This window comes from Apodemus sylvaticus, chromosome 8, assembly GCF_947179515.1.
Source record: "Apodemus sylvaticus chromosome 8, mApoSyl1.1, whole genome shotgun sequence".
In the NCBI taxonomy this organism is placed as follows: domain Eukaryota; kingdom Metazoa; phylum Chordata; class Mammalia; order Rodentia; family Muridae; genus Apodemus; species Apodemus sylvaticus.
In genome coordinates this window covers 77,675,845-77,747,933 of record NC_067479.1, presented here as the reverse complement: position 1 = coordinate 77,747,933, position 72,089 = coordinate 77,675,845, and the positions used below count along the sequence as shown (strand labels likewise).

The following is a 72,089-nucleotide window of genomic DNA, read 5'->3' as shown; positions in this document are numbered from 1 at the left end:
TTAATTAGGCTGCTGCGTCCTGCCATGTTGCCGAAGCTGGCCATGAACTCTTGCCCCAGCATCCCAAATACCAGGATAACAGTCCTACACTGCTCTGCTCAGGTAAGATGGTGCTTTAAAATAAGCCAGGAAAAAATTAAGAACTTTCATATTCTCACTATTTTGATGAAAAGTATCTTCACATACACACTCTGTTTTCTCCATAATCCATAATCTTTCTGCAAATGAGTATTTAGCAACTTTATAGGTATCTGATGAGATAAGTGTGTTCAGGGTGATATGGTAATGGACTTTATGCCTATCAGGATAAAATTAAAGAATCAGGAGCTGCTTCTACCAAAAACCAAAACAAGAAAACATGTCAAACTAAAAATGGGAGTTCATAGGTCCCAAAGAAAAGAAATGATAAATGATTTGATAGTTTACATTATATTCTTGTACTGAATCTTCACAAAAGCACAAAGTTGCATGCCAGTTAAAAAGCCTTGTGAACTTACCTTTGGCAACTATCCTGCTAGATAAACAAAAATGTTATCTTGGTTAAAACATATTTTCCTAAATCCAGTGTGGAAATATAAATAACATGTTTTCCCACAGTGGAAAGACAAAAGTTTATCTCAGAGACACAGGAGTGCTAGGGTTGCCTAGTGTAGTGCAGTATACTACAGTGTAGTATAGTGTAGTGTAGTGCAATATAATGTAGTATACTGCATAGTGTAATATAGTGTAGTGTAGTATAGTGTGGTATAAGATAGTGTAGTGTACTAAAGTACACTGTAGTGGTAGTTGCTTCATGTGCCTGAGGTCCTGGGCTCCCTCTCCAGTACCATGCACTTGGAAAAGCAGAAAGCAAATACCATTTGTCAGATCTTGGGGCAGATGTTGAGAGGGTGATGGTGGACTGGGAGTTGCAATCTTGGTTACCACGATTCTATAGAAGAACTGTGGTGGGCAGCAGTTGGCCACATATCTCAAAGTAACTGCTAAAGAGGAATTGGTGTATTCTCAACACACACATACAAAAACAATTTGATAGGTGCCTGATTTGATGGCTGTGCCAATTTCCATCTTCTGGCAACAGCATTTAATGTTTGGGGAGTGTTTATGAGAATTCAGTGATGAACAACACAAACAAGATAACCCAAAACCTGGCCCAGGGCTTTTCATTTGATTGTTTATGGTGTTTAGAAGATTCATTGTTAGACTATACCAGGGCAATTCCATTTAAACCTCCTTTATATGGGTTTGTATATTATAAAGCTTCTCCCATTGTAGGTTTCCATATGGCCTTTCAAAAGGCTTCACTCAGTTATCACACCTCCATCCTATCTTGCCTTAGTGTGGTTTTGCTTCTTGCCTTGCAGCCCAGGTGTGGGAAAGCTACTGGGACAACCAAATACAGAAATGCTAGACTGTATTTACCCTAAGCCCATTGTCTGGTATTGACCTTGATGGAAATGCAGATACACTGCTTGGGGGGATGCCTTTGGTGAGGGAGGTTGAAGGTCGTGTTTCTTGATTCCTTGTAGTCCCCCTGAACCTGCAAACCACACAGAAGAGTACTGATGGAAGCATCTGGTGTCCATGGGCCTATGATGAAGAGCATAGGACCAGGGGCTTCCAAACTCCTGGGCATCCAGACTCTAAGGGTCTTAGGGAGTTGGCAGCAGAATTGGGTGCTGACCTGCAAAGAGACTAAGGAAAGGGATTCTCAGAACCTTGGACACGAAGTCACTGCTACATGTCATGGAGGAGCTGAGAATAGAGGAGGCCAGCAGACTGAGGATAAGCCCTGAAGCAGGGGAATGGGGAACTCTGGCTTCGCTGAGTGGGGGCTAGCCCAGGAATATGGAGGGGTCTTCTGCAGGAGACTTAAGTGGCAAGGCTCTGTGGACAAAGGCTTTCTCCATGTTCCCCATAGTTGTTCTTAATGAGAGAGACAGTCTTTGGTTCTGAACTGTTTAGTGAGTGCTTATCATGGAAAGGAGTTCAAACCACCGTCTCAGGGTGGACCAGTAATTAAATACCTTATAGAAAAGAACATCCAGGAAGGTAAGCTATTGGCAGAACTCTACCAATTTCTAGATACCTCAGTAGCATGGAGAACTCTATTATCTAAAGGAGCCTAGGACATGTTCCTATGCAGAGATTTTGTTCATGTGACAGAGGCCTGGTAGGAAGCTGGTGAATCATTTGCTGTTCTAGTCTGGCTTCCGGGACTTCCAACCCATCAGCTTTGCCAATTTCCTGATATGATCTACTGTGTCATATCTTAGTTTGTGTTTTATTGATGTGGAGAGACACCAGAACCAAGGCAACTTTTCACTGGGGCTGGCTTACAGGTTCAAAGGTTCAGTCAGTTATCTTCAGGGCAGGTAGCATGGCAGCATCGAGGCAGACACAGCACTGGAGAAGAAGCTAAGAGCTCTGTATCTTGCTGTGGTGGCACTCAGAAGAATGTCTTACAGGCGGGTAGGCAGAAGGTCTAAAACTCCACCCCTCCACAGTGACACACTTTGCAACAAGGCCACACTTACTTCAACAAGGACACAACGCTTACAAGTCCCACTCCCAGAGTCAAGCATTCAAACCACCACACCCCTCTACAATCTCCCACATTTAAATCTTTCTTTCCCACTGTTTCCTTTTTCTACTTCGCAAAATAGGTGTTCTACCATTTTATTGAAATATCCTTCCATAATACCTCACTAGGACATTAACTCCTATGGGTATTCCAATTTAAATACACATTTCTAAAGATTGAATGTTACCATCCACATAAGACACAACATGTGGCATTGTTGTTCCTGAGTCTGGGGTTCTATCCCTCAGAATGATTATTTCTGGCTCCATCCATTTACCTGTGAAAGTCATTTTTTCACATCTCAATTCCATTCTTTATATGGACCACATACTCATTATCTTTTCATCAGTTAAATGTCATCCCTCTGGGGTCTGGGACACTATTGCTTTCCTGGCATCTGGGACTTTTTGCTTGCTAACCCCTGTTCCCCTTCCTGTTCACACTGCTTTTCTTGTGTCCCACAATATTAGGTATATTGCTTCTTCATTTTCATTGAATTATAGAAAGTGTTTAATTTCTTTCTTGATTTCTTCCCTGACCCATTTATCATTGAGTATGCATTTTTTCTGTTTCCATGAGTATGTTGGTTTTCTGTTGTTCTTGTTTTTGAAGTCCAGTCTTAGTCCCTGGTTTTATGTTAAATGTCTGTTATTCATGCAATCTTCTTGTATCTGTTATGGCTTGTTTTGCATCTGGTTATATAGTCAGTTTGGAGAAGGTTCCATGGCATGATAAAAAGAAGTTGTCTTAATCAGGGTTGAAAATCTATCTGTAGTTAGAGAGGAAACCTACAGTAGGAGAGGAGAAGACAACACAAAATGTTGAAAATATTTCTGTGTGTTTCATGGCAACCGGAATTATAAATCTCCTTTCAGAGCCCTAGAGACTCACTGTTGGTTGATATCTCCATGATGGTACTAACCTCTCCTATCTCAAGGATACTAAGTTGGAAAGGACAGAGGCTGGAGGGGCTCACAGACTATTCACACTTGGTCAAAATGGGTCCAACAGGTAAACAACCTAGTGCATTGCTTTGAAGGAGGCAGGATTCATCTTAAGAGGCAAACAATATATAACCTGAGCCCTCATTTGGTTCATAGACAAGGATGGGCAGACACATTCTGTGCCTAGTGCTTGGGTCATGACCATGTTAGTCACTCACCAGTACAATTGATTTTCTTTAGTCAGTTCTGTGGAGCTGGACAAAGCTTCACTGATCTCTTGTGGTATTTTCTTGAGGTCGGTCATCATTTGGTGGTATTGCATCGTAAGCATGAACTTCTCAAAGTTGTTCCTGTGGGAGGGCATGGCCCAAGGAGCAGATATTCCCATAAACTAAGGATATACGGATCAACTCAATTCAAGCTGAATTGTGGACTACCCCTGCCCATATAAGCCACATTCTTCCTCCTTGGTATTGGCTTTTCTAGGTGTTTATTAAACTTATTACTCCTGGCCTGGGGCCAGTAGATCCAGAGAAGTAAAAGAAGGGAGCTGACATGCTTTAGCTCCCTGAGAGGGCCTGAAGAAATAGAGTAGCTCTCCAAAAATTTTCCAGGAGCGTGTGCCACAGTGCTGAACCACCTTAATCCTGAGAAGACACTTCTTCTGTTTTGGTTTAATGAATTATCAATCATTGGATCTTTTGTACATAAATTTCCAAAGGACATAATCAGTATTTACAGGGGAAAGGCTTTATAAAATACAACAGGAGTTTTCAGTGTGTACCCAATGTGAACACAGAGGTCACTTTCTGTACTACTCAAAGTGATGCTCTGTGGACTCATCACTATCATTACCTAGAAAATGTGTCAGGCAAAATCTCAGGGCTCATCACAATACACAGACTCCTCAGATAGTAACTAAAAAACACACACACACAAACACACATATACACACATACATACACACACCCCACACCAAACACACACACGCACACACACACACAGACAAACTCAAACACACCACACAAACACACATACACAGCACATACCACACACACACAACACACACACACAACCGAACCCAATTAGAATGCCACATAGATAAAATGATGTAGCATCATCTCAGAGTATCATGGACAAAAATGGAGAAAAGCAGTGACAACCTGCAACCAATCCAGACACAATGAGAGAAAACACATGGGACCAGGCCCCTTTAGCTATTGACAAGACCAGTTAACACCCAAATTACCTCTAGGTCTACTACAATAATGATTTATCATAATCACATGGTACTTAGCATCTCCAACAAAGCAACACCTGTCCATGCTTCTAATAATGCAGGATGAGAGCTCACACACTGCTCCCCTTATCCCAGACTGTGATTCATGCCACAGGCTCTGGTATACTTTTGTGGGAATCAAAAGAGCCTGTGACAACCATCTCCCATGTGAACTTCAAGTTCTGTGTTGAACATCCAATCAGCAAAATAAATTTGTACATGAGGTCAGACTTGAGTTGTAGCCTTGTGTCATAAGAGGAAATCTGGTGATACAGAGCAGGTCCAAGAGAGTCAGCAAGGAACTGGGCACAATGACTACCTGTCGTTCAAATCTTTGTTACTGTAATGGGCCAGGATACCCCGGAGTTGTCTCTCTCATTTTGCATCTTCTGGTGATCCCTTTTGAGCTTGTCCAACATCTTCACTCCCTGCTCCTCCTCATTGAAGGTGGAGGGTTGTGATGACGCCTTCCCAACAGACCCTGTAGGTAGATCAACACTAGTAAACTTGTAGAGATAAATTGACAGGGAATAAAGAAACTATGCTTAGTCCCAAACATAAGCCCAAGGAACAGGAAATTCTAGAGACACAGTGAATCCCTGAAAGAAAAGGAAATCATCTTCAAGCCGGACTCCGCAGCTATGTTCAAGCCTGCTTCAAACCACCATCACTAAACATATGCCTCGCTCACTACTGCAGTCCCCCAGCCCTGAAAGTATAAGCAGACCCAGGCAAGAAGCATTGGAGGCCATGTAAGCTCTTATCTGACACTGTAGTCCATAATGCTTGGCATAAAAAGATTGATCATAAACACCAGCACCTAACATCTCCCACAAGTGAACACCTGTCAGGACTTCTTAAAATTGGTTATGTAAGCTCATACTCTGCTACACTAACCCATACAGTAAATCAGGCCACATCATGTTTGTCCAAAACCAAAGTGTCTGAGACCTTGATTCATGAGCAGGGGAATATCCTTCCCTGTCCTTGGTGTCACATTCTCATGTAAACTACAGGAAACTATTGAGGATGAAGGGCTTCAATACTCTATCCTGACAGCAATATTTTGCTATTCTCACGGAATTTTCCCATGGCATAATTTGCAACTCAGGATATTAAGATCTCTGGGCAAAACAACTGCAGGCTTGTCAAATCCTGGCTCTCTGCAAAACTAATCATCTGAAATTTTGAATCTGAGTCTGCCATTGAGTAATATCAAGGATCCAGATCATAAGCCCTACTCCTGGTTGGACCAGCTTAAGCCCACCTCTTCCAGGAAGCTCCCTGACCCTTGCTTAGGACTCACTGTGCCTTCCCCATGACCATTTCTTCCTTCTTGTTGTCCAACAAGACAGTAGACCAGCTTCCTTCTGCCTCTTCTGCCTAGGCCTGGTCTCTGTCTGTATTCTATTCTCCCTCCGAAATATCCTGTGCAGCATGGACAGCATGCCTGCTTCTGAACCCAGTGGGCTATGAAGGAATGCCCCACAGGCAGCTGGTGTCACTACAACACTGGTGACATCACAGAAGATTCTAGGGTTCTCCTGGATACAAGAGATTGTCCAGGAAAGTGACTACTGATGATGTCATGAGGAAGTACCATGGCCTACCTGCTAACTACCTTGCCCCATATTGGCCAGTTTCTGAGGTACCTTTTCCAGGAGTCCCCCTTTTGACCTAGGGGAGAGCCCCTGGCACATTCTCCTTACAAAACTAGGGATTTCTCTCTGCTTCATTACAAGTCAAGCACTTTTGATGGGGAGACTTTGTTAGGGCCTTGGCATGGTCAAGGCCCATCATTGCTAGGACCTAAAGCTCTTGGATCCTTGAATGAGAGATATTCTTCTCCATTATAAATCTGATCCTGGGGTCCATTCATGAAAAGTGCAGTCCAAGTCTCCATGTTGCCTCCTTTTCCAGAAGCCATAATCATTCTCCTGGACCTTTAATTTGATGCAAGTTCAATTGAATTTTTTATTGTGCACATGCCTTGAGAGGAGATGGTGTTTCAATATATACAGACATGTGTTTTCACAAAATATATGTTTTAGGATCTCATTTTGCAATGAAAGCTCCATGTTATTAATATAGGAATGCAGGTGCAAGGAAATATCAAATTATACAGTTTATTTCCCTTCTTTAAAAGATAAAATCCCACATTCTCCCTTTTCCAGTTACAACCAGACAGAGAAGGCTTCTGTGAGCAAAGGTCAACAGGGACATTGGATTGCTGCTCTGTATAGTAAAAAGCATTTGACAAAATTCAGCATCCTTTCATGTTCAAAGTCTTGGAAAGAACAGGAATTCAAGGCCCATACATAAACATAGTAAAAGCAATATACAGCCAACTGGTAGCCAACATCAAACTAAATGAAGAGAAACTTGAAGCAATCCCACTAAAATCAGGGACTAGACAGGACTGCCCCCTCTCTCCATGTCTTTTCAATATAGTACTTGAAGTTCTAGCTAGAGCAATTAGACAACATAAGGAGGTCAAAAGGGATACAAATTGGAAAGAAGTCAAACTATCACTATTTGCAGATGATATGTAGGTTTGGATGCTTTTAACGACAACTTATATTTCCATAGGGGTTGCGGGACTGTTTAGATAGTGTACATTATCTTTATTTAGCCTTAGCATGTGGTTTTCAGCTGGAGAGATAGCTCAGCAGGTAGGAGTCTTGGCTGCTCCCCCAGAGGTCTTGAATTCAATTCCAGGCAACACAGGGGGGCACACAACAATCTCTAAGGGGCTCCAATGCCTCTTTCTAGCCTGTTGGTATATATGCAGCAGAGCACTCATCCCTTTAAAAATAATAAAATAAAATGTTCCTTCTGATCTAGATTTTCCAGAATTGTTGAGCATAGCATTTTCTTGTAAGACAGGATAAGTTTTTTATTTCCTCAGTTTCTGTTGTTATATCTTCCTTTTCATGTCTGATTTTGTTAATTTGGGTACTGTCTCTGTATCAGTTAGTTGGTTTGGCTAAGGGCTTATCTATCTTGTTGATTTTCTCAAAGAACCAGCTCTTGTTTTTTTATTATTATTATTATTATTTGTATCTTGCTTTTTATTTCAGTCCTGAGTTTGAGTGTTTCCTGACATATAATTCTCTTAAATATGTTTGCTTGTTTTCATTTCTAGAATTTCAGGTGTGCTTTGAAGGTCCTTGTATAAGATGTCTCCAAATCCTTTTGTTTTCTCTATCAACAACTTACTCATTTTTTCTTTAATAGGATATTTTATTTATTTACATTTTAAATCTCAACCTCTTACCATGTTTCCTCTCTGCAAACTCACTATCTCACCCCCCTTACCCTACTTCTATGAAGGTGCATCCCCACCCACCTCCCCACTCCTGCTTCATAGCCCTACATACCACTATATGGGGCATCAAGCCTTCACAAGACCATGGGCTTCCTCTCCCTTTGATGCCAAAGAAGGCCCCTTAAGCTCTTTCCCTCTATCCTCTAACTTCTCCACTGGGCTCCCTGTGGGTTGCCAGGAAACATAGGCATCTGTATTTGTTAGGATCTAGCAGAGCATCTTAGGAGATAGCTGTATCACTCTACTGTCAACAGGCACTTCTTGGCATCCACAGTAGTGTCTGGACTTGGTGGCTGCATGTGGCATGGATCTCCAGGTAGGGCAGTCTCTGGATGGCCTTTCCTTCATTCTCTGCTCCATTCTTTGTCCCTGCCTTTTCTTTAGACAGGAGCCATTGTATGTTACAATTTAGGAAATGGGTGGGTGGCACTTTCCCTCAACTGGGAGACCATGCCTAACCTCTGAAAATGGTCTCCATAGGTTCTCCCTCCCCTTTGCTGGGCATGTCAGCTAATGCCATCTCTCTGGGGTCCTGGGACACTATTGCTTTCCTGGCATCTGGCCCTTTTTTGTTGCTAACCACAGTTCCCCCAGGCACTCAGTCCTGTGGATTTTCCTGTCCACATTGCTTTCCTTGTGTCCAAAAATGTTGGGTATGCTGCTTTTCCATTTTCATTGAATTATAGAAAGTCTTTAATTTCTTTATTTCTTCCTTGATCAAGTTATCATTGAATAGATAGGTTTTTCTGTTTCTATGAGTATATGGGCTGTGTGTTGTTCTTGTTCTTGAAGACCAGTCTTAGTCCCTGGTTATATGTTAAAATGCCCTTTATTCATGCAGTCTTCTGTCTGTTAAGGCTTGTTTCACATCTGGTTATATAGTCAGTTTTGTAGAAGGTTCCACAGCATGATAAAAAGAAGGTGTTTTTTTTTTAATTGGTGGTCAAATGTTTTATGGATATCTAACATGTCCATTTGGTTCATATCATCTCTTAGTTACTCTGGGTCTCTGTTTATTTTCTGTTTCAAGGACCTTTCACCTGGTGATTCTGGGGTGTTGAAGTATCCCATTATTATGTGAGGTTCAATCTATGTTTTGAGCTTTAGCAAAAATTCTTTTATAAATCTGGGTACTGTTGCACTTGAGGCAGAGGAGTTCGGAACTGAAGCTTCCTCTTGGTAGATGTTTCATTTGAAGAGTATGAAGTGTCCTTTCCCATCTCTTTTGATAACTTTTGGTTGAAAGTCTACTTTCTTGGACATTACAATGGCTTCTCCAACTTGCTTCTTGGGATCATATTCTTCAAAAAATTTTGAGTCACATTACTCAAAAGATGTGTTTCTCTTTGCCACTGAGGTATGTTTCTTGTCTGCAGCAAAATGTTACATAGTATTTGTATTTCCAGTTTCTTAGCCTATTTCTTTTTATTGGGGAATTGAGACCATTAATGTTGAGAGATATTAAAGAAAGATTATTGTTAATTCCAGTTACTTTTGTTTTCCTCCTCCTATTGTGAATGAGAGAGATTACCTTCTTTTTTTTTCTTTGATATATTTTTTATTTACATTTCAAATTATTTCCACTTTTCTGCCCCCCGCCACTCCCCAAAAGTCACATAAGCACCCTTCTCTCCCTCTGTTCTCCCACCCATCCCTTCCCACTTCCCTGTTCTGGTTTTGTCTTATACTGCTTCACTGAGTCTTTCCAGAACCAGGGGCCACTCCTCCATTCTTCTTGTACCTCATTTGATGTATGGATTATGTTTTGGTTATTCCAGTTTTCCAGGCTAATATCCACTTATTAGTGAATGCATACCATGATTGATATTTTGAGACTGGGTTACCTCACTTAGTATGATGTTTTCCAGCTCCATCCATTTGCCTAAGAATTTCATGAATTCATTGTTTCTAATGGCTGAATAGTACTCCATTGTGTATCTGTACCACATTTTTTGCATCCATTCTTCTGTTGAAGGATAACTGGGTTCTTTCCAGCTTCTGGCTATTATAAATAGGGCTGCTATGAACATAGTGGAGGATATATCCTTATTACATGCTGGGGAATCCTCTGGGTATATGCCCAGGAATGGTATAGCAGGATCTTTAGGAAGTAACATGCATGGCAACACAGGCAGACATGGTGCTGGGGAAAGAGCTGAGACTTCTGTATCTGGATCTGCAGGAAGCAGGAATACTGGCTCTGAGCTGGGCCGTTGAAACTTATAAGCCCACTCCCACAAGTCTATCAAATAGTGCTACCCCCCTTGTGACAAAGTATTCAAATCTATGAGCCAATTGGTGGCCTCATTGAAACCACCACAAATAGTACAGCTTGTTCTTATGGTTCATTTGTTTCTAGGAATATTTTCAGGAGTGTCTGTTCTGATTTCCATAGTGACTGTACATGTGAATCCATGTTCTCCAACACTTGTTGTCATTTCCTCTATTGATAATAGTCATTCTGACTGGGGTAAGATGGAATGCCAAAGTGATTTTAATTTTGCATTTTTCTGATGACTAAGGATATTGAACATTTAAAAACATTTATTATCCATTACATTTTCTTCTTTTGAAGATTTTGTTCAGTTCCACAGAACATGGGAATGAGGTGTTTGAGACAGGGACCCTACATATCCCTGGCTGTCCCAAAACCTTGTACATAGACTAGGCTATCCACAAGCTCATGGACTTATTCTTGCCTCTTAGTTCTGAGTGCTGAGATTAAAGGTGTCCAGTCGTAGAACATTTTGAAATGTTTAAACATAAAATGTTTAAATGTTTAACATGGCAGGTTTCCTGGTATTTAGTCCTTTACACCATCATATTATTTAGAAACTCTCTGTTACATGTCCACTTGGTGAAGATTCTCTTCCATCCTGTAGGCTGACACTTAAAGTGGTTAAGAGTTTCTTTTGCTGTATTCTATTGCTTTGAGGAGACACCTTTACCAGATCATCTTATAAACAAAGTATTTAATTAGGGCTGGATGCTTACACTTTCAGAGCATGATCCAGGATCATCATGGTGGGGAGAGAAGCAGCAGGCCGACCAGCATGCATACAGGCAGGCGTGGCAATAGAGAAGTAGAAGAACTCACATCATGTGATCCACATGGTGGAGGTAGAGGACAGAGAGGGAGAGAGAGAGAGACAGACAGAGAGAGAGAGAGAGAGAGAGAGAGAGAGAGAGAGAGAGAGAGAGATGGTAGGGAGGGAGGGAGGGAGGGGGAAAGGGAGAGGAAGAGACTGAGACAGACACAGAGTGAAAAAACAGCCAGTGAGAGACACAGAGACAGGGAGATAGATTCAAAGACAGAGACCTGGACTGGCATGAGCTTTTGAAACCCCAAAGCACACCTCTGTGACATACCTCCTCCAGCAACGACATAGCTCCTAGTGTTTCTAAAACAGTTCCATGAACTAGGTAGCAAGCAGTCAAATATATGAGCCTTTGAGGGCTATTTTCATTCAAACCACCCCATTTATGATACAGAAGATTTCTAAGTTCTCAAGCTGAATATTTTTATTTCCTGGGAGGTATTAGAGAAATACTTTTGTGATTCAGCTATTGTTGTTCCGCATGATCATCCACAGAGCACTACTTTATAACTGTAGCAGAATTCATGACTATAAAAACACAGCATGAATACATTTTTCATCATGACATTGGGATCCACAGAGTTTGACACATTATCCACATTAAAAGCACAATTCCCTGTGCTAATTTTGAAGCCTAGGTCACATGATACTTAAAAATGTCTAATCCCACTTGATACTTCTAGTGTTAGAGGACTGTGAACCACACGTGAATACAGTAGGTTCTTATGAGAGAAAAATTAGAGATTATATTTCATTCATAAGAATATGTTAATTTTATTCAGTACCAGCTTAAAGTGGGGAGCAATATATACAGTATATAGACCTAGCAAAACAGCAAATTCAATACAGTAACAAAAAGATAATACATAACAAAATGTCAAACAAAAACAAAGAAAACAAATTCCCCAAACAGTCAAAATTCTAACCAAAACCCAAACATAATAATTATGCTAAGCAGCATTCTACTGCTGCATATTTTAAGAACAGTTCTACAGCCTGTTGCTGGCCTTGGAAAAATAGTGCAAAGGCAGACAATCACAATAAGTATCCTTTCCAAGATGAGAGTAGGAATATCTCATTTTTGGCGGGTGGATTGCTGATGGAAAAGTCCTTCTAAGGCTATGCATGTGAACTAAGGATACAAGTATTACGTCAATTTAAGCTGAATTGTGAACTACCCCTGCCCATATATGCTATACCCTTGCTCCTGGGTACTGGTTCTTCTAGGTGCTTATTAAATTTATTACTCTTGGCCTGGGGCCAGTAGAGCCAGAGAAGTAAAGGAAGGGAGCTGACCTGCTTTAGCTCCCTGAGAGGGCCTGAAGGAATAGACTAGCTCTCCAAGAAATTTCCAGAAGCCTGTGCCACAGGGCTGGGTCCACCTTAATCCTGTGATGACTCTTCTCTAGTTTTTAGATAAGGAATTGTCAATCCTTGATTCTATTGCTGCATAAATTCCCTAAGGTTGTAATCGTATTTACAAGGAAAGGCTTGTAACACACACCAGGATTTTTCAGTGCACACCCAAAGTGAGCACAGAGGTCACGTGCTGTGCTGCTCAATGTGAGGGTCCCTGGCCTCATCACTATCATTACCTGGAAACTGAGTCAGGCAAAACCTCAGGCCCCATTATACTCCACACTCTCTACATTGTACCTGGAACACACACACACACACACCACACACACACACACACACACTCAAACACAATCAGATGCCTCACAAATACAATGATGTGGCATCATCTCAGAGTAGCATGTACAAAATTTTAGAAAAGCAGCGATGACCTGCAGCCAATCCAGACACAGTGAGAAGCTGCACGTGGGACCAGGCCCCTCTAGCTGTTGACAGGACCAATTGTACCCAAAGCACCTCCAGGCCAGTTACATACATGATTTACCATAAACCCACAGTACCTAGCCTCACCCACAAATCAATACCTGTCCAGGCTTCTTAAAATGCAGGATGAAAGCTCCCACACTACTCCCCTTATCCCCAGACTGTGATTCATGTCACAGTCTCTGCTCTGCTTTTGGAGGAATCAAAAGAGCCTGTGACCCCATCTCACTCCTATCTGAACTTTAAGTTCTGTGTTGAAAATCCAATCAGCAGAGTGAATTTGGACATGAGGTTAGTCTGGAGTTGTAGCTGCCTGTGATAAGAATAATTCTGGGGTGAACAGAGAGGGACCATGATAGTCAGCAAAGAACTGGGCATAATGACTACCTGTTGTTCAAATCCTTGTTATTGCAATGGGCCAGGATTCCACGGAGTTCGTCTCCCTCATTTTCCATCTTCTGGAGATCCCTTTTGAGCTTGTCCAACCTCTTCACTCTCTGCTCCTCCTCATTGATGGTGGAGGGTTCTGATGTTCCCTTCCCAACAGACCCTGTAGGTAGATCAACACTAGTAAACTTGTAGAGATGATAGGACAGGGAATAAAGAAACTATGCTTAGTCCCAAACATAAACCCAAAGAAGAGGAAATTCTAGAGACACAGTGAATCCCTGAAAGAACAGGAAATCATCTTCAAGCTGGAATCCTCAGCGATGTCCCTGTTCCCACCAACCTAAACATATGCCTCACTCACTACTGCAGTTCCCCCAGCCCTGAAATGCATAAGCTGGCCCAGGCTAGAATAAATGAAGAGCATTGTCAGCTCATATCTGACAACGTATTTAGTCCATACTGCTTAGCACAAAAAAGATTGACCATAACACTAGCAACTAGCATGTTCCACAAGCCAACACCTGTCCAGGCTTCTTACAATGTGTGATGTAAGCTCACACTCTACTAAACTAACCTAGACTGTGAATCAGGCCACATCTTGTATGTTCAATACAAAAGTGACTGAGATTTTGATTCATGAACAGGGAATATTCCTCTCTGTCCTTGGCATCAAATGCTCATGCAATCTACAGCAAACTATTGAGGATGAACACCTTCAACACTCTATCTTGACAGCAATATTTTGCTATTCTTACAGAGCTTCCCCAGGCATAATTTGCCACTGAGGAGAAAATTAAGAACTTTCAGCAAAGCAACTGCAGGCTTGTCAATTCCTGGGTCTCTGCAAAACTAATCATCTGAAATTCTTTACTCTGTGTCTGCCTTTGAGTAATATTGAGGATCCAGGTCATAAGCCCTACTCCTGGAAGGACCAGCTTAAACCCACCTCCTCCAAGAAGCTCCCTGACCCTTGCCAGGACTCACTGTGCCTTCCCCATGACCTTTTCCTCCTTCTTGTTTCCCAACATGGCATAAGGCCAGGCTCCTCCTGCCTCTTCTGCCTAGGCCTGGTCTATGTCTGTATTCTATTCTCCCTCTGAAATATCCTACGCAGCGTGGACAGCATGCCTGCTTCTGAACCCAGTAGGCTCTGAAGGAATACCCCACAGGAAGCTGGTGTCACTACAGCACTGGTCACATCACAGAAGATTCTAGGGTTTTCCTGGATACAGGAGATTGTCCAGGGAAGTTACTACTGTTGATGTCATGGGGAAGTACCATTGCCTACCTGCTAAGGAGCTTACCCCATATTGACCAGTTTCTGAGGAGCCCTTTTGTGGAGTCTTTCTTTTGACTCTGGTGATAGCTCTTGGAGCCTTCATGTTCCAAAGCTAGGGAATTTTCTCTGTTTCATTATAAGTAAAGTGTTTTGGATGAGAAGAGATTCTAAGGGCTTTGGCATGGGTAGCTCATCTTTGTTAGGATCTAAAACTCTAGGATCCTCTGATGAGGGAGATTCAACATTATAAATCTACTTCTGTAGTCCATTCATATAACTTACAGTCCAAGTTCCCAGGATGCCTTGTTTCCCAGCGACCACAATTATTCTCCTGTACCTTTAATTTTATGCAGGATGGATTATATTTTTATTGTCTACATATCTAGATGGGAGACATTGTTTCAGTTTATACAGATAAGTGTTTTCATGAAATCTCTGTTTTACAGTCCTAATTTTTACAATGAAATCTTCCTTGGCCATATAGAAACTAAGGTACAAGGGAATATCAAATTGCAAAGTTTATGTCCCTTCTTGAAAAGATATAATCCTACATTCTCCCTTTCTCCAATACACACAGACAAAGTAGGCATCTGTGAGCAAAGGTCAACAGGGGCATTGGGTTGCTGCTCTATAGTCCTATTAGCTCTCCCTTCTCCACTATCTACCTTTCTGAGTTCCCAGTCCCAGGCTTGAAGCTTTTGGGTTTTGAACTATGATCCTGTATTCATAAGATACCTAAGACTGTATTTAAGCTGATAATTCAAGCAAGGAGGCTGAGAAACGGCTAAGATGTCCACCCCGCTTGAAGCCAATACTCTTTGTAGGTCCCACAAGGTGGAAATTAACAATGAGTTCAGCAACCAGGGTGGTTGAGAAGTTAGGGGATCTGCTTCACCTGGCAGGTTCTGGAAGTGGCAGAGTCAGTCCAGTATCAGGTGTTTCTTTAGTACTCCTGTCTGCTTCCATGGCTCCTTTATCCGAGAGGCAGACCTAATTTCAGGGCCAGCTCTGTCTACACAGGAACATCTAAGAGGTGCCATTGATTTGTGTGTCAGAAACCGCAGTGATGTGGTTTCAGGGTGACAGTCCTATGGTAAAGTGAAGTGAGGGTGTCAAGCCTGGAATGAGTCCTTGATCTATTGTTACTGTTTGTGTGATTCACAAACAGTAGCATTTGTCCTGGTTGCTTGGTGTCTTTAAAATATGGAGGCCTGCCATAGACTGTGCCTGAAAAGTCCTAGGCATATGCTGTTGCCAGCCAGTTTTTTTTTTTTTTTTTTTGGATTTTTGTTTTGTTTTGGTTTGGTTTTTTTTGGTTTTGGTTTTGTTTTTTTCGAGACAGGGTTTCTCTGTATAGCCCTGGCTGCCCTGGAACTCACTCTGTAGACCAGGCTGGCTTCGAACTTAGAAATCTGCCTGCCTTTGCCTCCCAGAGTGCATGCCAGCCAGTTATTTTGAGGAAAGAGTTTTTTAGCACATAGGTAGCTGCACATTTCAATGTGGATTTTGAAACCAGAACATGCTAGCCTTGTTGGGGAGCATTCATAATGTTCAGCTCTGTGACTACTGGAAAATACGACTTTCTGGCAATGACTAGCCTGTATACCATGGGACACAAAAGTCATTAGAGTCTCTTTCTTTAACACTTAACATTCTGGGAGAGAAAATGGTTTCCAGCCTTGAATTGTAGAAGAATGATTTGGACCAAAATAGGTAAGGGAGTAGATTACTCCTTAGCATGAATAGTTTCATTAGGAGTAGTCCTCAACCTATGGTGGTGGACAGATATGGGAGAGGGCAAGGCACAGCTCTTCATCCTGAAGGGTGTGCAGAGAAGCTGCCTCCAGATGAATATTTGACCAGCACTTCATACCATATTTCTGGAAGTGTTCAAGCTTTGGAATTACACAGGACCTTTAGGATTCTGGCTTAGTACTTCAACTTTAGTTTTTTAAAGAATTTTCAGTGTCCTTTCTATAGGTTGTGGGGTTTCTTTGAACTCAGGGGACTGCTCTAAGCATGAGGAAAAAATCATGTACTTGACACAGTGTTATTGTAGTAAAATTTGTAGCTAATTTGAGGTCTGTTTCTATGATGGGTAAATTCTAAGCCATTCAGGATGCATTGATTACAAAGGCCCTCCATCGGGTTGGTTCTGTGTTGTGTGCCTTCACTATCAATCCTATCTCCTAGCAAAAAGTGGTGAATTTTGATGAGCCCCTTTGAGTATGATGGAATGGAAGGGGAAGGAGAACCTATGGCCAAGGACAGGAGAGTCCGATGAAGGCTGGGGTCTCTTCTCTAGACAGACACGTAGTTGCCAATGTAATGGTTTCTACAAAATAACATTCCATAAATGGTGGTATCTGCCCTGTGTTTTTATCATGTTGTGTATTGTTCATACAATTGTGAGTTATTGAATCCATCTTTGCCCTTGTGTGCTACCTTGCTTGTGTGGAGCCTAAAAGACAAATCTTGAGTCAATTTTCTTCTTTCTTTCAATTGCTGGAGGTCAAACTCTGGTCACCACCTTGACTGCAAGCACCTTCACCTGCTGTGACATCCCACCAGTACATTATACACATACTTTTTATTGTTTTAAGGCAAAGTGTCTATAGCACTGGCTGCCCTGGAACATATGGAAACAACTTCCTGAGCCTATAATTAAAGACACTCAATACCACACCAAAGTCTGTTGTGTCTTTCAAGTATAGAGATTCGATGTTTCCAATAAGCACTTCAGTTTCCGTTGCCTATGTACACTGCTTCTAGCAGACTGTATACCTTACAAAGACTGGAATCAGAAATGCTTTCCTAACAGTAATGTTCTGGTCTATATCCTTTTCTGTTTCTCTCAGTCCAGGATTCAAGTTTATGTAATACAGAGCAAAACAAAACACAAATAGATAGAAATGGCATCTGAAAGGTCCATATAAACCCATCTGTATGGCCTGTGTAATTGCCTCCCTGCACCTCCTTCAAACCACTGAGCATGTACAAACAATTCTGTTCACAGAGGGCTTCAAACATTCCACTCATACTTTTTGCAAAAAAGTTACTGACAAAGTGGTATTTTATTACTTCTACATTTAACATGCGTTGGGCACTTCTAAAGATCATGATAGATCAGATATTTCAGGTAGGGAATGTTATTCATTGTTTACACAGTAGACCAGTAAATGGCACATACTTGAGAGTTATTAAAAATTCATTGAAAGGGTGACTGGTAGTGGGCACAGTGGCATCTGCCAGCATAATAGTTGGGTCAGTAGCTTAGATAAGTTCCACAGAGGGGGCTGTGGCATCAATGAAGTTTTGGGAAACAGGAGCAGGCCTGGAATGTGGCCCTCAGCATCCAAGGAGGAGCTTTACTGCAACTTCTCCCCAATGGCACAGAGAAGTAGGCCAGCAGAAAGATGCATACCATCTTTATGGGGCCATCTTTTATGAGAAAGAAATTTGGGAAATAGCACCCTTCACAACGGCCACAAATAATATTAAATATCTTGGTGTAACTCTAACCAAGCCAAGTGTAAGACCTGTGTGAATAGAATTTCAACATCTTGAAGACAGTAACTGGAGAAGGTATCACAAGATGGAAAGATCTCCCCTGCTCATGGATTGGTAGGATTAACATAGTAAAAATGGCCATCTTACCAAGAGGAATCTACAGATTCAGCACAACCTCCATTAAATTTCCAACACAATTATTTAAAGACCTTGATATGACAATATGGAAAGCCAAAGCAAGCAAAGAAATAAAACAGGAGAACCAAGAAAATACTCTACAATTAAGGAATTTCTGGAGGTATCACCATCTCTTATTTCAAGCTGTACTACATAGTAATAGTAATAAAAACCATGTGGTGCTGGCACAAAAACAGACAGGATGTTTGGTGCAATTGAATTAAAGTCCCAAAAGTAAATCTACTTTCCTTGACAAGAACATGATTTTTGACAAAGAAACCAAAACACACTATCAGGGAAAAAAGGAAAGCATCTTTTGCAAATGGCTCTGATCTAATTGAATATCTGCATATCAAAGAATGAAAAGAGACCCATATTTATCACCCTGCACAAAAGGCAAGTCCAAGTGGATCAAACATAAAATCTCAACTTCAAACCTGACACATGATATCTGAAAGAAGAGAAAGAAAGGAATAATCTTGAACACATTGGCACAGGAAGCAACTTTGTGAACAGAACACCAACAGCTCTGACACTAATAGCAACAATTAATAAATGGGACCTCATGAAACTGAAAAGCTTCTCTAAGGCACAGAACACATTAACGGACTAAACTGCAGCCTACGAATGGGAAAAGATCTTCATTAACTCTACATCTGGCAGAGTGCTGATATACAAATTATATAAAGAACTCAAACTAGGTATCAACAAACTAAATAAAATTTTATGCAAATTTTAAAATGGGACACAGATATGAACAGAGAATTCTTAAGAGGAGAATCTTACTGGGCCAAGAACTACTTAAAGAAAATTTCAATATCCTTAGTCATCATCATAGGGAAAATCAAATAAAAATACTCTGAGATTTGACATCCCTCAGACTACTTAAGGTCAGAAACTAAGGCACAGTTCTTGGTGATGTAAATGTGTTTCAAGGAGAACACTCCTCTAAGTAGGAGTGCAAATTTGTACAGCCACATTGGAAATCAACTTGGTGGCTTCTAAGAAAATTGGAAATATTTCTATCTCAAGATCCAGTTCTTCTGTTCCTGATTTAAAGGATGCCTCACCATACCACAATGACACTTACTCAACTATGTTATTAGCAGCAACTGGATTAGGGATGGGGAGGCTCTCTGGAAAGTGCTAGAAACTTAGGATATTTGAAAATCCTAGGAATCTCTCAGGGTGATTGTAGCTAAGACTCTTAGAAATGCAAGATGTGGAGCTTGGATTGGCCAGCTCCTGCAATTAATTAACCAAGACTTCCAGTGGAGGGATTGAAACAACAACCCAGAGACCAATCCTTAGACCTTCAGTTTATTCTGAGTTTAAAATGTGCAAGGGCAATAGATGAAGTAGATTTTGTGGAAAGGGCCAACCAATGACTAGACCAGTTTGGGACCCATGCCATGAGAGGGAGCCCACCTCTGACATAATTAATGATATTCTTCTACACTTTCAGACAGGGGCCTAGCATAGCTATCATTAGAGATATAGGCTTCATCAAGCAGCTTATGGAAACAGATTCAAAGACCCACAGGCAAACATTAAGTGGAACTTGGGCAATTCATTTTTTTAATTATTATTTTCTATATTCTTTGTTTACATTCGAAATGATTTTCCCTTTCATGGTTCCCCCCTCCCCCTAAGTCTCATAAGCCCTTTTCCCTCTGCCCATTCCCCAATCAACCCCTTCCCATTCCTTTGTCCTTGCAATCCCCTACAAGGCTGTATCAAGCCTTTCTAGGATCCAGGCCCTCTCCTTCCTTCTTCTTGGGAGTGATTTGATATATAGTTTGTGTTTTGGGTATTCTGAGCTTCTGGGCTATTACCCACTTATCAGTGACTGCATTCCACGTGTGTTCTTTTGTGAATGAGTTACCTCACTTAGTATGATATTTTCTAGTTCCAACCATTTGCCTAAGAATTTCATGAATTCATTGTTTTTAATTGCTGAGTAGTATTCCATTGTGTAAATATATCATATTTTCTGTATCCATTCCTCCATTGAAGGACATTTGGGTTCTTTCCAGCTTCTGGCTATTATAAATAAGGCTGCTATGAACATAGTGGAGCATGTGTCCTTATTGTATGCTGGAGAATCCTCTGGGTATAGAAGTGGTATAGCAGGGTCCTCTGGAAGTGTCGTGGAACTTGGGCAATTCTGTGGAAGAGGGAGTCAGGGTTGAAGGAGCCTCAGTGGTCAAGGGTATCACAAGATAACCTACAGATTCAACTATATTAGCCTAAAATTGCTCTTACAGACTGAGCTATCAGCCAGTCTTATAGGATGGTCCTAGGCCCTCTCTAAACATGTAACAGTCACATAGCTTGGTCTTCATGTGGTACTGCAAAATCAGGAGTAGAGACGCTAGCTGAATATATTGCCTACCTTTGGGTCTTCTTCCCCTGACTGTAATGTTTCATCTAGCTTGAAAAAAAGAAGATGCACCTAGTCTTACTGCAACTTGATATGCTGAAGCTTGTTGAAATTTGTAGGAGGCCTCATCTTTTCATAGGAGAAGGGAAGGAAGGGTGGATAGCAGGGGGGCAGTGGAAGGAGTGACTGGGAACAGAATGGGGGGAAGATGAGATCTGGGTATAAAATAAATGATTTAATTAACATTAATAATAGTTTTAAAAAACAATTTTTTAAATAGAGATGGGAAGTTAACGAATCCTTCCTTGTAACTTTCTTATGATAGTCAAACAAATTGACTATGACACTGCAGTTCATCCAGAAGATGACATTTTTTTTTTAAAGAAAGATTCTCCTCTGATTTACACAACGGCCATTTTTTATGTTGTTGTTTTTAATGACTTCGGTTTTTATTCTACCAGCTATATCCTGAACTGAAGCCCCAGTCTCCTAGAACTGTGACCTTGTTTGGTAATAAACTATATGGTGGTTTGACTAAGAATGGCCCCCGTAGTCTCATGTACCTGAATGCTTAGACCTTGGAGAATGGCACTATTTGAAAAGGATTAGGAGGTAAAGCCCTGCTGGACCATGGAATTTGAGGTTTCAGAAGCCCATTCTAGGCACAGTTCTATACCTGCCTCTATGCCTACAGATCAGATGTAGCTCTCTACTAGTGCTCCAGTGTCTGCCTGCATTTTGCCATGTTACCTACCATGATGACAATGTACTAAATCTCTAAAACCGTCAGCGAGCCCCCAATTAAACAAGAGTTAGTTACCTTGGCTATGGGCAGCACTAGAACAGAATCTAAAACAGACACAATATAGACATAACAACTGAAGATGGGGTCCTACAAGGGTCAGATGGATCTGAGCCTTAGTCACTATTTTCATTTTTGTAACCAAACTCCTGGTAAGAAGAAAATAGGGGCAAGTTTTATTTTGGTTCACCATTGGATCATCACTGTGTGAAAGATGTGATGACAGGCATGCAAAGCCACTTGCTCATTTCAGAAACAATTAGGATCAGGGAGAAAGGGAATTCTAGCCCTCAGCTAACTTTCTAGCTTTCTCCCTGTTTCCTTCTTTATGATTTTCTTAATTAAGATATATCTACAACATTCTCTCTTCTTCAACTACACCTGTGCCTCCTACTCACTCTCAAATACTCAGTCTCTTTTTGAAAGTTACTCTTGTTATACACACAAGAATAAATATATAAATGTTGCCTGCTAGGTCCTGTAGGAAGCCATAATGAGACAAGCTAATATACTAGCAGGCAATTGTCCTGAAATGGCCTGCTTCGAATTATTATATAATCTGTGGCAGGTGAGCCCTCATTCAGCAAGGCTGCATGGGACTAACTTTAGGAAAGACTCCTGCTATTAATATGCTTTTCCTCTTATTATTAAACATATATATATAATAACCAATCAGTTATAGCACACTCCTTTGGAGCAGATCTCTGCAGATCCATGAAGATGTACGTTCTTATAGTGATGCTATGCTGAAAAATAGATGACTAAAGTTTTAATGATGATCCTATAAGAATTCCTAAAATTAAAACTGTGATTATTAAGCTCTTTCATAAGGGACTGCTATTAGGTCCTTTTCTGATATTCAAAACTGCAATGAGAACTCTGCCAGTCTTCCACAGGTTAATTGCTCTTAGATGGCAACCAGACTTTCTCCTACTCAGAGCACATTCCAAGAGGTTGTAGGACAATTAACCAAAGGTCATAAAAAGGGAACTAAACATTTATTTTAGGTGCTAGGACAGAAGATAAAATATTGTCTGGGTTTATCTATACAAAACTTCACTTATAGTTTAGTTGTGGTTTTAAACTTTCTACAAATCTATAGAGAAGACAGTGATAGATGTTTAGCTAAATAATTACTCCTAATGGATATGTATGTAAACATTCTCTGTTGTAAACTTCTATTTCAATTTATGACTTGGTATTTTGCGTGAACTTGTGATGAATGTTGTAACATGTGATCATGTTTTCTGAAAGATGAATAAGTACTGAGGACAAAGAGATGAGGAAAAAGGATTAGAGTAGAAATTTTTCCCCTTCCCCAGTTAGAATAGAATTTTTGCCTTTTCTCCTCTTAGAAGATTTTTTCCCTTTCTCCACTTAGGATCTTTCTACTTTTCCCTTTTAGAGAGCTTTCATAGGAAACTTTTTACAACTTAGTAATAAACTCTTTAGCCACTTCTCTAAGTGTCCCATTTTTTATCCCTGTGACTTCTGACTAGCAGGCTGAAAGTTAAAGCCAAGCAGTTCCTCTGGAGACAGTACAGAGGCCATTTGCCTAATCCTTGGCAGTTTGAGGAAGAGGTGCTAAATGCCAGGATCTGCAGTCTCTGGCCTCAGAGGATTATAGAAGACAGGTCAGCTACAGTACCATAGTAACCTAGATTTAGATAAGTAAATCTTTAATTATGTAGAAACACCAGCTAAGTTCTTCCCCCTCCACTGCTTCAAGAAGAACTGACAAGAAGAAACACCACTGCCAGGGCTGGCTCCCTGCAAGGTCCATTTACTGTGGCCTATTTGTTGATGTTGATAGGTATGGCTACCTGGTATTAGATAACCAGTCAGAGGACTCATCTTGGTAAGATTAATTCTACCTCTCTCATTGCTGTTCTTTGTCCACAGTTCTTTATTTAGAGCTGGAGCCTTGTGAAACCACCCCATCCCCATGGCATGTCAGCTGCTGTTGTCATTGTTTGGTCTTATTTGAGCAGCCCTATTGTTCAGATTTCCCCCCCCCCCCCCGCCCCCTTGGTAACAGTTTATTTTCAAGTTGGAAAAGGCATCTGTAACTGGGTGCCTCTTTGGAAGGTTGGGGATCCTGACAGCTATAACCCAGAGGGACAACACAGTTCCCCTTCAGCAGGGAATATTTAACTGTTCACAGCCTGTCTGGACAGAAACATCCATTGGCTTGCTGGCAGGAGGCCCTGGGAACCTGGCTTTTCCTCCACAGTGAGGGTCTCTAAGACCAGAGGACCTGGGGGACACACTGTAGCTGCTCTGCTCAGGCTGAAACTCAACATTTCTCCAAGTCTCAACACACTCTCTAGAAGTTTTGATCAAACAAGAACTGATATATTTTTTAAAAAGTGCAAAATCTTAACATTTATACAAATAGCCCTAAACCCCTGCTTTGTAGGATTTTTTTCCTTTATAAGGTAATACATACTTTCAGAGTTGGCACTCAAAAAATTGCCACTTTTTTCCTCTTCTAGTTCAGAAAACTTTTTTTTGAACAATCCTTTTCTAATACAAAAATACTCCTGTTCTCCCATATACAGAGTTCTCTTAGTATATATATATATATATATATATATACTATATATCTATATAGTATATATATATATATACTATATATATATCCACTAAGTATACACACACACACACACACACACACACACACACACACGTGGGGGGATATATAATATTGCACGGTCTTAAACAAAGGTTTTGTGCAAATATGTCTTTAAAATTAACTAAATCCATCATAAACAAAACAAATTAAGCATGGAGCTCAACTCAGAACAGTGAAGAAAAGACTAGTGGAGCATTTTCTCTTTTGCCTTCAAGACATAGGCCTCAACACAGAAACATGGTATCCTTTTCTTATTTCTTTTTGCAAGCTTCTTGAGCTTCTGCTTTCAGACCACACAGAACACGTAAACATTTATACAGAGACAGGAGAACTACCACATGCCACATGGCTTGTTTGTCCCCGTGTGGAGTGTTTTCTGTGGTTTTGCCTACAGGTGCCCTGGTCTCACTCCTAGAGAGGGTGACCTTTCTGTTTCTCCTTCTCCTCTTATCTCACCACATTGTCATCATTCTGGATAGCATGGCAAAATGCAGGCAGACATGGGAGGACATTGTGGGGCAATGTGAGGGGGATGGAGCTGGGCCCCACCTAGCAGGGAAGATGACTGCCTGCTGCTACCTTGCTGGTGCTAGGAGGAGGAGCCCGGGTGGTGACAAATGACCTCACTGTAGGGGGGAGGCGGCTCCTCCATGCACCGACCACTGCTATAGCAGGTGGCACTGATGCCCCTGAGTTACTGAGTTACTGCTGGGAGGACAGGGGCCTCCCAGCATGGTGCTGTCTATAAGGTCACTGTGGACAGTGGTTGGGAGGTTCACACAGATTCCTGGTTCATCTCCAGCTGTTGCTCAGGGTCCTGTAGCTGGAGGGAGCAGGGGCCCTGGTAGAGCGGAGGCTCCTACCATCAAAGAGTGAGATCGTGGGGTGGGGGCAGGGCGATTTCCTGCTGCAGGTAGGGGTAGGTGGGTTGGAAGCTGCTCTGCTGGACAAGGCAAGGCAGTCAAGTGGACCGAGGCTGGGCATAGACCTGTAGTGCCTGCATGCTGCCTGACTGTCTCTGTATCACCTTCTGTGTGTATTTTTTCCATTTCTATAAAGGATCCAAGCATCCATACTTTGCTCTTCCTATTTCTTGGGCATCATTTGAAAAGTGAAATGTGTCTTGGGTATTCCAAGTTTTTGGGCTAATACGCACTTATCAGTGAGTGAATACCATGACTGTTCTTTTGTGATTGGGTTACCTCACTCAGGATATTTTCCATTTCCATCCATTTGTCTAAAAATTTCATGAATCCATTGCTTTTAATGGCTGAATAGTATTCCATTGTGTAAATATACCACATTTTCTGTATCCATTCCTCTGTTGAGGGACATCTGGGTTCTTTCCAGCTTCTGGCTATTATAAATACGGTTGCTATGGACATAGTGGCACATGTGTCTTTATTACATGTTGGAGAATCCTCTGGGTATATGCCCAGAAGTGGTACAATGTGGTCCTCCAGTAGTATTATGCCCACTTTTCTGAAGAACTGCCAAACTGATTTCCAGAATGGTTGTACCAGCTTGCAATCCCACCAGCAGTGGAGGAGTGTTCCTTTTACTCCACAACCTCTCCAGCACCTGCTGTCTCCTGAGTTTTTTAACTTAGGTATTTTGACAGGTGTGAGATGAAATCTCATGGTTGTTTTGATTTGCATTTCCCTAAGGACTATGGATGTTGAACATTTCTTTAGGTGCTTTTCAGCCATTTGATATTCCTCAGGTCAAAATTCTCTGTTTACCTCTCTACCCCATGTTTTTAATAGGGTTATTTGTTTCGCTCGAGTCTAATTTCTTGAGCTTTTTATATATATTGGATATTAGCTCTCTGTCAAATGTAGGGTTGTTAAAGATCTTTACCCAATTTGTTGGTTGCTGTTTTGTTCTATTGACAGTGTTTTTTGCCTTACAGAAACTTTGTAATTTTATGAGGTCCCATTTGTCAATTCTTGATCTTAGGACATAGGTTATTGGTGCCCTGTTCAGGAAATTTTCTGCTGTGCCCATGTATTCAAGGGTCTTCCCCACTTTCTTTTCTATTAGTATCAATGGGTCTGGTTTTATGTGGAGGTCCTTGATCCATTTAGACTTGAGCTTAGTACAAGGAGATAAGAACTAATCATGGATCGATTTAATTCCTCTGCATGCTAGCCACCAGTTGAGCCAGCACCATTTGTTGAAAAGGCTATCTTATTTTTCTACTGGATGGATTTAGCCTTTGTCAAAGATCAAGTGACCCTAGGTTTATGGGATCATTTCTGGGTCTTTAATTCTATTCCATTGATCTACCTATCTGTCACTGTACCAATACCATGCAGTTTTTTACATTGTTGCTCTGTAGTACTGCTTGATGTCTGGGATACTGATTCCCCCAGAATTTATTTTACTTTTGAGAGTAGTTTTAGCTATCCTGAGTTCTTTATTATTCCAGATCAATTTTAGAATTGCTCTTTCTAATTCTATGAAGGATTGAGTTTGGATTTTGATGAGGATTGCATTGAATTTGTATATTGCTTTTGGTAAGATGGCCATTTTTTACTATATTTTTAAATTTATTTTCTATCAGTTTATTAGTTCTCTGAGAATTTTATACAATCGATTTTGATCCCATCTCCACCAACCTTTCATCTTTCCCCACCCACCTGACTTCAGAGCTTTTCTCTCAACCCCATTAAGGACAGTTTGCGTTGCCCATATCCTCCAGGTGTATAGCATTCTCTAGAGTGTGGTCATCCACCAGAGGATGCAACAGTAAAGAATAAATCCCTGACTCTTTTTCCCCAGTAACTATGACTCCTTAGCTAGGGGGGAAATGTGTGTTCCTATTTTGTCTCCATGCTGGAATTTCTTCTGGCCTGAACCAACAAAGGTAATAATCTATGTTAAATGTTAGAGGCCAGGGAAGAAGTGTAAATAGGAGCGTGCAGGCTCTGACAGGCAGAGTAAGTACAGCCATGCATGTTTCCGTGTCTTTTGGTACTGGAATTTAAAATCCCACAAACAAACAGAAAAAAATGTAAAAACAACAGAAAAGTGTTCCTTAGCTCTGGAACTAATAATATTTTCTGCATCTTCTCTTGTCAAAATGCCAGCTTATGTCTATTATCCATTGATAAAACAGGTGTCTTAAGGTTGATTATTGATTTTCTTTTTTTTTTATAAGGACAAAATTTAATTGGGGCTGACTTACAGGTTCAGAGTTTCGGTCTATTATCATTAAGGCAAGAACATGGCAATATCCAGGCAGGCATAGTGCAGGAGCTGAGAGTTCTACATTTTTATCTGAAGGCTGATAGCCTTCCAGGGAGCTAGGTCTTTTTTTTTTTTAATTCGATATATTTTTTATTTACTTTTCAAATGATTTCCCTTTTCCTGGCTCCCTAGTCCCTGAAAGTCCCATAAGCCCTCTTCCCTCTCCCTGTTCACCCATCTATTCCTTCCCACTTCCCTGTTCTGGTATTGCCATATACTGCTACATTGAGTCTTTCCAGAATCAGGGGCCACTATTCCGTTCTTTTTGGACATCATTTAATATGTGGATTATGTCTTGGGTATTCAAGTTTCTAGGCTAATATCCGTTTATCAGTGAGTGCATACCATGATTGATCTTTTGAGACTGGGCTACCTCACTTAGTAAGATGTTCTCCAGCTCCATCCATTTGTTTGAGAATTTCATGAATTCATTGTTTCTAATGGCTGAATAGTACTCCATTGTGTATATATACCACATTTTTTGTATCCATTCCTCCATTGCGGGACACCTGGGTTCTTTCCAGCTTCTGGCTATTATATATAGGGCTGCTATGAACATAGTGGAACATGTATCCTTATTACATGCTGGAGAATCCTCTGGGTATATGCCCAGTAGTGGTATAGCAGGGTCCTCCTGAAGTGACGAGACCAGTTTTCTGAGGAACCACCAGACTGATTTCCAGAGTGATTGTACCAATTTTCAACCCCACCAGCAGTGGAGGAGTGTTCCTCTTTCTCCACATCCTCGCCAGCACCTGTCTTCTCCTGAGTTTTTGATCTTGGCCATTCTCACTGGTGTGTGAGGTGAAATCTCAGGGTTGTTTTGATTTGCATTTCCCTAATGACTAATGATGTTGAACATTTTTTAAGATGCTTCTCAGCCATCCGAAGTTCTTCAGGTGACAATTCTTTGTTTATCTTTGTACCCCATTTTTAATAGGGTTATTTGGTTTTCTGGGGTCTAAATTCTTGAGTTCCTTGTATGTATTGGATATTAGCCCTCTGTTAGATGTAGGGTTGGTGAAGATATTTTCCCAATTTGTTGGTTGCCAATTTGTCCTTTTGATGGTGTCCTTTGCCTTACAGAAACTTTGTAATTTTATGAGGTCCCACTTGTCAATTCTTGATCTTAGAGCATAAGCTATTGTTCTGTTCAGGAACTATTCCCCTGTGCCCAGACACATTTTTACTATATTAATCCTGCCAATTAACGAGAATAGGAGATCATTCCATCTTTTGAGGTCTTCTTTGATTTCTTTCTTCAGTGACTTGAAGTTCTTGTCATAGTGATCTTTCACTTGTTTGGTTAGAGTCACACCAAAATATTTTATATTGTTTGTGACTATTTTGAAGGGTGTCATTTCCCTACTTTCTTACTCAGGCTGTTTATCCTCTGAGTATAGGAAGGCTATGATTTGTTTGTGTTAATTTTATATCTGCCCACTTTGCTGAAGTTGTTTATCAGCTGTACGAGTTCTCTGGTGGAGTTTTTGGATCACTTAAGTAGACTATCATGTCATCTGCAAATAGCGATAATTTGACTTCTTTCTTTCCAATCTGTATTCCTTTGAACTTCTTTTGTTGTCTAATTGCTCTAGCTGTATCTTCAAGTATTATATTGAATAAATATGGAGAGAGAGGGCAGCCTTGTCTAGTCCCTGGTTTCAGTGGGATTGCTTCAAGTTTCTCTGCATTTAGTTTGATGTTGGCTACTGGTTTGCTGTATATTGCTTTGACTATGTTTAGATATGGGCCTTGAATTCCTGATCTTTCTAAGACTTTTCATAGGAAAGATGCTGAATTTTGTCAAATGCTTTTTCAGCTTCTAATGAAATGACCATGTGGGTTTTTTTTTTGAGTTTGTTTATATAGTGGACTACATTGATGGATTTCCATATATTGAACCATCCCTGCATCCCTGGGATGAAGCCTACATGATCATGATGAATAATCATTTTGATGTGGTCTTGCATTTGGTTGACAAGATTTTTATTGAGTATTTTTGCATTGATATTCATAAGGGAAATTGGCCTGAAGGTCTCTTTCTTTGTTGGATCTTTGTGTGGTTTTGGTATTAGCATAATTATGGCTTTATAATAAGAGTTGGGCAGTCTTCCTTCTGTTGCTGTTTTGTGGGTTAGTTTGAAGAGTATTGGTGTTAGGTCTTCTTCAATGATATGATAGAATTCTGCACTATAACTCTCTGGTCCTTTGCTTTTTTTGGTTGGAAGACTTTCAATGACCACTTCTATTTCTTTAGAGATTATGGGACTGTTTAGATGGTCTATTTGAATTAATTTTGCTATTTGGTATCTGTCCAGGAAATTGTCTATTTCCTCCAGATTTTCCAGTTGTGTTGAGTATAGGCTTTTGTAGAAGGTTCTGATGATTTTTTTTGAATTTTCTCAGTTTTTGTTGTGCTACTTGAACTTTGGACTTTTATTAATGTTGAGACTGCTTTAGACTATGGAGACTTTGGAAATTGGACATAATGCATTTTGCATTATGTTATGTTTAGATATGGCCTCCATAGATTCCCATGCTTGAACAAGCCTATTGTGGCTATGGAATGGAATGTCATGGTTTATATACGCTCAGTCCAGTGAGTGGCATTATTAGAAGATGTGGCTCTGTTGGATTAGCTGTGTAACTATAACAGCAACATCCTAGCTGCCTGGAATTTAGTCTTCCATTAGCAGCCTAAAGATGAAGATATAGGACTCTGAGCTTCTCCTTACCATGTATGCATGGATGGTGCCATGTTCTCACCTTGATGATACTAGAATCAACCTCTGAGCCTGTAAGCTATGCTCAGTTAAATGTTGTCCTTTAAAAGATTTGCCTTTGTCGTAGTGTCTGTTCACAGCAGTAAAACCCTAAGTGAGACAATATTCATGAGGGAAATAGGTCCTAGGGCTTGCTGTGATGGAAGAACTAGGTAAGAATGCTGCAAAATTAACCTGGTGTCTTGCTTAGTTCTTGTGTTTGCCTCTCACCATCTGATCATCTCTGGTGTTAACTTGCCTGGGTGTCTCTGACTGGATCAGCCCTCCTTGGAGGCATGTAGTGCTTTGTTACCTGGATTAGAGCAGGCCTACTTGAAGGCTGGCTGCACTGTATCTGGTTAGGGCAGGAGTCCTGTGTTCCTGGTTGTAACAGTCCTCCCATGTCCCTGATGAGGGAAGACTTGCTATGTTCATGGTTAGGGTGAACCTACATTGAGAGAGCCAGGCTTTGTGGTACAAAGGAAGGACCTGTCCCAGTTGCAGATGGAGGTACAGAGTGGAAGAACTATGGGACGCAGGCAGAGCAGGATAGATCCTATGTACACTGGTAGGATTCCAGCTAGTGTGGTTACAAGGACTAGTGTCTCATCTGTGTTCTTGGTTAGGACAGACCTCCTAGGAGAGAAGCAGCATTGAGGATACCGGGACATGATCTCTCTCAGGTTCAGAAGGAAGTATAGGCCTGTAGGATGATGAAATTCACAGAGGTGATAGTTCTTGAGTCAGCTGGACACTGTGGGTCTCAATGCTTGGCAGCATGTTCTGGTGCATCTCACATATCTCACATGTGTCCACGATTACCACAGTCCTTTTGGAACACAGGCAGTATATGTGGTGTGGGAAGGGAGAAGTGATGCTGAACTACCTGGGCAAAGGTGTAAACTAGCATGCCAGAAAATATTTTGAGAAACCTTTTTTGAATATGTGGATGCCTGTGGCTCATTGTCACAGAAGATGGTAGTAACTTTGAATTTATGTAAGAGTTCTCATGCCAACAGTGGTTAGGGGCAACCTGACACAACAGCAACATGTGGTTCTCCTCTCCAGTCAATGGAATAGTTGCTGGTCCAGTGGTAGTCAGGTAGTTTTCTGGTTTTACCTTGGCCTGAAATCTTTTGATTATCAGGTAACATATGGGATTCTTAAGTATTTAAAGTATCATCCTTGTGTCCATAAAGAAGTCATTGTTTTATCCCCAACTGTAAGTGCTACCCTAGAACCCTCCCTAGGATCTTAGGAGCTTAAAGCACAAGATGGGGACAACCTACTTTTGTATGCATAGGAGTTGGGGCCTTTCTTCTTTTAAGGCAATTACTTGTACTATGTTCTTTTTCCTTGTGGTAGGAACATTATTTTCTCACTAATGGTGGCTTGCTAGTTTCCAGTCTCCTTTTTTTTCTATTTCACCAGACTAATATTCAGGTGATCTTATCAGGCTACTACTTTGGTGTTGGTAAGTCACCTTTCTCTCTGATTCCTAATCAGGTTTCTGTTGTCATACTAATTTTGAGCCACCTCCAGCCAGTGGGTCCCATTAATCCCTTCTAATCCATCTACATTTTGGAACTTGTAATATTTGGTGACAAAAAGCACTGCATGTTGAGCACCTGCCTGGTCTCCAGTGCATATGGGTCTATGGCAGAATGGGTATGATAAGCTTCTAGCAGGTACTCTATGAAAGAAGCAAGATGCTGTGAGGTCCCCTGTGTGTCCCCATGTGTCTTTGAAAATTTTGGGGGCTTCTACACTGATGCTTTGTATCCAGCTGGAAACATCTGGAATACATCTGTAGAGGCCCATTAGCTTTTTCATTTTAAGGTACTTGTAAGATGGTGCAACCACTTTGGAAATCAGTCTGGTGGTTTCTTAGAAATCTGGACATGACACTTCCGGAGGACCCTGCTATACCACTCCTGGGCATATACCCAGAGGATTCCTCGGCATGCAATAAGGACACATGCTCCACTATGTTCATAACAGCCCTGTTTGTAATACCCAGAAGCTGGAAAGAACCCAGGTGTCCCTCAATGGAGGAATGGATTCAAAAAATGTGGTATATTTACTCAATGGAGTACTACTCAGCCATCAGAAACAATGAATTCTTGAGATTTTTAGACAAATGGATGGATCTGCAGAACATCATGCTAAGTGAGGCAACCCAGTCTCAAAAGATCAATTGTGGTATGCACTCACTGATAAGTGGATATTAGCCTAGAAATGTGGTATACCCAAGACATAATCCACATATTAATTGATATCCAAGAGGAACAGAGGAGTGGCCCCTGGTTCTGGAAAGACTGAGTGCAGCAGTATAGGGGAATACCAGAACAGGGAAGTGGGAAGGGTTGGATGGGGGAACAGGAGGAGCGAAGAGGGCTTATGGGACTTTTGGGGAGTGGGGAGCCAGAAAAGGGGAATTCATTTGAAATGCAAATAAAAATATATCTTAAATAAAAAAAGATACAAGTGAGAGTATTTTTGATGGAAATATAACCTTAATACAATTAAGAATCCAAGCAATTCTTTTGGGCCATCTTGACTAAGGACCAAGTTCTAGAACAGTTCTGCATCAACTTCCCAAAGCCAGCAAACTGGAGCCAGAAGAAATCCAAGGAGAAGGCATCCATTACCATCACCCCTGGGGCCTTCTCCCAGCACAGACTAGTGTGGATTTGGTAGAAGAAGCGATGCCCGCAAGACAGCTGGCACTCCAGTATAACAGCCAGCACCTAGCATATCTAGGCCAGCACAAGGAAGGACATGAAGGCAAAGGCTTTCCTTAAATGATTGCCTGGGCCAGACAGAATTTCCTGTGTTCTCTATTGTTGTTCCTAATCAGCGATAATCACTGGACTGACCAGCACTTGCTGAGCAAGTTAGGTACTGCCATGCCACACATAAGCACCTAGAACACCAGGAGGAGCTGATGCAGAGGCCATGGGCTGTAGGACCAAGGCCCTGAGTGCACCAGCAACATCAGATTGATCAGCAGCCATGCAGAGAAGAGCATGTCCACAAGGACCTCAAGTGGATCCTCAGCAGAAGCAGGACTCATTCAATGTCCAGGTGCACTGATGTGAAGGGGAAGCTGCAGTGAAGTCAGATTTCAAGGAGATCCCAAGACCCTCCTGCTGCTGCAGAGCAGGTAACAGGTCTACTAAGAACTCAGCCTGTTATACACAGTCCTATGGAGAGACAGATACCATACACAGAATTTGAAGCAAAGTGCAAAATACCCAGAATCTGAGTATCCAAGTCTGTTTCTTCAGATCAGACAACAGAATAGAAAAAATGGAGAGAGAATCTAGTAGAAGCTAATGGTGGTAATGGAGGCCAGGTGCTGGTGGTGTTCATGATCTCTGCAGAGAGTTCACTCCAAATTTCAATGTGGATAATGAAAGTAGATTATGCTCACTGTATTTTATTACATTTGCTGTATTTAGGCTGATAATTCAAGCATGGAGGCTTAGAAAGGTGTAAGAATTCTACCACTCTTGAAGCTACTACTCTTTTCTGGTCCCACAAGATAGAGACTAACAATGAGGTCAGCTAGGGGATCTGCTTCAGCTGGCACATTCTGTAAGTGGCAGAGTCAATCAGGTATCAGGTGTTTCTTTAGTACACCTGTCTGTTTCCATGGATCATTTTTCCAAGAGGCAGGCCATATTTCAGGGCCAGCTCTATCTACACAGGAAAATCTAAGAGATGATATGGATTTGTGTGTGACTGTGTAGCCAGGGGGACACTCATGTGGTAAAGTGAACTGAGCGTGTTATCAAGCCTGGTATGGGTCCTTGATCTGTTGCTGCTGGTTGTATGATTCACTCAGCTTCCTAAACAGTAGCATGTGTTCCTTGGTATCTTTGAAATATGCTAGCCTAGCCTAGACTACGTCTGAAAAGTCCTGAGTATATGGAGTTGCTGCCAAGTTATTTGGAAGAAAGTGTTTTTAGCTCATAGATAGGTGAACATTTCAATGTGATTTTGAAATTGGATCATGCTAGCCTTGTTGGGGAGCATTTGTAATGTTCAGATCTGTGAGGACTGGAAATTATGACTTTCTGGCAGTGACTATCCTGTATAAAAGGGGAGACAGAATCAATTCGAGTTTTTTCTTTAACACTTAACATTCTGGGAGAGAAAATGACTTCAAGCCTTGAATGTAGTGGCATGATTTGCGCCAAAATATGTAAGCAAGAAGATTACTCTGTAGCATGAACAGTTTCATTAGGAGTCTCTCAAACCGTTCTGATGGACAGAGTATGGGAGAGGGCAAGGCCTGATCTTTAATATTCAGTGTCCTTTCTGTAGGTTCTGGGGTATCCTTGACCTCAGAGTATTGCTGTAAGCATGAGGAAAAATAACTCATGTACTTGACACAATGTCATTGTAGTCAAGACTAACTTTGAGGATCTGTTCTATTATGGGTCAATCCTAAGCCTTCCAGGATGCATTGACTACAAACGCCCTGTGTCAGGTTAGCTCTGTCTTGTACTTTCACTACATATCTCCTATCTCCTAGCAAAAAAATGATGTGTTTAGATGAGTCCCCTTTGAGTGTGACAGAGTGGAAGGGGAAGGAAGACTCATGGTCGAGGACAGGAGAGTCTAATGAAGGCTGGGTCTCTTCTATAGACAGACACTTAGAGGTCAGTGTAATTGTTTCTATGAAATAATAGTCCATAAATGGTTGTGTCTGCCCTCTTTTTTAAAATCACGTTTTTCATTGTTTATACAGTTATGATTTAGTGAATCCATCTGTGCTCTTGTGTGCCAACACATTTGTGTGGAGTGTAAAAGAAAAGTTGTGAATCAACTTTCTCCTGTCTTTCAATTGCTCGAGACCAAACTCTGACCCCCACCTTGGTTGCAAGCACCTTCCCCTCTGTGACATCCCACCAGTACATTATATACATATTTTTTACTGTGTTGATGCAAAGTGTCTATAGCCCTGGCTGGCCTGGAATACAGGGAGAGAATTTCCTCAGCCTGGAATTAAAGACACTCAATATCACACCAAAGTCTGTTATGTCTTTCAAGTATAGAGATTCAATGTTGCCAATAAGCACTTCAGTTTCCCCTGCCTATTTACAATGCATCTAGCGAACTGCATACTTAACAAAGGCTGGAGTCAGAAAATTCTTTCCTAACAGCAATGTTCTAGTCTAGACACTCTTCTGCTTCTCTCAATCCAGGACTCAAGTCTATGTAACACAGAGCAAAACAAAACACAAATAGAAATGGCATCTGAAAGGTCCATATAAACACTTCTGCATGGCCTGTGTCATTGCCTCTCTGCACCTCCTCCAAACCACTGAGCACGAACAGCCCTGTCCTCAGAGGGCTTCATATATTCCACTCTCATACTTTTTACAAAAAAGTTATTGACAAGTGTTATATTACTATTTCTACGTTTAAAATATATTGGGTACTTTTTTCTTTCTTTTGTTTTGTTTTGCTTTGTTTTTCGAGACAGGGTTTCTCTGTGTAGCCTGGGCTGTCCTGGAACTCACTCTGTAAACCAGGCTGGCCTCAATATCAGAAATCCACCTGCCTCTGCCTCCCAAGTGCTGGGATTAAAGGCATGCACCACTACAGCCTTGGCCATTGGGTACTTCTAAACATTGTGATAGATGAGAAGTTTCAAGAAGGGAATGTTATTCATTGTTTATATGGCAGACCAGTAAATGGCACATATTTGAGAGTAATTAAAAATTCATTAAAAGGGTGACTGGTGGCAGACCCAGTGGCAGCTGCCAGCATAATAGCTGGATCAATAGCTTAGATAAGTCCCATGGAGGAGACTGTGGCATCAATGAGGTTTTGTTAAACAGGAGCAGGCCTCGAATGTGGGCCCCAGCATCCAGATATTGGAAGAGCTTTACTGAAACTCTTCACCAGTGACAGAGAGAAGTAGGCCAGCAGAAAGATGCCTACCATCTTTATAGGCTAAAAAAGAAATTAGGGAAATAACACCCTTCACAATAGTAAAAAAATATCAAATATCTTGGTGTAACTCTATGCAAGCAAGTGTATGTCCAATATGAAAAGAATTTCAACACCTTGAAGACAGTAACTGAAGAAGATATCACAAGTTGGAAAGATCTCCCCTGCTCATGGATTGGTAGGATTAACATAATAAAAATGATCATCTTGCTAAAAGCCATCTACAAACTCAATGCAATATCCATTAATTTTCCAACATAATTCTTTACCAACGTTGATAGGACTCAAGTTTATATGGAATGCAAAAAGAAAAAAAAGAAAAAAAAACACCACCACCAAAAATACTAGTAGAACCTAATTGATACTCTTAAAATTCAGGAATTATTTCTGGAGATATCATCATCCCTGATTTCAAGCTGTACTACAGAGTAATAGTAATAAAAACCATGTGGTGCTGGCACAAAAACAGACACATTGATCAACAGAATTGAATTGAAGACCCAGAAGCAAATCCACTTACCTTGACAAAAACGTGATTTTTGACAATGAAGCCAAAACTGCACAATGGGGAGTAAAGAAAGCATCTTCCACAAATGGCTCAGATGTAATTGAATGTCTGCATGTCAAAGAATGAAAAGAGGACCATATTTATCACCCTGCCAAAAGTCAAGTCCAAGTGGATCAAACATAAATTCAACATAAATCCTGACACAGTAAATCTGATAGAAGAAAAAGAGAGGAATAGTCTTGAACAGATTGGCACGGGAGGAAACTTTGTGAACACCACACCAACAGCTCTGACCCTAATAGCAACGATTAATAAATGGGACCTTATAAAACTGAAAAGCTTCTCTAAGGCACAGAACACATCAAAAGAACTAAACTTCAGCCTACAGAATGGCAAACAATCTTCACCAACTCTACATCTGACAGAATGCTGATACCCAAAGTATATACAGAACTCAATAAATTAGGTATCAACAAACTAAACAAAATTTATCCAAATTTTAATATGGGATACAGATATAAACAGAGAATCCTCAAGAGAAGAATCTCACTAGGCCAAGAACCACTTAATGAAATGTTCTATATCCTTAGTTGACATCATAGGGAAAATTAAATAACAAATACTCTGAGATTTTACATCCATCAGACTACTTAAGGTCCAAAAACTGAAGGGACAGCTCCTGCTGATGAAAGCATGTTCCCAGGAGAACACACCTCCTAGTAGGAACACAAATCTGTACAAGCACATTGGAAATCAACTTGGTGTTTTTTCAGAAAATTGGAAATAGTTCTACCTGGGCATTTATATAAATGATGTTCTAGCCTACCAAAAGGACACTTGCTCAGCTATGCCCTTAGCGGCAACTGGATTGGGCATGGGGAGGCTCTCTGGGAAGTGCTAGAAACTTAGGATATTTGAAACTACCAGGAATCTCTCAGGGTGATTGTAGCTAAGACTCTTAGAAATGCAAGATGCAGAGCCTGGGTTGGCCATCTCCTGCAATTAGAAAAGACTTCCAGTGGAGGGATTGAAACAACAACCCAGCGACCAATCCTTAGACCCTCAGTTTTTTTCTGAGTTTAAGATGTGCAAGGGCAATAGATGAAGTAGATTTTGTGGAAAGGGCCAACCAATGACTAGACCAGTTTGGGACCCATGCCAGGAGAGGGAGCCCACCTCTGATATAATTAATGATATTCTTCTACACTTTCAGACAGGGACCTAGCATAGCTATCATTAGAGATATAGGCTTCATCAAGCAGCTTATGGAAACAGATTCAAAGACCCACAGGCAAACATTAAGTGGAACTTGGCCAATTCTGTGAAAGAGGGAGAGGCAGTGTTGAAGGAGCCCAGCAGTCAAGGGCACCACAAGATAAACTACAGATTCAACTAATATGAGCCTAAAACTGCTCTTAGAGACTGAATTGTCAACCAGAGAATACTTATGGAATGGTCCTAGGCCCTCTGCAAACATAACAGTTGCATAGCTGGGTCTTCACATGGTACTACTAAATCAGAAGCAGAGACACTCTCTGACTATATTGCCTACCTTTGGATCCCCTTCTCCTGATTGTAATGTTTCATCCAATCTGACAAGAAGAATTATCATCTAATCATACTGCAACTCAATATGCTAAAGCTTGTTGAAATTTATAGGATTTTTCCCCCTGTGGTAACAGTTTATTTTCAAATTGGGAAAGGCATCTGTAACTGGGTGCCTCTTTGGAGTGTGGGGGGTCCTGACTCAGCTGTAATCCAGAGGGACAACATGGTTTCCTTTTGGCAGGGAATATTTGACTGTTCACAGCCTGTCTGGACAGAAACATCCATGGGCTTGCAGGTGCATGGTCCTGGGGAACCGATTTTCCTCCACAATGGGGGCACTCTGAGGCCGTGGGGTGGGGGTAGGTTGGGGGATACATCATAGCTGCTCTGCTCAGACTGAAACTCAACATTTCTCTAAGTCTCAAAACACTCTTTAGAAGTTTCCATCAAACAACACTGATACATTAAAAATAGTGCAAAATCTTAACATTTATTTAAATAGCAATAAATCCCTGCTTTGTTGGGTTTTTTCTTTACAAGTTAATACACATTTTCAGAGTTGGCACTCAAAAAATTGCCACTTTTTTCCTCTTCTAGTTCAGAATACAACTTTTTTTGAATAAGCCTCTTCCAACACAAAAATACTATTCTCCCACATACAGACTTCTCATATATATGTTCATTTATACATATATTCATTATATATATTCATTTATATAATATTACACATGTTAAACAAAGGTTCTGTGCAAATGTGTCTTTAAAGTCAAGTAAAGTCATCATGAACAAAAGAAATTAAGCATTCACCTATGGACCTCAACTAAGAACAGTGAAGAAAAGACGAGTGGAACATTTTCTCTTTTGCCTTCAAGACACACAGCTCAACACAGAAACATGGTATTCTTTTTTTTTCTTTTTGCAAGCTTCTTGAGCTTCTGTTTTCAGACCACACAGAAAGGTAAACATTTATACATAGACAGGAAAACTACCACATGCCACATGGCCTGTTTGTCCCCTGACTTCCTTCCTCTCCTCTCTTAGAAAATGCAGTTTTTCTGTGGTTTTGCCTACAGGTGCCTCGGTCCCCACTCCTAGCGGGGGTGACCTTTCTGTTTCTCCTTTTCTTTCTCCAGTGGGGCAATGTGAGGTGATGGAGCTGGATCCCGTCCAGCAGGGAGGAGGACTGCCTTTTATTTTGCTGGTGCTGGAAGGAGGAGCCAGGTCAGAGACAAATGACCTCACTGTAGTTGGGAGGCGGCCCTTCCATGTGCCCACCACTGCTGTAGCAGGTGCCACTGAAGCCCCTGAGTTATTGAGCTATTGCTGAGGGGGTGGACAGGGGCCTCTCAGCATGGCGCTGTCTACATGGTGGGCTGGAAGCTGCTCCACTGGAAGAAGGGGATCACGGCAAGGCAGTCAGTGGGCCGAGGCTGGGCATAGACCTGCAGCTCCTGCATTCTTCCTGTCAGCTTACTCTCTGAGGGCCAGAGACACCCTTCTGAATTCAGTCTGTCATCTCTTCCCCTGGCCTGGCTGTGTCAGCTGCTGAAGGAGCAGGCTGACAGCTTGTAGTGGCTCAGCAGGTACATGATCATCATCACCACCATCACCATCATCATTAAGAGGATGACCAAGATCTCCATGAACTCTAGCTCCTTGATCTCCATGCTGGGAACAGAGAGCCCTGGCAGTTGCACACCCAGGAGACACTGGGCTGCCTGGTGGCTGTAGTGGCAGCGGTGGTGGTGCTGTTGACCCCCATCAAGCAGTCATGGGAAGCACAAGGCAGGAGGCACAGTGCTCAGGGTGCAGGGGCAGCCCTGGTTGGCCTGCTGGGCTTGGGCCCCACAAACAGAATGCTGAGCAGGCTCTATGGGATCAGGAGGCCCAGGGAGGCATGCCACAGTCACACCATACTGGGCACTGGTGGATGGCCAGTGCATGGAATTGCCAAGCTCAGTTTGAGCACCAGGTAATCAGTAACTGAGCACCTTCGCCTGCTCCTCGTTAAGGTCCAAGGAGATTCAGTCGCCTTATTGAGATTTTGTGAGTTATTTTTTTATGGCTATTTTTTTTAATTTTTAAGTAGATATATTCTTTATTTACATTTTGAATGTTTGCCCCTTTTCTGTACCCCCCCCCACTGAAAATCCCCTAACACATCTCCCCTCACCCTGCTCACCAGTCCAGCAACTCCTGCTTCCCTGCCCTGGCATTCCCCTATTCTGGAGTATTTAGCCTTCTCAGGACCAAGAGCCTCTCCTCCCTTGGATGTCCAATGAGGCCATCCTCACTGGATATGCATCTGCAGCCATGGGTCCCTCCGTGTGCACTCTTTGGTTGATGGTTTAGTCCCTGGTAGCTCTAGGGGGTACTGGGTGGCTCATATTGTTGTTCCTCCTATGGCACTGCAAACCCCTTCAGCTTTTTGGGTCTTTTCTCTAGCTCCTCCATTGGGGACCCTGTTCTCAGATCAGTGGTTGGCTGAGAGTGTCCCTCTCTGTACTTTTCATGCACTGGCAGAGCCTCCCAGATGACAGCTATATCAGGGTGCAGTCAGAAAGCACTTGTTGGCATCCACAATAGTGTCTACTTTTGTAACTGTATATGGGATGAATCCCTAGGTGGGGCAGTCTCTGGACAGTCTTTCCCTCAGGCTCTGCTTCACATTTTGTCTCTGTATCTCCTCCTGTGGGTATTTTGTCTCCCTTCTAAGGAGGACCAGAGTCCATACATTGTTCTTCCTTCTTTTTAAGCTTCATTTGATCTGTGAGTTGTATCTTGGGTATTCCAAGCTTCTGGGCTAATATCCACTTACCAGTGAGGGAATACCATGTTTGTTCTTTTGAGATTGGGTTACCACACTCAGTATTCATTTGCCTAACAATTTCATGAATTCATTGTTTTTAATAGCTGAGTAGTATTCCATTGTGTAAATGAACCACATTTTCTGTATCCTATCCCGTACCATGGAACCTATATATTCAGGGCAGGGGGTTGGGGGGTCGAGGAGGGCCAAGCCTGAAAGAGAAATGGGCAGGAAAGAAAAGCGAGACCAAGCATAAAGTGTGTGTTGTCAAGGCCTCTTTAATGAAAGGCTGAATGTCTGGTTATGAACACAATATGAGAGGATGTAGAGAGGGGCTGAGGGGGAATGCTAAAGGAACAGAATGAGGAAAGGCCATCCTGGGCAGATGTTAACTGCTACACAAAATATCTAGCAGTTTTTCTGGAATGCTGGGTCCGCCTAGACAACCCCAGGTGTCCGGCCAAGATAAGGATCAGTTGATTCTCAGGATCAGCATTGTGTGAAGGAGAGGGTGGTTCAGATGTTAACCGAAAGGTCAGTGAATTCTCAAGATGAGATGGTTTCCCAAGACAGTCTTACTGAAGACTTCCTAGTCCTCAGGCTCTTACAACATTTCTGCCCTTTTATCTGAGATGTGGCATCAGTGTAAGGTATAGGGATTATGTTGCAGATGTATCAAATGTTGCTGAACATCCTACAGTCAGTGGTTACCTGTATTTTGACAAGCTATGGCTTTGTAGTGTGGTTTTGTCTGCTGCAATAAGAAGCTTCTTTAATAAATGGTGAGAGCTGTACTTACCTCTGGTTAGAAGGATAAGTATATTCAGAATACACTTAGGATTTTTACTGGTTTAGCAAAGCAGTAGTAGCATATTCCCCAAGATCCATGTGCAGACTACTCATAAACAGTTGGCTAGGTTTCCAGTTGACATTTCGCTCCTGTTGCGCAGACCTTGAGGCCAAGTAGACAGTTGTTGGCTTCCACCAAGATATAAATACCACTTTTGCACCTTTGGAGAGAACTTGCCATGTTGTAGTTCACTGACTTTACATCTAGATAGGAGTATTGACTGCTTTCCTTTCTAAACAGCCTGCTTATTTCCTCCTGGTAGTGTGACAACACTTCTTAGAGTTGAGGCTTTTGGTTCAGACATTGCTAAAGTCTCCAAAACCTATGTTCAAAACCTGTAGTGTCTTCATCAACAGGGACTTACCTTCAGATCCTAAGAAGCAATCAGAAGACATCATCTTCTATTCAGGACCTGAATCCTACCTACAGTGGCATGATGAGCCTACAGTTGATCATAATCAGGAGATCTTGAGATGGGAAGCAAGGTGGCATCGAAAGAGTGAAAGAGTCCACAGGCTGCAGTGATTGTGTTGAAAACAGATTCTAGGAAGGCAGCTTCAGTGAAACAGCTCATTTAATGGGGGGATCAAAGGCTAGTTAAACATTTCAAGGGTTTGTGAAAACTTTCATATTGCCTGTATATCATTGATAGGGCCAGTGTACTGAGGATAATTTATTAGCATGAGGTGGAATTCCAGGTGCTACTGGACAAGTATTCAGGTAAAAGGAAGTTTAACCTGGCTACCTGACTAAGTGACCTCCTATGGTGGGCATAGGTGATGCACAGGGCTACATGCCTTGGAACAGGTAGGACATGGGCAGGGACTGAGCAATCCTATTGCTGCCAATCTGAGGATGAGATGTCCAGGGCTTGGTCAGGCCTCAACAGACTCTTGCTTCAGGCCTGCTTCCTTCAGCCCCATTTGCCCTGGCCCCACGAGCATCAATAGTGTATGATATTTTGAAATAGTCTTGGAATCTCATGACAATTCCCTTGCCTTTTGCTTGAATATTTATATTAGATAGCCTATGGCTCTTGAGGAGGACTTGTAACTCACTGGTATAGTCTCCCCCCTCCCCGCTTCTGTTTTATACAATTTAATGTATCTCTAAAGTAATATGACTACTTAAGGAAACTAAACAGGGACACAATGAAACTAATTGAAGCTTTGGAGCAATTAGATTTAACAACAAAATTTCTGACACAAGGTAAAATCTGTTCTACAAAGGAAATTTATATCTCTTAAGTTTCCACATTAAAAAAATATTTCTCTCCTTTATATGTCTGGGATGTCAGGCCCTCAAACTGTGCCACCAGATGACATTTACATACTACCCACTATGTATTCAAAGCTGGCAGCTGTCCTTTTTATACCAGGTCATAAGACACTTTCTCTTTTTCAGTTTAATTAGGCTGAGTCCTGCTATGTTACCAAAGCTGACCATGAACACTTGCCCCAGCATCCCAAAATCAGGATGAGAGTCATACACCACTGTGCTCAGGTAAGCTGCTGTGTTAAAATAAACCAGGAACTAATTAAGAGCTTTTATATTCAGACTATTTTGATGAAAAGTATCTTCACACACACTGTTTTCTCCATAATCCATAATCTTTCTTCAAGTATTTAGCAACTTTATTGGTATCTGATGAGATAAGTATGTTCAGGGTTGAATGGTAATGAAGTTTTTATCTGTCAGGATAAAATTAAAGAATTAGGAGCTGCTTCTACCAAAAAACCCAATAAACTGTTAGGTCAAACTAAAAACGGGGATCATAGCTTACAATGAAAAGAAACTATAAATGATTTGATAGTTGTAAATTGTGTTCTTGCGTTGAATCTTCACAAAAGTATAAAGTTTCATGCCAGATAAAAAGATGTGTGAGCTTAGCATTGGCAATCATCCTGCTAGACAAACACAAAAGTTATCTTGGTTAAATCATATTTTCCTAAATCCAGTGTGGAAATATAAATAACATGCTTTCTCTTTTTTTTTTTTCTTTTCTATATTCTTTGTTTACATTCCAAATGCTTTCACCTTTCCCAGTTCCTCATCGGTGTCATTAGCCCTCTTCCCTCTGCCCATTTCCCAATCACCCCTCCCATATCCCTGTCCTGGTACTCCCCTAGTGTTTCTAAAACAGTTCCATGAACTGGGTAGCAAGCATTCAAATATATGAGCCTTTGACAGCCATTTTTATTCAAATAACTCCATGTATGATACAGAAGATTTTTAATTTCTCAAGTTGAAAAGTTTTATTTCCTGGGATGTATTCGATGTGTTTCAAGTATTTTGTTCCACTTGATCATCCACAAAGATGTACATTATAAATAGCTAATGTAGCTTATCTTATGACTATAAAGATACAACCTAGATACTTTTTTCATCATGACTTTGGGATCCACAGAGTTTGATACACTGTACTGGCTGGTTTTGTGTGTCAGCTTGACACAGGATAGAGTTATCACAGAGAAAGAACCTTCAGTTGGGGAAGTACTTCCATGAGATCTAGCTGTGGGACATTTTTGCAATTAATGCTCACGGGGATAGGGCCAATTATAGTTGGTACCATCTCTGGACTGGTATTTTGGGGTTCTATAAGAGAGCATGCTTAGCAATCTAGGGAAAGCAAGCCAGTAAGAAACATCCCTCAATGACCTCTGCATCAGAAACTCCTTCCTAACCTGCTAGAGTTCCACTCCTGACTTCCTTTGGTGATCTGGTGAGCAACAGCAATGTGTTAGTGTAAGCTGAATAAACCCTTTCCTCCACAACTTGTTTCTTGGCTATGATGTTTGTGCAGAAACAGAAACCCTGACTAAGACAGCCACTACACACATCAAAAGCACAATTCTCTGTGTAGCTCTGGATAACTGGGACCTAATTATGAAGCCTCAGCCACATGATACTTGAAGAGGTCCATTCTCACCTGATACTATTAGTGTTAGAAGATTGTGAACCACACATGAACACAGTAAGTCCTTATGAAAGAAAAATTAGAGATTATGTTTGATTCATAAAAATTCATTAATTTTATTCAATATCAGCTTAAAGGAGGAGTCAACTTATGAAGTATATAGAGTTATCTAAACAGCAAATCAAATACAGTAACAAAACAATAGTAATTACCAAATCTTCAAACGAAAACAAAGAATACCAAATACTGAAAACAATGAAAATACTAACAAAAAACCAAACAGTATAATTAAGTTAAACATCATTCTATTGCTGCAGATTTAAAACAGGGCCCTATATGTTGTTGCTGGCCTTGGAAAAATAGTGCAAAGGCAGTCAATGGTGATAAGAATCTCTTCAAGATGAAAGTAGGCATACCTCATTGGGGTAGGGGGGCATTGCTGATGGAAAAGTTCTTGCAAGGCTCTGCCTGTGATGTGTTATAGATGATACCACAAAGGCTTTCAAGTTCACTTGGCTGATCACTATGAAATAATTCTTGATGACCCATTAAGATCAGCAAAGAATGACCTTCTCAGACTCTTCCTGGATGCTCAGCAGATCTTGATGTCCGTCAGCACTTCTCTGAAACCTTCCAAGCATGCACCCTTGCTGGAACACAGTCTAAACAAAATAAAGGCATCATCACATATAGTATAGCAAAAAGGAAAAATGCAGCCCAAGATTGCCATGGTTACAGGGATGAGATGCAGTGGTTGTGCACTTGCTATGCACACACAGTGCTCCTGAAGAAGTATTGGGTCTGAGTACCCTGTTTGTGCTTCTGATGGAGTATTTCAGACTGAGGGGAGGAAGAGCAAAGGCCTGCTGAGAACTTGCCAGCAAACACCAGGTTTACTCAGCAGGGCAATGCAGTAAGACCCTTCAGCTGAGGTCATGTCCTATATATCCCCAAAGGAGAATGGCCAAGAAGCACATGGGCCTGGATGTGTTTCTCAAATTAAAAAAAAATTGATTGATACTGAACTATGAACTATATACTGTGGTGGAGTTAAAGTAAAATACAACATTTCTCCAATATTCCATGCATATTATATATCCAGTGAAGGCACAATGGACAGAAGTGGACCAGCCTGTTCCTGCCTCTTATTTACTGAATTTCTGGGGCTCCAAAGTGAGTGGCATCTTCCAATAGGCCCTCCATTTTCCATAGCCTGTTTGACTTTGGAACCAAAGCAATGAGCCCAGGCAACTAGTAAATCTCCATAACCAGGATGCAGAGTGAAACTTTTCTGCCTGTAAGGAGATTCTGTTGGGAATATTTTGAGGAAAATAAGCCTCATTAGTGGCATGCATTATCACACTGGCAATAGTCCTGGAAAGGCTGAACTGCAATGTAATTTTTACTCCTTTACTGATGGACATCTCCATAGTTTCTAGTTTGGGTCTTCTATGAAACCTAAACCTAAAACCACCATCTGCCCTTATTCTCTATGGACACCTACTTCTGGTTCTGGAATTGGTGGCTCATTGGGGATTGCAGTTCAACTTCCTGAAAAATTGTACATGGCATCTCAAAGGGATACACCATTTGACACCACCAGCAATGTCTGAGGGTATTCATTTTTCCCAACACTCCTGGAGGATGATTTTAACTCAGAGCAAATGATTTTCAATAACAGCAGTTACAGAGAGCTGCAGACAGAACACAGGGATTGTGATTCAGACTTCTAAGTGTCTGAGGCAGCCCTGTTCTTGCACTTCACCATGTATATGACCTTTTGGCTCGGTACCAATGCAATACCAAGGAACTCAATCATTCAAATTATAACACTCTGGACAGTTTCCATGGCCACAGAAAACTGAATTAAATGTAGTCAAGGTTGGAAAGAAAATTGTAGCAGGTACTGAGGAAAACAAACTAGGATGCTGAGAAGATGTACTGAACCGCCTGACCTTCCAGTGCACAGGCAGGATTCACCAAGAGCAGACAAGGGACACAATGGCTAAGCCAGCCTTTATGATTCTCAGGAACATAGATTTGATAGAGAAGCCTCATCCATATTTTTATGTACCACAGTCCTTTGTTTTCTTACAAATGATTTCTATGCACAGAAATACTTTTTCCTATACAAACCCTTTAAAATCTGACTTTACACCATCTTGTCTCCTTATTTTCTTATGTGATAGGTGGAGAGGCATGATGTTGGGCTGCTGTATTTGATGTTTCCCTGATGCAAAATGAAATGGCAGAGGACTTTTCTCATTAAAGATGTTTTCTTTTACCATTTAGGATGTTTGCTTACCAAGTGAATATATGAATATATACATATAATATATACATATATGCACAGAGACAAGGGCATGTATTCCCACACATGAACACACACACACACACACACACAAGAACTTGAACACACAGCTGTATATACAGGCACCAACAACAAGGACCAACCATTATTCAAATGCACAACATAAATATTCTAAAACATAAATGGACAAAAGCACACACACATACACATTCACCCATCTCCCACACAGAGATCAATAAAAATACTGCTATGTTTCAGCACATTTACTGTCCCTTGAGGAGGTAGTGGTACCTAAACAGTGTATAAGGCTCGTAGACTAACCCGGGTTGTACTGCCCAGCCAGTACTTATTTCTGAGTTAGGCACTTTTTCCATGCAGATGCTTGCTAATCCTATAAGTATGTTATAAGCTCTGCAGAGACAAGTGGATCCACACACCTTTCAGGATCCTAAGACAGAGGGTTTCAAGATCATCCTCCAGCAAACTCCAAGGTGAAACACACTCTGCTCCCTAAGCCTACGTGCTATTCCTGAAAAGACCATGGTAGTAAATACAGTTTTCCACAGTTATTATCCAGAAATTTTACAACACATTACAATTCATATTATATAAAAAACATCCTGAATGTCAGTCCAAAGGAGGTGAGTGAATTAACAGGTAATGATTTATCTGAAATGCAGCACTCTGAAGAACTATGAGGGGGAATCTGTACTGAAGGAAGCCATACCCATGATATACTCAGCAAGTTTCAAGGTCAGTGAGACACTTGGGCTCAAGGGACTATGATACATATAGATTGACCAAAACCACAGGTAAATACATGGACACTCAATACAACCAACAATATACATATTTGTGCAAATATACATTTCACACACTCACAAGCACACAAACACATACACACAAACACACACACTCAAATCCTCACATATTCACACACACTTACACACACTCTACAGAAATCATAAGTGAGCAGGAATGTATGAAGACACCACAATGTTGGAAGAAGATTTGAATGTAGTCTATAAATATCTGATGTTTCAAGTGAGATTCAGGACTCTGATATCCAACTCTTGGGGACTGATACTGCTTAAGGAACACACATCTTAGCCTATGGTGAGAAAGTTGGAGACATTTTATTCTTGAAGTCTCACATGTCTCATCCCAACCCTCAGCATGAGAGAAGTTTTCACACATCCCTGTTCATCCTGTCAGCTCTACAATCTAAGCTCTAGGAAAGGATTATAGGAAAACTGAGAGAAAACAGGACTGGCAAGATACTATTCAGGCTCTTTCTGTATGAAACAAGATCTCGGCAGGGTAAAGAGACCATCTTGCAATGCACCCAAATGACTCCTACAAAGCAAATGAGCTAAAGACCTGACTTTATCAAGGTTCTGTTCTACTAAAATGGATGCACCCACATAGTACCTTTCTAACATAATGGCATGTAGGTGGGTAGTGTTTGTTCAAATTATACATCATAATGAACTGCAGCTTTTACTTCAGCAGGAGGATCTGCTTGCCTATCCTCCAGTGTCCTGTAAGAGGCTAACTCCACAGAAAGTTTGTAAATGATCAGAGAAATGAACAACTGGTTGAGACATAGGAGAGTACCTGGATAAGGTTCAGGATGGTTACATGGGCTTGCCTGTGTCTATGTTTAGAGAAGAGAGCAACCTGCCCCTTATATTCATTCATCCTACCTGATGCTGCTTGGTACAGGGGTCATTCAAAATCTCGCAGCCTTTTATACACAAAATGTTCGTTAGCTTGCTGTCTTCTTCCAGTGCAATCTGCTCCTGTAGCAGTTCCCTTTTCTCAGTCCACAACATCTTGACTTTGTGCTTTTGATGATTATATTCACTTAGGAGTTGGCAATTATTGATCCTGAGCCAAAAACAAAAATGGTTGACCCCCAGAGAGCATCCATCTTCTTCCTACTCCTCCATGTACCAACCACCTTCATGGGCCCTGATCCCCAGTCATCCTCAGACTATAGTCCAGATTAGCCATGGAATATTGCATAGAGTAAAGTCAAATGCAGAGGACAGCCACATTCCAGAAGACTCAAAGTACTTCTAAAAACGCTGACACCAGTAGGTTCTCATGTATCTCCCAGAAAAGGACATGGGCCTTATGTGTACTAATGGGCCCATGGTGTTAAAAACCTATCTGTAGTTAGAGAGCAGACCTTCTCTAGGAGAGAACACACTCAAAATGTAGACAATCTTTCTATATGTCTCACAGAATCCAAAGTATAAATCTCCTTTCAGAGCCCAAGAGGCTCAAGGTTGATTGATATCTCCATGATGGTACAAATGTTTACTATCTCAAGGATATTGAGTTGGAAAGGAAAAATGTCTGGAGGGGCTCACAGACCCTTCACACTTGTTCAAAATGTGTCTAAGAGGTAAAAAGCCTAGAGCCTTGCATTGAAGGGGCAAGAATCCTTTTAAGAGGCAAACAGTATACAACCTGAGCCCTCACTTTGGTTCAAAGACAAGGATGGGCAGACACATTCTGTGCCTAGTGCTTGTGTCATGACCATGTTAGTCACTCACCAGTATGAGTGATTTTCTTTAGTCAGTTCCTGGCTCTTGGACAAGGCTTCACTGATCTCTTGTGGCATTTTCTTGAGGTCAGTCATCATTTGGTGGTATTGCATCGTAAGCATGAACTTCTCAAAGTTGTTCCTGTGGGAGGGCAAGGCCGAAGGAGCAAATATTCCCATGAACTAAGGATACAGGGATCAAGTCAATTCAAGCTGAATCGTCCATTACCCCAGCCCCTATTGCCACATCCTCCCTGGTACTGGTTCTCCAGGTGCTTATTAAACCTGTTACTCTTCACATGGGGCCAGTAGAGCCAGGGAAGTAAAAGAAGGGAGCTGGCGTGCTTTAGCTCCCTGAGAGGCCTTGAAGGAATAGACTAGCTCTCCAACAACTTTCCAGGAGCCTGTGCCACAGGACTGGGTCCACCTTAATCCTGAGAAGGCACTTCTGTTTTCATTTAATGAATTATCAATCATTGGAACTTTTGTCCATAAATTTCCAAAGGACATAATCAGTATTTACAGGGAAAAGGCTTTATAACATACACCAGGAGTTTTCAATGGGAACCCAAAGTGAACACAGAAGATACTTGCTGTCCTGCTCAAAGTGAGGCTCCCTGGATTCATCAAAATCATTAGAAAATGAGTTAGGGAAAATCTCTGCCCCATCACATACTACAGACTCCTTAGATCATAAGTGGAACACACACACACACACACACTCAGAAACAATAAGAATGCCACATAGATGCAATGATGGGTCATCATCTCAGATTATCATGAACAAAATTGGAGAGAACAGCGATGAAATGCCTCCAGTCCAGAAATAATGAGAGGCAGCATGTGTGACTGGGCCCCTCTACATATTGACAGGACTAATTGCACCCAAAGTACTTCCAGGTTTATTACAATAATGATTTATCATAAATACACAGTACTTAGCATCTCCAACAAATCAACACCTGTCCAGATTTGTAAAACTGCAGGGTGAGAACTCACATACTACTCCCCATATCCCAGACTCTGAGTCATGCCACAGGCTCCGATATACTTTTGGAGGAATCGTAAGAGCCTGTGAACCCATCTCATTCCTATCTGAATGAAATTCAGGCTCTGTCTTGAACATCCAATCAGCAAAATGAATTTTGACATGAAGTCAGCCTGGAATTGTAGCCTCCTGTGATAAGAGGAAATCTGGGGTTAACATAGAGGGCCCAAGAGACTCAGCAAAGAACTGGGCATAATGACTACCTGTCGTTCAAGTCCTTGTTAGTATAATGGGCCAGGATTCCCCGGAGTTCATTTCTCTCATTTTCCATCTTCTGGAGATCCCTTTTGAGCTTGTCCAACCTCTTCATTCTCTGTTCCTCCTCATTGATGTTGGACAGTTGTGATGATGCCTTCCCAACAGACCCTGTAGGTAGATCAACACTAGTAAACTTGTAGAGATAAATTGACAGGGAATTGAGAAACTATACTTAGTCCCAAACATAAGCCCAAGGAACAGGAAATTCTAGAGACACAGTGAATCCCTGAAAGAACCGAAAATCATCTTTGAGCTGGACTCCTCAGCTATGTACCTGTTCCCAACCACCTTCACTAAACATAAGCCTCACTCACTACTACAGTCCCCCTAGCCCTCAATTGTATAAGCAGACCCAGGCAAGAAGCATGGGAGGGCACTGTCAGGTCTTATCGGACAATGTATTTACTCCATAATGCTTAGCACCAACAGATTGACCATAAACACTAGTACCTAACATCTCCCACAAGCGAACACCTGTCAGGACTTCTTAAAATTGGTGATGCAAGCTCACACTCTACTACACTAACCCATACAGTAAATCAGGCCACATCATGTTTGTTCAAAACCAAAGTGTCTGAGACCTTGATTAAGGAGTAGGAGAATATCGTTCCCTGTCCTTGGTTTCACATACTCATGTAAACTACAGGAAATTGTTGAGGATTATGGGCTTCAACACTCTATCTTGACAGCACCATTGTGCTCTTCTCACAGAGTTTTCCCCTGACATAATTCTCAAATCAGGAAGTTAAGATCTCTGAGCAAAGCAACTGCAGGCTTGTAAATTCCTGGCTCTCTGCAAAACTAATCATCTGAAATTCTTGAATCTGGCTCTGCCATTGAGTAATATCAAGGATCCAGATCTTAAGCCCTACTACTGATAGGACCTGCCTAAGCCCACCTCTTCCAGGAAGCTCCCTGACCCTTTCCCAGGACTCACTGTGCCTTCCCCATGACCATTTCTTCCTTCTTGTTCCCCAACAAGACAGAAGACCAGCCTCCTTCTGCCTCTTCTGCCTAGGCCTGGTTTCTGTCTGTATTCTATTCTCCCTCCGAAATATCCTGCGCAGCCTGGACAGCATGCCTGCTTCTGAACCCAGTAGGCTCTGAAGGAATAGCCCACAGGCAGTTGGTATCACCACAACACTGGTGACATCACAGAAGATTCTACTGTTCTCATGGATACAAGGTTGCTAGACCTAAAGTTCTCTGGTCCTTGGATGATGGAGATTCTTCTCCATTATAAATCTACTTCTCGGGTCCATTTATGTAACATGCAGTCCAAGTCCCCTGGTTGCCTTCTTTCCCAGAGCCTATAGTCATTCTCCTGGACCTTTAATTTTATGCAAGTTCAATTGTATTTTTTTGTTGTTCACATGTCTTAAGAGGAGATATTGTTTCAGTATAGACAGATAAGTGTTTTCATGAAATCTGTGTTTTAGGATCTCATTTTTGCAAAGTAAACTCCCTGTTCTTATCAATATAGGGACTCAGGTACAAGGGAAAATCAAATTATACAGTTTATGCCCCTTCCTTAAGAGATAAAATCCCACTTTCTCCCTTTCTCAGTTACAACCAGACAGAGCAGGCTTCTGTGAGCAAAGCTCAACAGGGACATTGGGTTGCTGCTCTGTAGTCCTATTAGCTCTCCCTTCACCAGCATCTATCTGTCTGAGTTCCCAGTTCCAGGTCTGAAGCTCTTGGGGGTTGGACTATGATCTGCATTCATAAGATATCTACAACTGAATATGATACATAGGGGTTAGGAAAGCCTCAGGTATGCCAAAACCTCAATGTCAATGGGTTCATAATTTCAGGAGAGACTTCTTTTGGCATTATAGCCTGTGACTTCTGCCTTCTTGACCTGTGTGTGCTGAATGTATGGTAAAATGCCATGTATCCTCTTAGGTATAAAAGTGGATAATCATGTAAGTCCTTTCCATATAGATTGTGTTGTCTTTGACTACCACCTCCAGCCATGTAGTATCACTGCAACAATGTTCAAAGGTGTCTGTGGAGATGTTGGGGAAATCAGAAGTCCAGTCTATCTCTCAGATAGTCAGATGAATAGACTTTATGGAGAACTGGAGGGCCTGGAAAATGAACAAAAAATAGAGATTGGCTAACTGATGATCTCTGAGCCTGGGAAGGAATGGGAGAGGCATTCCAAACAAATACTGTAGGGATGAATTCCTCCCTGTATTGGATATAATGGGTCCCAAGTAAGAAGGAAGTCCATCCACCCTTCCCTGAACTCTCCAGAGAGATTGTAGTTTTTCCACTCATGAACTTTTCTTTATTTGCATGGGAACAGGAATCTGATCCCTACATGCACAATGAAGGTTCCATCTATTCATAAGTTATTCACTGGTAATTGACAAGTTTTGGCTATGAAACATCAAGTGTTGTCGGACAGAAGGCCAAGCGAGTGGTAAAATTGTGGTTCCTGTACCTACAATTGGTTTTGAGCATTTTCAGACTAGTGGATAGACCTTCAACTCAACCAGAGAAAGTATCATTAAAAACAAGCAAGTACTGTTTTCCTCTGCTCCCAGGCCACATATCAGTGAATTCAATTTCCTATATTTAACTTCATCTCTGGCCCCTCATATGTACCCAATTTTGGGAGAAGTGTCTCTGTTTACAATTTTTTTTACTATAAATCTGACATACTGTGTAAAGAAATCAGGCCAGGATGAGAAGTCTAGATATAACATACTTTGTTCTGAGCACCTGTGAAACTATTGTGGACCCCAGTCAGATAGCCTGGTGAAAGTTAGTTACCATAGCCCCGCCAATGTTTTCTAGCAGAATGATCCTTCTCTCCAGTGTCCAACAGCATCCTTTGGGTTCAACTACCCACTGACTATTTTTACATCTCCTCTTTCCCCTCAGTTATACTACGGAGTCTCAGGCAACAGTGGGTCACAATATGTTACCAGAATGTCAGTAGATCCACTGTTCTTTGGTCCAATTTTTGGACAGCTAAATCAGTAAGCTGGTTACCTCTGGTGTCAAGGGAGTCATTAAGTTGATGTCCTCAGCATTGGAACCAAGAAGCTTGTGGAGGAATGCAAGTAGTTTCCAGTAGAGGCAAGAATTCCTCTTTGTTTCCATTGTGCTTTCTGCTAGAAGTGATGAGTCCTTCTTCTCTGTAGATCATAGCATTCACCTGTGCAGTAACTGAAGCATAGTGACTTGTGGTATGCAATAACAGGTCTTATTTTTCACCATGCATTTGGAGTATAAGTCTTGGGTCCAAATGATTTCACTTTCAATAACTGCTGAAGACCTGTGTACCTGGTTCCACATTTAATGAAGATGTTCCCATCCATGTAGAGCATTGCATCAGAATCTTTTATGTGATGCAGGGGTGTCTCTTAGATCTAGACTGATGCCTTTCATCCTGTTTGTTTCCTCATACAATTCTTGATGAACTTCTGTGGGTCATTATCTGGCAAGATGGTAACTGGATTGATGACAGTGGGTTTTTCAAACCAGACTCCAGGACCTGCTATTGTTTCACACATGCAATGAACAGCCAGTGTTCTTGTGTTCCTTTGAGAAGAATCTCAACTGCATGGGTTGATGTAAGTGTAAGATGCTGACCCAGAGTTCACTTCTCTGCTTCTTTCACTAGAATTCTCGTAGCCATCCCAGCTCTTAGACAAGTGTACCAGCTTGAGGATATAGGATCCAATAGCCTGGATAGGTTTACTACATAGTGATTCCATGGTCCTAATATGTCTGGCCCCACACCCTTTTTAGTAACATTTGTTTCATGAATGTGTAGATGACAAGCCTGGAATGCACCTGTAAGTACTAGGATTGGATCCAAAATCACCTGTCTTTAAAGTCTCAAACATGATATGCGTAGAGTCATTCCAAATTAGAGAATCAATTCCTTCATTTTTGCTGGTGTTTTTTTTTTTTTTTTTTTTTTTTGGTTAGACCTTATTTTTTATTTTCTATATTTTTTGTTTATATTTAAAATGATTTCCCCTTTCCTGGTTGCCCCCTCCCCATAAGTCCCATAAGCCTTCTTTCCTCTGCCCATTCCCCAATCATCCACCTCCCTTTTCTCTGTCTTGGTCATCCCCTACAATGGTGCATCCAGCCTTTCCAGGACTAGGACCCTCCTCTTCCTTCTTCTTAGGAATCATCTGATATGTTAATTGTGTCTTGAGTATTCAGAGCTTCTTGGCTAATATCCACTTATCAGTGATTGCATTCCATGTGTATTCTTTTGTGATTGGGTTACCTCACTTAGGATGATATTTTCCAATTCCAACTATTTGCCTAAAAATTTCATTAATTCGTTGTTTTTAATTGCCGAGTAGTGTAAATTGTGTAAATATATCACATTTTCTGTATCCATTCCTCCATTGAGGGACCTCTGGTTTCTTTCCAGCTTCTGGCTACTATAAATAAGACTGCTATGAACCTAGTGGAGAATGTGTCCTTACTGAATACAGGGAATACTCTGGGTATATGCCCAGAAGTGTTACAGCAGGGTCCTGTGGAAGTGTCATGCCCAGTTTTCTGAGGCACCACCAGACTGATTTCCAAAGTGGCTGTACCAACTTGGATGTTTTTAATGACTACTATTTGTATAGGGGTTTTGGGACCATTTAGATAGTGTACCTTATCTTGATTTAACTGTGGTATGTGGCTTTGGGCTGGAATGACAGCTCAGCAAGTAGGACCCTTGGCTGCTCCTCCAGAGGTCCTGAATTCAATTTCTGAACACCCACAAGAGGGCACACAACAATCTCTAAGGGGATCTTATGCCCCCTTCTGGTATGTTGGTGTATATGCAGCAGAGCATTCATCCACATAAAAACAATAAATGAAAGATTCCTTTTGAACTAGATTTTCTGAATTGGTTAGCATAGGCTTTTCTTGTAAGACAGGATAATCTTTTTTATTTAGTCGGTTTCTGTTTTTATGTCTCCCTTTTAATTTCTTTTTTTATTCGATATAATTTATTTACATTTCAAATGATTTCCCCTTTTCTAGACCCCCACTCCCCGAAAGTCCCATAAGCCCCCTTCTCTTCCCCTGTCCTCCCACCCACCCCTTCCCACTTCCCCGTTCTGGTTTTGCCGAATACTGTTTCACTGAGTCTTTCCAGAACCAGGGGCCACTCCTCCTTTCTTCTTGTACCTCATTTGATGTGTGGATTATGTTTTGGGTATTCCAGTTTTCTAGGTTAATATCCACTTATTAGTGAGTGCATACCATGATTCACCTTTTGAGTCTGGGTTACCTCACTTAGCATGATGTTCTCTAGCTCCATCCATTTGCCTAAGAATTTCATGAGTTCATTGTTTCTAATGGCTGAATAGTACTCCATTGTGTAGATATACCACATTTTTTGCATCCACTCTTCTGTTGAGGGATACCTGGGTTCTTTCCAGCATCTGGCAATTATAAATAGGGCTGCTATGAACATAGTAGAGCATGTATCCTTATTACATGGTGGGGAATCCTCTGGGTATATGCCCAGGAGTGGTATAGCAGGATCTTCTGGAAGTGAGGTGCCCAGATTTCGGAGGAACCGCCAGACTGATTTCCAGAGTGGTTGTACCAATTTGCAACCCCACCAGCAGTGGAGGAGTGTTCCTCTTTCTCCACACCCTCTCCAACACCTGCTGTCTCCTGAATTTTTAATCTTAGCCATTCTGACTGGTGTAAGATGAAATCTCAGGGTTGTTTTGATTTGCATTTCCCTAATGACTAATGAAGTTGAGCATTTTTTAAGATGCTTCTCCGCCATCCGAAGTTCTTCAGGTGAGAATTCTTTGTTTAACTCTGTACCCCATTTTTTAATAGGGTTGTTCGGTTTTCTGGAGTCAAACTTCTTGAGTTCTTTATATATATTGGATATTAGCCCTCTATCTGATGTAGGATTGGTGAAGATCTTTTCCCAATTTGTTGGTTGCCGATTCGTCCTCTTGATGGTGTCCTTTGCCTTACAGAAACTTTGTAATTTTATGAGGTCCCATTTGTCAATTCTTGATCTTAGAGCATACGCTATTGGTGTTCTGTTCAGAAACTTTCTCCCTGTATCGATGTCCTCAAGGGTCTTCCCCAGTTTCTTTTCTATTAGCTCCAGAGTGTCTGGCTTTATGTGGAGGTCCTTGATCCAGTTGGACTTGAGCTTAGTACAAGGAGACAAGGATAGATCAATTCACATTCTTCTGCTTGCTGACCTCCAGTTGAACCAGCACCATTTGTTGAAAAGGCTATCTTTTTTCCATTGGATGTTTTCAGCCTCTTTGTGGAGGATCAAGTGGCCATAGGTGTGTGGGTTCATTTCTGGAAATTCAGTCCTGTTCCACTGATCCTCCTGCCTGTCACTGTACCAATACCATGCAGTTTTTAACACTATTGCTCTGTAGTATTGCTTGAGGTCAGGGATACTGATTCCCCCAGATTTTCTTTTCTTGTTGAGAATAGTTTTAGCTATCCTGGGTTTTTTGTTGTTCCAGATGATTTTGCTAATTGCTCTTTCTAACTCTGTGAAGAATTGAGTTGGGATTTTGATGGGTATTGCATTGAATCTGTATATTGCTTTTGGCAAAATGGCCATTTTAACTATATTGATTCTACCGATCCATGAGCATGGGAGGTTTTCCCATTTTTTGAGGTCTTCTTCCATTTCCTTCTTTAGAGTCTTGAAGTTCTTGTCATACAGATCTTTCACATGTTTGGTAAGAGTCACCCCAAGATACTTTATACTGTTTGTGGCTATTGTGAAGGGGGTCATTTCCCTAATTTCTTTCTCAGCCTGCTTATCCTTTGAGTATAAGAAGGCCATTGATTTGCTTGTGTTGATTTTATAACCTGCCACTTTGCTGAAGTTGTTTATCAGCTGTACGAGCTCTCTAATGGAGTTTTTTTGGGTCATTTAGGTAGACTATCATGTCGTCTGCAAATAATGATAGTTTGACTTCTTCCTTTCCAATTTGTATCCCTTTGACCTCCTTATGTTGTCGGATTGCCCGAGCTAGTACCTCAAGTACAATATTGAAAAGATAAGGAGAAAGGGGGCAGCCTTGTCTGGTCCCTGATTTCAGTGGGATTGCTTCAAGTTTCTCTCCATTTAGTTTGATGCTGGCTACCGGTTTGCTGTATATTGCTTTTACTATATTTAGGTATGGGCCTTGAATTCCTGTTCTCTCCAAGACTTTAAGCATGAAAGGATGCTGAATTTTGTCAAATGCTTTTTCAGCATGCAATGAAATGACCATGTGGTTTTGTTCTTTGAGTTTGTTTATGTAGTGGATTGCATTGATGGATTTCCGTATATTGAACCAACCCTGCATTCCTGGGATAAAGCCTACTTGATCATGGTGGATGATAGTTTTGATGTGTTCTTGGATTCGGTTGGCAAGAATTTTATTGAGTATTTTTGCATCGATGTTCATAAGGGAAATTGGTCTGAAGTTCTCTTTCTTTGTTGGATCTTTGTGTGGCTTTGGTATCAGCGTAATTGTGGCTTCATAGAAGGAATTGGGTAGTGTTCCTTCTGTTTCTATTTTGTGGAATAGTTTGAAGAGTATTGGTGTTAACTCTTCTTTGAAGGTCTGATAGAATTCTGCACTGAAACCATCTGGTCCTGTGCTTTTATTGGTTGGTAGACTTTCTATGACTCCTTCTATTACTTTAGGCATTATGGGACTGTTTAGATAGTCTAGTTGGTCCTGATTTAATTTTGGTATTTGGTATCTGTCAAGGAAATTGTCCATTTCCTCCAGATTCTCCAGTTGCGTTGAGTACAGGCTCTTGTAGTAGGATCTGATGATTTTTTTGATTCCTCAGTTTCCGTTGTTATACTCCCTTTTCATTTCTAAGTTTGTTAATTTGGATACTTTCTCTGTGCCCTTTGGTCAGTCTGGCTAAGGGTTTATCTATCTTGTTGATTTTCTCAAAGAACCAGCTCCTGGTTGTGTTGATTTTTTGTATGGTTCTCTTTGTTTCTACTTGATTGATTTCGGCCCTGAGTTTGATGATTTCCTGCCTTCTACTCCTCCTGGGTGAAATAGCTTCTTTTTGTTCCAGGGCTTTCAGGTGTGTCATTAAGCTGGTAATGTATGCTCTCTCCATTTTTTTTTTGGAGGCACTCAGTGCTATGAGTTTTCCTCTTAGCACTGCTTTCATTGTGTCCCATAGATTTGGGTATGTTGTGTTTTCATTTTCATTGTGTTCTAAAAAGTCTTTAATTTCTTTCTTTATTTCTTCCTTGACCAAGTTATGATTGAGTAGAATATTGTACAGTTACCACTTGTATGTGGGTTTTCTGTTGTTTTTGTTGCTATTGAAGACCACTTTTACTCCATAGTGATCTGATAGGAGGCATGGAATTAGTTCGCTCTTCTTATATTTGTTGAGGTCTGTCTTGTGAGCAATTATATGGTCAATTTTGGAGAAGGTACCATGAGGTGCTTAGAAAAAGGTATATTCTTTTGTTTTAGGATAGAATGTTCTATATATATCTGTTAAATCTAATTGGTCCAAAGCTTCAATTAGTTTCATTGTGTCCCTGTTTAGTTTCTGTTTTTCTGATCGGTCCATTGAGGAAAGTGCAGTGTTAAAGTCACCCACAATTATTGTGTTAGGTGCAATGTGTGCTTTGAGTTTTAATAAAGTTTCTTTTGTGAAAGAGGGTGCCCTTGCATTTGGAGCATCAATGTTCAGGATTGAGAGTTCTTCTTGTTGTATTTTTCCTTTGACCAATAAGAAGTGTCCCTCAGAGTCTCTTTTGATGACTTTGGGTTGAAAGTCAATTTTATCTGATATTAAAATGGCTACTCCAGCTTGTTTCCTGAGACCATTTGCTTGTAAAATTGTCTTCCAGCCTTTTACTCTAAGGTAGTGTTTGTCTTTGACCCTGAGGTGTGTTTCCTCTAAGCAGCAAAATGTAGGGTCCTGTTTACGTATCCAGTCAGTTAATCTATGTCTTTTTATTGGGGCATTAAGTCCATTGATGTTAAGAGATATTAAGAAATAGTGATTGTTACTTCCTATCATTTTTGACATTATTTTTAAATTTGATTGCTTAACTTCTTTTGGGTTTGATGAAAGGTTACTATCTTGCTTTTTCCAGGGTGAAGTTTCCCTCCTTGTATTGGTGTTTTCCTCCTATTATCCTTTGTAGGCCTGGGTTTGTGGATAGATATTGGGTAAACTTGGTTTTGTCATGAAATATCTTAGTTTCTCCATCTACGGTGATTGAGAGTTTTGCTGGATATAGTAGTTTTGGTTGGCATTTGTGTTCTCTTACAGTCTGCATGAGATCTGCCCAGGACCTTCTAGCCTTCATAGTCTCAGGTGAAAAGTCTGCTGTGATTCTGATAGGTCTTCCTTTATATGTTACTTGGCCTTTTTCTCTTACTGCCTTTAATATTCTTTCTTTGTTTAGAACATTTGGTGTTTTGATTGTTATGTGACAGGAAGTATTTCTGTTCTGGTCCAGTCTGTTTGGAGTTCTGTAGGCTTCTTGTGTATTCATGGGCATCTCTCTCTTTAGGTTAGGGAAGTTTTCTTCCATAATTTTATTGAAGATATTTGCTGGCCCTTTAAGTTGTGAATCTTCACTCTCATCTATGCCTATAATCCTTAGGTTTGGTCTTCTCATTGTGTCCTGGATTTCCTGGATATTTTGGGTTACAAGCTTTTTGCATTTTGCATTTTTTTAAACTGTTGTGTCCATGGTTTCTATTGAATCTTCAGCATCTGAGATTCTTTCTTCTATCTCTTGTATTCTGTTGTTGATATTTGCATCTCTGTCCCCTGATTTCTTCCCAAGGCTTTCTATCTCCAAAGTTGTCTCCCTTTGAGTTTTCTTAGTTGTTTCTACTTCTGATTTTAGATCCTGGATGGCTTTGCTTAGCTCCTTCACTTGCTTGTTTGTGCTTTCCTGTAATACTTTAAGAGATTTTTGTGTTTCCTCTTTCATGACCTCAGCCTGTTGACCAAAGTTCTCCTGTATTTCTTTAAGTGTTTTTTGCGTTTCCTCATTATTGGCTTTTGTATTCTCCTGGATTTCTTTCAATGATTTTTGTGTTTCCCTTGCAAGGGCTTCTAACTTTTGATCCATTTTCTCCTGAATTTCTTTAAGTATGTCCTTCATCCTTTTCCGTACCAGCATCATGACCAGTGATTTTAGATCCAAATATTGTTTTACTGGTGTAATGGGGTATCCAGGACATGTTGGTTGAGGAGAGTTGGGTTCAGATGTTGCCATATTGCCTTGATTTCTGTTAGTGACGTTCCTGCGTTTGCCTTTTGCCATCTAGTTCTCACTTGTGTTAGTTTGTCTTGCCAGTGCTGGACTCACCAGTGCAAGCTGCCCCTTCCCAGTTGGCCTCTGGTGCACAGCTTACCTCCTGCACTGCCTGTAGACAGGGTGCTTCTGCCCAGGCTGTACAGATCCCGAAGCAGGCACCCGAATGCTCCCGCTGGGGTCCGCTGGATTCACCAGAGCACACCGACTTCTCCCAGCTGGCCGCCCAGAAGCCCCTCTAGCGTCTTGCAGGACCTGGAGATGTGGTGCTACTGCCCATGCTGATCTGGATCCAGAAGCGGAGAGAGTTGAGCTGAGGGCTCCGGCCTGAGTCCTTGCCCCAGATTGTGTCTGTGGACCAGATGGAGCCCGTGTCCACCCCCAGGGAGCGCAGACTGTGTATGCTGCCGGGACCTCCCCTGTGTTCTGATCACTCCGCTGGGCAGCCGATCCCCCAACTGGGCTGGCGCACACAAGGTTAGCCTGGCTGCCCAGGCCCTGAGTCCACGCAAAAGCCTGGGAGGCCAAGGTCCGAGCAAAGTTCCCCTAGGGCTATGACTGTTAATTGTGTCTGCCAGGTGACCAGGATGGCGGGCGTGCATGCTCGCGCTCCCCGAAAGCGCTGGGAGAGTCTGCTGTGCTAACAACCTCCTGGGCGGGTTGACACACAGATGGCCCACCAAGCCGCCCAGTTCTTGGGGTCAATCCTGGGCCTTTTGGGGCCTAGACCCCAGCTTTGTTAGCCTCAGGCTATGCCTGTAAGGGCTCTGCCAGCAAGAGCTCTCTGTTGTCCTGCAGGCAAAATGGCGGCACGCTCGTAGGCCAGGGCAAAAAACCTCCTGGCTGGGTTGGCAACCCGATGGTCCTCCGAACAGCCCAGGGCCTGGGTGCAGGCCAACGCTAGTCGGGCTCAGACCCCCGCGGTGTTGGCCTCGGATTATGTTTGTGTACCTCAGTCCTAAACTAAGATGGAGGTGAGCCTCTCCTGACTGGAGGGAGGCCGAGTTCTGAAGTGGCTTCCGTGTAGCGAAAGGCGCCGCAAAACCGCAGCTGCTTGTAGCCCGGCTGGCCAGAGAAGGTCAGTGGTCATGAGCGCAGGGCCTAACTGGACCCTGTGTCGCCTTGGTTCCACTGCTGATGGCCCTTCAGCTGGACCAGCCACTGCTGCACTGCTGCCACCGCTGCCGCAGCTGCTGCCGCCCCGCCTCCCTTTTAATTTCTGATTTTGTTAATTTGGGTACTATCTCTGTGGCTTTTAGTTGGTTTGGCTAAGGGTTTATCTATCTTGTTGATTTTTTATTTTGATTCTTTCTATCTTGTATTTTGCTTCATTTTTGTTGACTTCAGTCCTGAGTTTGAGTATTTCCAGACATAATTCTCTTAAATATGTTTGCTTGTTTTCATTCTAGACATTTATCATGTGCTTTTAAGATTCTGGTATAAGATGTATAAGATGACTCCAAATCCTTTTATTTATTTATTTATTTATTTATTTATTTATTTATTTATTTATTTTGCCTATCACCAACTTACTCTTTTTGTCTTTAATTGGATATTTTATTTATGTACATTTCAAATCTTAAGCTCTTTACCGCTTTTTCCTCTGCAAACCTGCTATCCCATCACCAGTTATACTACTTCTATGAGGGGTCACCTGCCACCCACCTCCCCACTCCTGCTTCACTGCCCTAGCATTCTGCTACATTGGTGCATAAAGCCTTCACACGATCATGGGTTCCTCTCTCATGTATGCCAAATAAAGTCCCTTATGCCATTTCCCTCCATCTTAATTCTCTACTGGGCTCACTGTGGGTTGCCAGGAAACATAGGCATCTGTATTTGTAAGGATGTAGCAGAGAATCTTAGGAGATATCTGTATCAGTCTACTGTCAGCAAGCACTTCTTGACATCCACAATAGTGTCTGGATTTGGTGTCTGCATGTGGGATGGATCCCCAGGAAGGGCAGTCTCTGGATGGCCTTTCCTTCAGTCTCTTCTCCATTCTTTATGCCTGGATTTTCTTTAAATAGGAGCAATTCTGGGTTACAATTTTGGAAATGGGTAAGTGGCCCTTTCCTTCAACTGGGAGACCATGCCTAATCTCTGGATATGGTCTCCAAGGTTCTCCCTCCCCTTTGTTGTGCATGTCAGCTAATGTCATCCCTCTGGGGTCCTGGGATGCATTTGCTTTCCTGGAATCTGGGACTTTTTGGTTACTAATCCCATTCCCCAAGGCACTGAGGCTACTGTTGCACTTGAGGCAGTGGGGTTCAGAATTGAGGCTTCCTCTTGGTAAATGTTTCCTTTGAGGATTATGAAGTGTCCTTCCCCATCTCTTTTGATAAGTTTTGGTTGAAAGTCTACTTTCTTGGACATGACAATGGCTTCTCCAACTTGGTTCTTGGGATTATTTGCTTCAGATTTTTTTGTGGCACTTTATTCTAAAGGAGTGTCCTTCTTTGCTACTGATTTAAGTTTCTTGTCTACAGCACAAAGCTGCATACTATTTCTGTTTCCAGTTTCTTAGCCTATATCTTTTTATTGGGGCATTGAACCCCTGGATGTTGAGGGATATTGAAGAGAGATTATTGTTAGTTCCAGTCATTTTTGTTATCATGGTGGTATTGTGAGTGAGATTCTCTTCATTATGAGTTCTTGTGAGATGATTCCCTTCTTGCATTTTTTGGGTACAATTACACTACTTTGTTGGAATTTTTCTTCTACTATCCATTGTAGTGATGCATTGTTGAAAGAAATTGTTTAAATTTGGTTTTGTGGCAGAATATCTTGGTATCTCTATCTATGAGGATAGAGAGTTTCACTTTGTATAGTAGCCAAGACTGGCGTTTGTGTTTTCTTAGGGTTTGCAGGAAATTTATTCAGGTTTTTCTGGATTTTATCATCTATGGTGAGAATTTTGGTATAATCCTCATAGGTCTGACTTTATAAGTTATTTGACCTTTTTCCCTTACAGTTTGTAATATTTTCTTTCTTTTGTTTGTACATTTACTCTTTTGATTATTGTGTGACAGGATGATATTTGTACAGGTCCAATTGATTTGGTATGTTGTAGCCTCCTTGGACATTCATGGCTGTCTCTGTTTTTAGGTTAAGGAAGTTTTCCTCTATTCTTTTGTTGAAGATGTTTTCTATACCTTTGAACTGGTAAATTTCACCCTTTTCTATTTCTATTATTCTTATGGTTGACCTTTTCCTTGTATCATGAATGTTCTGGATGTTATGGATTAGGAGTTTTTACCCTTTGTATTTTCTTTGACTGACTTTTCAATACCATCTATGGTATCTCCTATACCTGAGATTCTCATTTCTATCTATAGTATTGTATTGGTGATGCTTGCATCTGTAGCCCCTGATCTCCTTTTTACATTGTCCATCTCCATGGATGTCCCCATTTCTAGTCATTTTAATGTTCTTTTATCTTTTTTAGTGGTTATCTTCTTTATATACAATTCAGATATTATCCACCTTCACACTTTCTCCTCCACAAACCAATATCAACTCCACACTGACACTTGTCACTATGAGGATGCTCCCTCAAACCCTCACCCACTCCTGCCTCTCTGCCTAGCATTTCCCTACACTGGGTAATCAGTCCTACACAGTACCAAAGACCTCCTCTCCCACTGATGCCAAATAAGGCAGTCCTCTGCTGCATATTCAACTGGAGCTATGGATCCCACCATGTGTACTCTTCGGTTGGTGTTTTGTGAGATGATTCATTTCTTGAGTTTGATATTGGGTCCCAACCTGGGGTCTTTGGGTGTTCTGGTTGGTTGATATTGTTGTACTACTTAGGGATCTGAAAACACCTTCAACTCCTTCATTCTTTGCCCTAACTTCTCAATCAGCTTCCCCATGTTCAGTCTGATGTTTGGGTGTATGCTTATCCATCTGTAGTGGTCTGTATCAGGCAGAGCATCTCAGGAGAGAGGTTTATCAGACTTCTGTCAACATCAGGCTTCTTGGCATCAGCAGTAGTGCCTGGCTTTGGTATCTGCAGATGGGATGGATCCCTTGGTGGTGAAGTCTCTGGTTGGCCTTTCCTTCAGGCTCTATACGACTCTTTGTCATTGCATGGCTTTTGACAGGAGGAATTCTGGATTAATATTTTTGAAGTGGCTGTCAGACCCCATCCCTCAAACAGGAGATTCCATATCCTTTGGATGGGGTCTCTACACCTTCTATCTCCCCTTTGCTGTGTATTTAGGCTAATGTCCTCCCTGTTGGGCCCTGGGAGTCTCTTGGGTCCCTGGTATCTGGGACTTTATAGTGGCTATCCACAGTTCCTACTTCCCCACAGATACAAACTTCCTTTAAAAATACTGACCCTCTATACTTCTCCCCCATTTCCTCCAATATCTGAACTGACACCCCTTTTTACCTCCCCCTCCTCTCTCCCTTCCACATACCCCTCTTCCTCTCCTTTCCAATATTCTTTTCTTCCCCCATCTCAGTAGAACTGCACCATCCACACAAGGATGTAGTCTTCCTTCTCCTTGGGTTTCATATGGTCTGTGAGTTGTATCATGGGTATTCCAAGCATTTATTGACTAAACTCCATTTATCAGTGAGTACATGCCACGGGTGTTCTTTTTACCAACTCAGGGTGATATTTTCAACTTCCAAACATTTGCCTATGAATTTCATGAAGTAATTGTTTTTAATGGCTGATACTACTCCATTGTATAACATATCGCATTTTCTTTATCCACTCCTCTGTTGAGGAAGATATTGAGGGATCCATTCCTCTATTGAGGGTGTTATTCAGCTTCTGCTTATTATAAATAAAGCTGCTATGAACATTGTTGGTCATGTAACCTTGTTATATATTAGAGCATCTTTGGAGTATATTCACCGTGGTAGGTATATCTGGGTGTTGAGGTAGAACTATTTCCAAAATTCTCAGAAACTACCAGATTGACTTCCAAAGTGATTTTTCCAGGTTTCATTCCCAATATCAATGGAGGAATGTTTCTCTTTTCCCACTCCTGAGTTTTTGATCTTAGCTATGCTGCCTGTAATGGTGGAATCTCAGGGTCATTTTGATTTGCATATCCCTGATTAGGATGATGGTGAACATTTCTTTAAGTAATTCAAAGACATTCAAGATTCCTCAGTTGAGATTTCTCTTTTTAGCTCTGTACCCCATTCATTAATGGGGTTATTTGGTTCTCTGGAGTCTTAACTTCTTGAGTTCTTTGTATATTTTGGATGTTAGCCTTCTATAGGATGTAGGGTTGGTAAAAGTCTTTTCCCTATCTGTGGATTGCCAATCTGTACTATTGACAGTGTCCTTTGTCTTGCAAAAACTTTTCAATCCTATGGGGTTACATTTGTCAATAGTTGATCTTAGAGCATTAGCCATTGGTGTTAGTTACAGGATCTTACTGCCTGTGCCAATGTGTTCAGGGTTCCTTTTCACTTTGCCTTGTATTTCATTCAGCATATCTGGTTTCATGTGGAGTTCCTTGATCCACTTGGATTTGAGCTTTGTCCAAGAGATAAGAATGATCAATTTCGGGGCTGGAGAGATGGCTCAGCAGTTACGAGCACCGACACCTCTTCTGAAGGTCCAGAGTTCAAATCCCAGCAACCAGATGGTGGCTCACAAGCATCTGTAATGAGATCTGATGCCCTCTTCTGGTGTGTCTGAAGACAGCCACAGTGTACTCATATACATTAAATAAATATTAAAAAAAAAAAAAAGAATGATCAATTTGACTTTTACATGCAGACTGCCAGTTGATCCAGGACCATTTGTTGAAAATGCTGTCCTTTTTCCACCAGATGGATTTAGCTCGTTTGTGAAAGATCAAGTGAACATATGTGTGTAGGTTCATTTCTAGGCCTTCAGTTCTATTCCATTGATCTGCTAGCCTCTCTCTGTCCCAATATTATGCCATTTTCACTATTGCTCTGTAGTGTATCTTGAGATCAGTGATGTGGATTCCCTGATATGTTCTTTTATTGCTGTGATTGGTTTTTGCTAGCCTTGGTTTTATGTTATTCCAGATCAATTTGAGAATTGTTCTTTCTGTCTCTGTGAACAATTGAGTTAGAATTTCGATGAGAATTGCAATGAATCTGCAGATTGCTTTGGTAAGATGGACATTTTTACTATATTCATCCTGATGATCAATGAGCATGAGAGGTCTTGCCATCTTTTAAGGTCTTCTTTGATTTCATGAAAGTCTTGCCATTCAGATATTTCTCTTGCTTTGTTAAAGTCATACCAAGATATTTTATATTATTTTTGACTATTGTCAAGGTTGTAGTTTTCCTAATTTTTTTCATTCAGCCCAATTATTCTCTGAGTAGAGGAAAGGTACTGGTTTGTCTGAGTTGATTTTATATCAGTCCAAATTGCTGAGTTTGTGTATCAGCTATAGGAATTTGTTCCTGGATTTTTTAGGGTCACTTAGGTATGATATTATATAATCCTCAAATAGTAGTATCTTGATTTCCTCCCTTCCAATTTGTATCCCTTTTATCTTCTCTTCTTGCCTAATTGGTCAAATTAGACACTGAGTACTATATTGAACAGACAGGAGGAGATTGAGCCTCCTTGTCTTTTCTCTGATTATAATGGGATTGCATCAAATTTCTCTCCTTTTAGATTGAAAATAGTTGGCTACTGTTTTGCTGCATGGTGCTTTTCTTATATTTAAGAATGGACCATGAATTACTGATCTTTCCAACACTTATAACAAGAAGGGAGGGGTATTATATTTTTGAAAGTATTTTTCAGCGTCTAATGGAATGATCAAGTGATATTTTTTTTAGTTTGATTATATAGTGGATTATGTTTATGGATGTCCATCCACATATTGAACCATTCCTGCATCTCTAGGTGATACCTATTGGATCATGGTGAATGATCATTTTGATGCATTCTTAGATTTTGGTTCTGAGACTTTTTTTGAGTATATTTGCATAGACATTATTTATGGCTTATATATCCTCAGCCCAGTGAGTGGCACTATTAGAAGGTGTGACCCTGTTGGACTTGATTTGTCACTGTGGGTGTGGGCAAGACCCTTTTCCTAGCTGCCCGGAAGTTAGTCTTCCATTAGTAACCTTCACATGAAGACGTAGCACTCTCAACTTCTCCTGTATCATGCATTCCTGGGTACTGCCATATACCTGCCTCTATGATATTGGACTGAACCTCTGATCCTATAAGCCATGCCCAATTAAATGTTGTCCTTTAAAAGACTTGCCTTGGTCATAGTGTCTGTTCAGAGCAGTACAACACTAATTAAGACAGAAGTTGGTACTAGGGACTGGGGTATTGCTGTGACAGTCCTGACCAAGCTTTTGTGAACTGTGCAGAGCCTATGAGTGGAGTGAGTCCCACAGACACATCACTGAAGCTGGAAGAGCAGTTCTGACCTGGGAGAGACCTGCACCTGGGTCAGAGCCATTCTATACCAGAAGCCAAGGAAAGGCAGCTTTCAGTGATGAGGAGAGAAAAGTGGAGTGTGGAACAGTAAGGAGGACACCCCCTCCTTGCAGACTGACAGAGTTAGTAAGCTGTTTGGGGAAAATGGGTTCACTATCTTTGCTGTGACAACCGACTCCTTGGACTTTGGTTTTTCTCACCTGGTGCTGTGTAAACCAAATGAAGAGATGCTAGACTGTATATGCCCTGAGCCCATTATCTGGCATTGACATCCATGAAAATGTAGTCTTGGGTGTGGGAGGTTGAAGCTGGATTTCCCTGACTCCCTGGAGACCTGAGAAGTCCAGAATGGAGGGTGTGGCATCCATGCATCTGTGATGAAGAGCCTGGGGCCAGGGGCTCCCAAACCATGGACAACCAGACACTGAAATTCAGGGAGTTAGGAGCAGATTTGTGTGTGCCGGCCTGCAAGGAAACCAGGGGGAACGTTCTCAAAAAATTTGACATGCAGACACCATGAGAAGTCATGTAGGAGCTTAGAATAGAGGAGGTCAGCAGGCTGAGGATAAGCCCTGAGGCAGGGGAATGGGGAATTATGGCTAAGGTGACTGTTGACTAGTCCAGGAATGTGGAGGGACATTCTGCAGGAGACTTAGGTGGCAAGTCTCTGTAGAGAAAGGCTTTCTCCATGTTCCCCACAGTTGTTCTTGATGAGAAAGACAGTCCTTAGTTCTAAACTATTTATTGATTGTTTATCATGGAAATGAGTGCATACCACCACTTCAGGGTGAACCTGAAATTAAGTACCTTGTAAGGAATGAAGGTCCAGCAAGGAAAGCTTATTGGCTGAACCCTAGCAGCTTCTAGATACCTCAGTAGCATGGAGAACTCTATTCTGATCTATCTGACTCTAGTATATCTTCCTAGGTAGATTTTGCTCATGTGAAAGGCCTGGTAAGAAGGAGGTGAATCTCTCCATCCACTTTGGGTTCCAGGACTTCCAACCCCTCATCTTTACCAATTTCCTGACATGGTCTGTTGTCTTACATCTTAGTTTGGATTTTATTGATGTGAAGAGACACCAGGACCATGCCAACATTTCATTGTTGCTGTCTCACAGGTTCAGAGATTCAGTCCATAATCAACAAGGCAGGAAGCATGGCAGCATCTAGGCACACATAGCATTGGAGAAGAAGTTCCGAACTCTACATCTTGTTCTGAAGGCACCAGAAGACTGTGTTACAGGTGAGTAGAAGAAGGGTTTAAAAAGCTCATCCTTCACAGTGACAGACTTTTCCCAACAAGGCCACACTTCCTCCAACAAGGCCACAACTCTTAAAATCCCACTCCCAGAGTCAAGCATACTCAAACCACAACACCCCTCTACAATCTCTCACCACATTTAAATCTTTCTTTCCCACTGCTTCTGTGTTCTCCTTCGCAAAATCTGTGTTCTATCATTTTATTGAATTATCCATCCATAACCCCTCACCTGTGAATTACCTTTTGTGGGTACACCAATTTAAATACACATCTATAGATACTCAGTGTTACTATTTACAAAAGACACAATGTGTGGCATTTGTCTTTCTGGGTCTGGGTTATATCCCTCGGAATGGTTATATTTGGCTCCATCCATTTACCTGTAAAATTCACTTTTCTTCAGAGCTTAATTTCATTGTGTATATGAACCATATATTCATTATCCTTTCATCGATTACAGGACATCTAGGTTTTTTTCACTTCTGGACTACTGTGAATCAAGCAGCAAGGATCATGAACAAACGTGAGTCTCTGTCTTAGGACAATGTCCTTTGTGTGTATGCCCTGGAATTGTGTCCCAGTCAGTGTTCTAGTGCTATAAAGAGACTCCATGACCATGGCAGCTCTTTTTAGAGAAGACATTTTAAATGGGTCTCCTCATAATTTCAGAAATTTCATGCATAATTGTCTTGGTAGAAGCATGGCAACACACAGGCAGACATGGTGCTGGAGAAGTAGCTGAGACTTCAGTATCTGGATCTGCAGGAAGCAGGAATAATGGCCCTGAACTGGGCTTTTGAAATTTAAAAGCCCACAACCACAACAAAGCCATAACTCCTGATTATATCAACTAATGCTACACCCTGGTGACAAAGTATTCAAATCTATAAGCCTATAGGCATCATTCTCATTCAAATGAAACATCTGTGATGATATCCATAGGGGTTGTATATGTAAATCCATGTTCTCCTACCCCACACCCATGCCAACACTTGTTCTAATTTGGTCTATTGATAATAGCCATTGTTTTGGGTAAGATGGAACTCCAATGATATTTTAATATTCATTTTTCTGATAACTAAAAGATTGAACATTTAAAAACATACTTCTTCTTTCTTTCTCTTCTTGAGAAGATTCTATTCATTTCCACAGATCATTGGAGGGTGTTGTTTAAGACAGGGACTCTCTTCATATCCCAGGCTATCTCATAACCTAGTATATATCCAGGCTGTCCATAAGTTCACAGAGTTACTCTTGCCTTTGCCTTCTGAATGCTGGGATTAAAGGTTTATACTACCATATACAGCCATAGAACATTTTGAAAGGTTTAAACTTAAAATGTTTAAATGTTTAGCATGGCAGGTTTCCTGGTATTTAGGTTTTTATACTATCATATTGTCTAGAGACTGTCTGCTATGAGTACACTTGGTGAACATTCTCTTCCATCCTGTAGGCTGACCATTCAAGCTTTTAAGATTTTCTTCTCCTATCTTATTTACTGTTCTATTTTTGTGAGGAGACATCTTTATCAGAATAACTTATAAAGATAGTATTTAATTGGGGTTGGTTTCCAGTTTCAGAGGGTGATCTAGGATCATCATCATGGGGAAAATGGTAGCAGGCAGTCATGCATGCATGCTGTCAGTCTGGCACTAGAGAAGTAGAAGAACTTATATCTGCTCAACAACGTGGACACAGAAGACAGAGAAATAGATAGATAGATAGATAGATAGATAGATAGATAGATAGATAGATAGATAGATAGACAGACTGAGACAGAGGGACAGAAACAGACAAACACAGTGAGAGACACAAAGACAGAGAGACCAAGACAAGACAGAGACAGACTCAGGGCTTGGTATGAGCTTTTGAAACCTCTAAGCACACCTCCAGTGACATACCTCCTTCAGCAAGGACATATCCTCTAGTCCTTTCTCTTTTTTAATATATTTATTGATATATCTTTTATTTACATTTCAAATGATTTTCCCTTTTCTGGGTCCCCACTCCCCACAAGTCCCATAAGCCCTCTTCCCTCCCCCTGTTCCTCCATCTTCCCCTTCCCGCTTCCCTGTTCTGG

At 41.3% G+C, this 72,089-nt stretch overlaps 1 protein-coding gene and 1 pseudogene across 1 annotated transcript; both read right to left on the bottom strand.

The window, feature by feature from the left end:
* Positions 1 to 24,659: 24,659 nt before the first annotated feature.
* On the bottom strand, positions 24,660 to 40,050 carry LOC127690993 (protein TMEPAI-like; annotated as a pseudogene).
* A 5,368-nt stretch (positions 40,051 to 45,418) lies between these two features.
* Positions 45,419 to 52,126, bottom strand: LOC127690768 (uncharacterized). Its single transcript, XM_052190296.1, has 5 exons — positions 51,973 to 52,126; positions 50,981 to 51,143; positions 49,740 to 49,871; positions 48,882 to 49,065; positions 45,419 to 45,526 (listed from the first exon to the last, which is right to left on the bottom strand). The coding sequence occupies exons 1-5, from the start codon at positions 52,112 to 52,114 to the stop codon at positions 45,419 to 45,421; spliced, it is 729 nt and encodes a 242-aa protein (XP_052046256.1). The 5' UTR covers positions 52,115 to 52,126.
* Positions 52,127 to 72,089: the final 19,963 nt, after the last annotated feature.

Coding starts and splice junctions, on each gene's coding strand:
- LOC127690768 (XM_052190296.1), bottom strand. CDS start 52,114: ATGCTGTCCAGGCTGCGCAGGATATTTCGGAGGGAGAATAGAATACAG. Junction 51,144..51,972: donor ATGGTCATGGGGAAGGCACA/GTGAGTCCTGGG, acceptor ATCTACCTACAG/GGTCTGTTGGGAAGGCATCA. Junction 49,872..50,980: donor AACAAGGACTTGAACGACAG/GTAGTCATTATG, acceptor GCCCTCCCACAG/GAACAACTTTGAGAAGTTCA.